General features: G+C 45.5%; 3 protein-coding genes across 4 annotated transcripts; 2 read left to right on the forward strand and 1 right to left on the reverse strand.

The window, feature by feature from the left end:
- Window positions 1-31,529: 31,529 nt before the first annotated feature.
- Window positions 31,530-38,771, forward strand: LOC124000704 (coiled-coil domain-containing protein 43-like). The gene is made up of 5 exons (XM_046307276.1): window positions 31,530-31,787; window positions 36,650-36,740; window positions 36,889-37,033; window positions 37,230-37,276; window positions 37,705-38,771. The coding sequence occupies exons 1-5, from the start codon at window positions 31,614-31,616 to the stop codon at window positions 37,890-37,892; spliced, it is 645 nt and encodes a 214-aa protein (XP_046163232.1). The 5' UTR covers window positions 31,530-31,613; the 3' UTR covers window positions 37,893-38,771.
- LOC124000703 (meiosis-specific coiled-coil domain-containing protein MEIOC-like) lies at window positions 38,764-52,809 on the reverse strand. 2 transcript variants are annotated; one of them, XM_046307275.1, is made up of 8 exons: window positions 52,590-52,809; window positions 52,049-52,155; window positions 51,640-51,797; window positions 49,083-49,187; window positions 47,076-48,897; window positions 46,746-46,880; window positions 40,880-41,060; window positions 38,764-40,178 (listed from the first exon to the last, which is right to left on the reverse strand). In XM_046307275.1, the coding sequence occupies exons 2-8, from the start codon at window positions 52,115-52,117 to the stop codon at window positions 40,006-40,008; spliced, it is 2,643 nt and encodes an 880-aa protein (XP_046163231.1). In that variant the 5' UTR covers window positions 52,118-52,155; window positions 52,590-52,809; the 3' UTR covers window positions 38,764-40,005. The 2 variants fall into 2 exon arrangements, with proteins under 2 accessions (XP_046163231.1, XP_046163230.1); XM_046307274.1 differs by having other exon boundaries at window positions 52,049-52,168.
- A 2,036-nt stretch (window positions 52,810-54,845) lies between these two features.
- Window positions 54,846-59,161, forward strand: LOC124000131 (frizzled-2-like). Its single transcript, XM_046306295.1, has one exon. The coding sequence runs from the start codon at window positions 55,064-55,066 to the stop codon at window positions 56,738-56,740; it is 1,677 nt and encodes a 558-aa protein (XP_046162251.1). The 5' UTR covers window positions 54,846-55,063; the 3' UTR covers window positions 56,741-59,161.
- The last annotated feature ends 12,325 nt before the right edge of the window (window positions 59,162-71,486 follow it).

The following is a 71,486-nucleotide window of genomic DNA, read 5'->3' on the forward strand; positions in this document are numbered from 1 at the left end:
AGAGATAGAGGGTGATAATTCATTAGAGGCTGGAGAGATAGAGGGTGTTAATTCATTAGAGTCTGGAGAGATAGAGGGTGATAATTCATTAGAGGCTGGAGAGATAGAGGGTGATAATTCAGCAGAGAGGCTGGAGAGATAGAGGGTGATAATTCATCAGAGAGGCTGGAGAGATAGAGGGTGTTAATTCATTAGAGGCTGGAGAGATAGAGGGTGTTAATTCATTAGAGTCTGGAGAGATAGAGGGTGATAATTCATTAGAGGCTGGAGAGATAGAGGGTGATAATTCAGCAGAGAGGCTGGAGAGATAGAGGGTGATAATTCATCAGAGAGGCTGGAGAGATAGAGGGTGATAATTCAGCAGAGAGGCTGGAGAGATAGAGGGTGATAATTCATCAGAGAGGCTGGAGAGATAGAGGGTGATAATTCATCAGAGAGGCTGGAGAGATAGAGGGTGATAATTCAGCAGAGAGGCTGGAGAGATAGAGGGTGATAATTCAGCAGAGAGGCTGGAGAGATAGAGGGTGATAATTCAGCAGAGAGGCTGGAGAGATAGAGGGTGTTAATTCAGCAGAGAGACTGGAGAGATAGAGGGTGATAATTCAGCAGAGAGGCTGGAGAGATAGAAGTGATAATTCATCGGGAGGCTGTACCTCGATTTGTCACCATCACCTACAGTATATCCTGACCTGACCTCCAAAACTGCGGTACACCGGTATATGTTTTGAAGCAAAATAGCCCATGAATACAACAAACATCTTCCGTATGTCCTCTCACTATCTGCCTGCCCCTCTCTCTCTCTCTCTCTCTCTCTACTGTCTGGTATAAGTTTGAGAGCTCCCAAGTGGTGACAGGGAGGGTTAGAGGCAAGATGGAGAGAGTGTGTGATGAAAGAGCGAGGAAGAAAAGAGATGCTATGAAAATAAAATATCAAATTCAACTTTCAGGGGACTCCCAAGCAGTGGCCAGCAGGCCCAATGTTCTATCTGAGAACATAACGGAGTGCAACACTGGCCTCCACGGAGTAGCAGACTCAGAGGGCAAGTTCAACAGCATGGCTAAATCCCATAAGACACTCCAGCAAAACTATCCCTTCTCTTTTCCCTGGCCAGTCCAGTCAACAAGCGAGGCTGAGCTATTGACAGAAATAAAGTGTGCATTAGAAACCAGCCACTATCTCTTCCTGGCTTTCACCGTGGTTCTTCATCTTTTTGTGAAGAAAAGGTCAGTCGGTAGCTCCCTCTTCTAAAGACTAAAGGCTGGTAGAGAATGGTATAGTGACTGTAGAGAAAGGGTGAGAGAGGAGCCATTTCAGAGATGCACTGCATTCTGTGTCGAATATAACCTTAACTGGCATCGACCAATGGGAAATCAATGGGCTGACTGATGCTGTGAGTGCCATCCAAAATACACCCACAGTTGAAGTCGGAAGTTTACATACACTTAGGTTGGAGTCATCACAACTTGTTTTTCAACCACTACACACATTTATTGATAACAAACTATAGTTTTGGAAAAGTCGGTTAGGACATCTACTTTGTGCACGACACAAGTTATTTTTCCAACAACTGTTTAAAGACAGATTATTTCACTTATAATTCACTGCATCACAAGTCCAGTGGGTCAGAAGTTTACATACAATAAGTTGACTGTGCCTTTAAACAGCTTGGAAAATCTCAGAAAATTATGTCATGACTTTAGAAGCTTCTGATAGGCTAATAGACCTCATTTGAGTCAATTGGAGGTGTACCTGTGGATGTATTTCAAGGCCTACCTTCAAACTCAGTGCCTCTTTGCGTGACATCATGGGAAAATCAAAAGAAATCAGCCAAGACCTCAGAAAACATATTGTAGACCTCCGGAAGTCTGGTTCATCCTTGGGAGCAATTTCCAAATGCCTGAAGGTACCACGTTCATCTGTACAAACAATAGTATGCAAGTATAAACACCATGGGACCACGCAGCCATTATAGCGCTCAGGAAGGAGACGTATTCTGTATCCTAGAAATGAACGTACTTTGGTGCGAAAAGTACAAATCAATCCCAGAACTACATCAAAGGACCTTGTGAAGATGCTGGAGGAAACAGTTACAAAATTATCTATATCCACAGTAAAACGAGTCCTATATCAACATAACCTGAAATATCGCTCAGCAAGGAGGAAGTCACTGCTCCAAAACCACCATAAAAAAGCCAGACTAGTTTGCAACTGCACATGGGGACAAAGACTGTACTTTTTGGAGAAATGTCCTCTGGTCTGATGAAACAAAAATATAACTGTTTGGGTATAATGACCATCGTTATGTTTGGAGGAAAAAGGGGGAGGCTTGCAAGCCAAAGAACACCATCCCAACCATGAAGCATGGGTGTGGCAGCATCATGTTGTGGGGGTGCTTTTGATGCAGGAGGGACTGGTGCACTTCACCAAATAGATGGCATCATGAGGGAGGAAAATTACGTGGATATATTGAAGCAACATCTCAAGACATCAGTCAGGAATTTAATGCTTGGTCTCAAATGGGTCTTCCAAATGGACAATGACCCCAAGCATACTTCCAAAGTTGTGGCAAAATAGCTTAAGGGCAACAAAGTTAAGGTATTGGAGTGGCCACCACAACGCTTGACCTCAATCCCATAGAAAACTTGTGGGCAGAACTGAAAAAGCATGTGGGAGCAAAGGAGGCCTACAAACCTGACTCAGTTACAGCAGCTCTGTCAGGAGGAATGGGCCAAAATTCACCCAACTTATTGTGGGAAGCTTGTGGAAGGCTACCTGAAACATTTGACCCAAGTATCCAAACATTTGACCCAGCAATCCAAAGGCAATGCTACCAAATACTAATTGAGAGTATGTAAACTTTTGACCCACTGGGAATGTGATGAATGAAATAAAAGCTGAAATAAATTCTCTCTACTATTATTCTGACATTTCACATTCTTAAAATAAAGTGGTGATCTTACCTGACATAAAACAGAGAATTTTTACTAGGATTAAATGTCAGGAATTGTGAAAGACTGAGTTTAAATGTACTTGGCTAAGGTGTATGCAAACTTCTGACTTCAACTGTATATTGTCTCTCACACAGGCCAACTAACCCTCATAGCCGACACATAAACAAGCACAAGACTTCAATGAAATAAGAGGAGAAAAAATACAACTGGGTGCGTTTAGTTTGATTTACTATAGTGCCAGTGTTTGTTCCTCCAACTAACCCATGGGACATTTTACTGGGATGTGAAATGATGCTATCAAGTCTGATGGTGAAATTTAAGCACGTGGGAAGTTCAAGAAGTTACTTCTTTTGACTTCAAATTAAAGTTCAAGAACATTGGGAAACAGCGGCACTCCAAAAGGTTTTGAAAAAAGACAAAAAGTCACATTTTGCCATAACTGCATTTCGGGATTCATGCCTTCATCAGAGCATCAAGAGATGTGCCAAAGCCATTGGTTTCTTTTATATGCCGGTGCCTAAGTGAAAATTACAATTGCCACCTCCTGTGTGAGAGTGGTACATAGTGATAATTAAAACATTAGTGAACCAACGATTGTTTAAATACATACACAAATCCACAGAACAAACTCAATAAATAGCATTTAGGTGTCATGAAAACGTTGGCTCATTTAATTACTTCCTATTGCACAGTAAAGCATACAAAATATGCTTTACTTGTTGGTTATCACTGCTATCACTGCATTGTCGGAACTAGAAGCACAAGCATTTCGCTACACTCGCATTAACATCTGCTAACCATGTGTATGTGACAAATAAAATTTGATTTGATTTGATTTGAATAGATACTTTGCAAGCCCCCTCCATCTTTCATTCATTTAAACAGCCTTGATATAACCATGGCAATGGACAAGAAAGTGGAAGAAAAGAACACAACAATAGGTTAACAGCTCAGAGGGATATGAATACTGCACCACATTCATACACAGTTCAACAACGTCCTACAATGTCACTGTGACGTCAAGGATTGGCGGAGTTTGGGTTAGCAGATAACGCCCCAAATTACCTTAGAGTGGCCAGTAGAGTGGTGTGACTCATGTTCCTCCAACCCCCTTTCTGATATTAACACAAGCCATCCCTGCGCCTCTCTAACATCCCTCCATCCCCAGGGCAGACCACACTGTCGACAGGGTCCTCCTCCACACAGGAACCCGAGAGAGGGAAAAATAGTCACTTAAAATATTACCATTACCGATACAGATATAGGGGATAGATTGAAGAGGGAGGATGTTGGAGAGAAGAGGAGGAGCACAACCAGAAAGAGACCTCTTGAAGAATCATTTCTCAGATCGCCAACATGCTCTAAATGCCGGACAAATCCCACTGTGAATCAAGTTAGGCCTTAATTTAGACCCAAATGAAACTCAGAAACACTGTAACCGGGGTTATCAGAGAGAGGAGTGGGATCAGGAGAAGTGAGTGGCTGCACCTGTGGAACACTTCCCCCTGTAATAACCTGGTGGAAAATAAAAACCTGTACCCTTTTCCATGCACCACATTCTTTTCTTTTCCCCCTCCCACTCCAGAGTGCAGGTGGATCAGTGGAAGAACATAGCCCAGGGGGCACTCGGCTATTACACGACGGAGGCAGGCAGGCAGGCAGGCCAGAGATTGAGAGGGGAGCAGGGGGTAAATCAAGATGCATCCCTTGGCTGATAGAGGCTGAATGGAACAGATAGAGTACATGGAGGAAAGTCTGCATCCATTATGGCTCAGAGTCACAGAGAGAGAGAGAGAACAAGGAGGGCCAGGTCAGCCTGCAGGTTGTTGTGCTGCTGCCACTGTACGGCTGACTGAACCCACCTGATCTGACAACTATCACCTATAGTGTTTCCTGGAGAGAGGAAACAGGGACACACACTTCAGTCACACTGACATACACAGAGTACACACAACAATGCTTTTAAAAGAACATTGTATATGTGCATTTGCATTACACACACACACACACACACACACACACACACACACACACACACACACACACACACACACACACACACACACACACACACACACACACACACACACACACACACACACACACACACACACACACACACACACACACACACAGACAACAATTCAACAAGGCATCAGGAAAGGCCTGACATCATAGTTAGAGAATGTTCTGACGTGGCAGTGGCACTTCTCTCTTGCTGATGGGAGAGAGCACTGCTCTGCTCTTGTTTTTAACCAGAGCAAAAAATGAAAGCACCGCAACTGTGTGGTGAAGCTCCAGTGCCACAGTAAAGTTAGAGGACAAGTAATGTTAGAGGACCAGTAAAGTCACAGGACCAGTAATGTCAGAGGACCAGTAATGTCACAGGACCAGTAATGTCAGAGGACCAGTAAAGTCACAGGACCAGTAATGTCACAGGACCAGTAATGTCAGAGGACCAGTAATGTCACAGGACCAGTAATGTCACAGGACCAGTAATGTCAGAGGACCAGTAAAGTCACAGGACCAGTAATGTCAGAGGACCAGTAATGTCAGAGGACCAGTAATGTCAGAGGACCAGTAATGTCAGAGGACCAGTAAAGTCAGTGGACCAGTAATGTCAGAGGACCAGTAATGTCACGGGACCAGTAATGTCACAGGACCAGTAATGTCAGAGGACCAGTAATGTCAGAGGACCAGTAATGTCACAGGACCAGTAATGTCAGAGGACCAGTAATGTCACAGGACCAGTAATGTCAGAGGACCAGTAATGTCAGAGGACCAGTAATGTCAGAGGACCAGTAATGTCACAGGACCAGTAATGTCAGAGGACCAGTAATGTCACAGGACCAGTAATGTCACAGGACCAGTAATGTCAGAGGACCAGTAAAGTCACAGGACCAGTAATGTCAGAGGACCAGTAAAGTCAGTGGACCAGTAATGTCAGAGGACCAGTAATGTCAGAGGACCAGTAATGTCACAGGACCAGTAATGTCAGAGGACCAGTAATGTCACAGGACCAGTAATGTCACAGGACCAGTAATGTCAGAGGACCAGTAAAGTCACAGGACCAGTAATGTCAGAGGACCAGTAATGTCAGAGGACCAGTAATGTCAGAGGACCAGTAAAGTCAGTGGACCAGTAATGTCAGAGGACCAGTAATGTCACGGGACCAGTAATGTCACAGGACCAGTAATGTCAGAGGACCAGTAATGTCAGAGGACCAGTAATGTCACAGGACCAGTAATGTCAGAGGACCAGTAATGTCACAGGACCAGTAATGTCAGAGGACCAGTAATGTCAGAGGACCAGTAATGTCAGAGGACCAGTAATGTCACAGGACCAGTAATGTCAGAGGACCAGTAATGTCACAGGACCAGTAATGTCACAGGACCAGTAATGTCAGAGGACCAGTAAAGTCACAGGACCAGTAATGTCAGAGGACCAGTAAAGTCAGTGGACCAGTAATGTCAGAGGACCAGTAATGTCACGGGACCAGTAATGTCACAGGACCAGTAATGTCAGAGGACCAGTAATGTCAGAGGACCAGTAATGTCAGAGGACCAGTAATGTCACAGGACCAGTAATGTCAGAGGACCAGTAATGTCACAGGACCAGTAATGTCAGAGGACCAGTAAAGTCACAGGACCAGTAATGTCACAGGACCAGTAATGTCAGAGGACCACTCCAATCCACAACTGCAACATTATTAAATCAAATGTGCCATTCCCTGAACAATGGCGACGGCAATGTCGCACTGTCATCTGAGCAGGACCAATTATCACACAGGCATTCTTAATAGCGCTCTAGATTAAACTGCAGAGAAACAAGACGCCAACAGATTAAAAAGACAACGATAGGCAGTGGAAGATAAATGGCTTCCGAACGCCAGGCAATCGTGCATAAATTACTAGGATGTGCCTACGTACAATAACCAGCCTCTTTTAATTTCTAAATGATCGCTCACTCTGGGTGCTGTCATGTTGTAAGGAGGGTGGAGGGGAGGGAGTGAAGTGGGAAAAGAGAGGAGATGAGGAGAGGGTCGCTGCTGTCTACTCGATCACATCAGCGTCAAGGGTATTGCCCTGACACTGTCCCACCCCGGCCCACTCCCTATTCCCCCAGCAGCCACACAAATCTCCTGACACCAGAGGACCCTGCCTACACAGCACCACCCACTGTAGCCCTCTGGGGACGTCTCTGTCTCTCTCTCTATCTCTTGCCCTGGTCTGTTTGCGTTGGGTGAGTTGTGACAACAAATGATTATTCAGGAATGATCCGGTCTGTGACGGTAAAAGCCGGCGTTAAGACCTGTAAACTCCTGAACACATCACAGGTCAAAAGGAACACGTGACCTATAGGTTGACCCCTGGTGCTCAGGAAACATACAGCAGCTTTCAGTTGGTGCTAAAGACCACCCATTTACAATGCCTTTACTGAAAGGGAATACACCAGAGAGCAATTACACAACAGATCAAATACCTCAGATACATGTTACATGATTCTCTTCATTGTGATAAGGACTATTGTTTTAACAATTTGATTCTCTTCATTTTGATAAGGACTATTGTTTTAACAATTTGATTCTCTTCATTGTGATAAGGACTATTGTTTTATAATAATAATAATAATATATGCCATTTAGCAGACGCTTTTATCCAAAGCGACTTACAGTCATGTGTGCATACATTCTACGTATGGGTGGTCCCGGGAATTGAACCCACTACCCTGGCGTTACAAGCGCCATGCTCTACCAACTGAGCTACAGAAGGACCATTTGATTCTCTTCATTGTGATAAGGACTATTGTTTTAACAATTTGACTCTCTTCATTGTGATAAGGACTATTGTTTTAACAATTTGACTCTCTTCATTGTGATAAGGACTATTGTTTTAACAATTTGATTCTCTTCATTGTGATAAGGACTATTGTTTTAACAATTTGATTCTCTTCATTGTGATAAGGACTATTGTTTTAACAATTTGATTCTCTTCATTTTGATAAGGACTATTGTTTTAACAATTTGATTCTCTTCATTTTGATAAGGACTATTGTTTTAACAATTTGATTCTCTTCATTCTGATAAGGACTATTGTTTTAACCATTTGATTCTCTTCATTGTGATAAGGACTATTGTTTTAACAATTTGATTCTCTTCATTGTGATAAGGACTATTGTTTTAACAACTTGATTCTCTTCGTTGTGATAAGGATTATTGTTTTAACAATTTGATTCTCTTCATTCTGATAAGGACTATTGTTTTAACAATTTGATTCTCTTCATTGTGATAAGGACTATTGTTTTAACAATTTGATTCTCTTCATTGTGATAAGGACTATTGTTTTAACAATTTGATTCTCTTCATTGTGATAAGGACTATTGTTTTAACAATTTGATTCTCTTCATTGTGATAAGGACTATTGTTTTAACAATTTGATTCTCTTCATTGTGATAAGGATTATTGTTTTAACAATTTGATTCTCTTCATTCTGATAAGGACTATTGTTTTAACAATTTGATTCTCTTCATTGTGATAAGGACTAATGTTTTAACAATTTGATTCTCTTCATTGTGATAAGGACTATTGTTTTAACAATTTGATTCTCTTCATTGTGATAAGGACTATTGTTTTAACAATTTGATTCTCTTCATTGTGATAAGGACTATTGTTTTAACAATTTGATTCTCTTCATTGTGATAAGGACTATTGTTTTAACAATTTGATTCTCTTCATTGTGATAAGGACTATTGTTTTAACAATTTGATTCTCTTCATTGTGATAAGGACTATTGTTTTAACAATTTGATTCTCTTCATTGTGATAAGGACTATTGTTTTAACAATTTGATTCTCTTCATTGTGATAAGGACTATTGTTTTAACAATTTGATTCTCTTCATTGTGATAAGGACTATTGTTTTAACAATTTGATTCTCTTCATTGTGATAAGGACTAATGTTTTAACAATTTGATTCTCTTCATTGTGATAAGGACTATTGTTTTAACAATTTGATTCTCTTCATTGTGATAAGGACTAATGTTTTAACAATTTGATTCTCTTCATTGTGATAAGGACTATTGTTTTAACAATTTGATTCTCTTCATTGTGATAAGGACTAATGTTTTAACAATTTGATTCTCTTCATTGTGATAAGGACTATTGTTTTAACAATTTGATTCTCTTCATTGTGATAAGGACTAATGTTTTAACAATTTGATTCTCTTCATTGTGATAAGGACTATTGTTTTAACAATTTGATTATCTTCATTTTGATAAGGACTACTGTTTTAACCATTTGATTATCTTCATTGTGATGAAGACTATTGTTTTAAAAATTTGATTCTCTTCATTGTGATAAGGACTATTGTTGTCAGGATTTGGCCAGGGTTGTTCCGGTTTTTGGTCACTAGATGCCCCCATTGTGCCTTTTGACCTTTTGTTTTCCCTTGATCCCCATTATTATTTGCACCTGTGCCTTGTTTCCCCTGATTGTATTTAAACACTTTGTTTTTCTCAGTTCTTTGCTCTGTGTTTGTATGTTAGCACCCAGCCCTAGTACTCTGTGAACTCTTGTTGATCCCAGTGGACTCTCTTGTGGAATTCTGTTTTTTGTTCTTGTTTGTTTGTTTTTGAGTATCTTTTGAGGCTTTTTGTGCTTTACCTTCCACCTTGTGGATTTACCTTTTTTGTCTTGGAGGATTACCTTTGTTCTTGTAGGATTCCTTTTGAGGTTGTGGAGTTACATGTTTTCCTGAAGAACTTCACTTTTTACTTCATTAAATACACCGTCTCAAGTACTGCTGTGTCTGCCTCATCTTCTGGGTTCTGCCGACTATTCGTGGCTCAGTTGGTTAAGTGACTGTTTCTCACTCCGGAGACCCGGGTTCGTACCGGGTCCTGACAATTGTTTTAACAATTTGATTCTCTTCATTGTGATAAGGACTATCGTTTTAACAATTTGATTCTCTTCATTGTGATAAGGACTATTGTTTTAACAATTTGATTCTCTTCATTGTGATAAGGACTATTGTTTTAACAATTTGATTCTCTTCATTGTGATAAGGACTATTGTTTTAACAATTTGATTCTCTTCATTGTGATAAAGTATTGTTTTACTATTGTTTTAACAATTTGATTCTCTTCATTGTGATAAAGACTAATGTTTTAACAATTTGATTCTCTTCATTGTGATAAGGACTATTGTTTTAACAATTTGATTCTCTTCATTGTGATAAGGACTATTGTTTTAACAATTTGATTCTCTTCATTGTGATAAAGACTATTGTTTTAACAATTTGATTCTCTTCATTGTGATAAAGACTATTGTTTTAACAATTTGATTCTCTTCATTGTGATAAGGACTATTGTTTTAACAATTTGATTCTCTTCATTGTGATAAGGACTATTGTTTTAACAATTTCTCCGACACAGATTATGATTCTGAACACTAAATCCAAACCCTAACCATACACCAGTACCCTTAACACCTACACTAACACCTACACTACCACAGTACCCTTAACACCTACACTACCACAGTACCCTTAACACCTACACTACCACAGTACCCTTAACACCTACACTACCACAGTACCCTTAACACCTACACTACCACAGTACCCTTAACACCTACACTACCACAGTACCCTTAACACCTACACTACCACAGTACCCTTAACACCTACACTACCACAGTACCCTTAACACCTACACTACCACAGTACCCTTAACACCTACACTACCACAGTACCCTTAACACCTACACTACCACAGTACCCTTAACACCTACACTACCACAGTACCCTTAACACCTACATTCTCTGTGCCCTCTGCAGTGACCCCAGGGTGAGTGTGGGTGGTGGTGGTGTGCCTGTGATGTACAACCTTGTTTCCTCACCGTGCTGGTCAGTAATTATTCAGACGGGTTATTCTGGAGGGGCCATGCTGTTTGTCCACACGACTCAGTTCTCAGGGTCATAGGTGCCATAGTGTGAAACATGCAGAGTTTAGCCTACTTCCCTTCTGCTCCTACAGGGTTATGAATGGATATGGTATAGAATTGGCATCGCTGTCTCTACTCTGCTGTAAGAGTTGACAAGACCTGTAAAAGTTTGAATGGACCTTTCTTTGACCTCGGAGACCGGTATCCCCATTCGAATAATAATAACAATATACTCTCGACACACCCCATCTTCCACCATCTCCTCCTCCTGGAACAGACACACATCCTCTGAAAACATCCATTTGTTATTGCATAAGATAAATTAGTGGATCGCTAAGCTTCCCACCCCCCCATCTTTACCCTTCTGCACCCTCACCCCATCTCCCTCCCATGACCTCTGCCCTCTGACCTGCCACACCAGTGCTACTCTCTGCCATCTGTGACAGCCCGATTGGGCAGTAGACCTGGCAGGGGCTCATCAGCCCACCCATGACCTGTACCATTGGGCCTCCCAAGGGGCCCATTTGTGGTGGCTGGCTGGCATGACATGCCAAGCTGTTGAAGAATGCCAAGGCCTGGGCCAAGAATGAAAATTAGTCTCTCCCCACAGCTCCTGCTCTCTGCTTCATCAGCATCCAATATGGCTACTGCAATGTCTCGTTCCCCTGATACCTCTCACAGGAACGCTTACGAGGCTAGTGTTATAGTAGTGCTATGCTATAGCCACATCAGGGGTTTAGGACACAACATAAAACTGACATGCCTCAGTTCCCCCTCTCACCCAATGGTACATTCATTACGGCATCACAAACAATTTGAATCAGAAACACACTCCCACACTCATATAGGTACACACATAGACACACACGTACGGAACACACACACACTTCACTGCTAAATTAATCTGAACTTAAGGAACTCTTAGTACACTCCTCTGAGACTCATTAGAGAGCAGAGAATCAGGAGAAATATAGGTGAATGGGCACAATAAAAAACACACGGGTTAATATTTACCATGGCACTTCGTCACCATCATACACGGTGGGGTGAGGATTAAAATGATACTCTTTTCTTAAGTGCTGAGAGAGGAAAGGGAGAGAAAGAAAGAAAGAAAGAGTGAGAGAGAGAGAGAGAGAGAGAGAGAGAGAGAGAGAGAGAGAGAGAGAGAGAGAGAGAGAGAGAGAAAGAGAAGGATGGGGGAGAGGGAAGGGGAGGTGATGATAGAGTGGTCTAATAGTCACGTGCATCCTTTAATAGCTGCTGTGATCTCCTCCTCTTTATCCAGAATGTATATAGTATATGGAGCAAGCTCTCTCTCTCCCCACATGCACACACACACACACACACACACACACACACACACACACACACACACACACACACACACACACACACACACACACACACACACACACACACACACACACACACACACACACACACACACACACACACACACACACACACACACGCTCTCTCTCTATCACCAGTCTCCCTCCACCCATATTTTGAGTGCAGGGAAACAGAGTATGGAGAGATATTTGGTTGTGCAGATGGGGTTTGTCTAGTGCGTGCTGCGTAGAGCCCATGTCTTGGGGGTTGGAAAGGGCAGGCCTCGTCACTAAATAGCAGGAGGCACAGAGAGAGAGGGAAAGAGAGGAGGACAGTCACTATGCCAGAACAGACGCAGCCTTAGGGCCAGGGCAGAAAGAGCAGGGAGCTCACACACAAAAACACTCCTTCTCTTCCTCTCCACTCAAAATACGCACTTACAGAGAGAGAGAGAGAGAGAGAGAGAGAGAGAAAGAGAGAGAGAGAGTGAGAGAGAGAGAGAGATCATCTGGTCCTGCCACAGTCAACAAGCCTGAGCAACAAGGAGAGCCCGAGGTCTGTCTTACTGTAGCTTAGCAGCATACCAAGGCCAAGTCCAAGCATAGATAATTCATCAGGTCTGCATTCCAGCTGTATCATACACAACCTTATTCTGATGCACTACATAGCAATGGTTAACCTTGGTTCAGTCTCCAACTACACCCAGCATGGCCAAAATACCTTGCCTAAAGTCCAAGCTTGGCATAGCGTTATCAGCGGCATGGCTAACGTAAGCTAGCCTAAAGCTCGCCACAGCATGGCTAATCCACCAGACCTGCACACCAAGCGTCTCCTGGGGAAGCGGCTAACGCTAACCTGAGAGTCTTAAGCCTGTCCCCAGGGTAGACAATCCACCATGCTCTCCTCGCACACCACCACACAGGCCTAGAATGCGCTATGCGGATGAAAGTAAAGGAAGTCAAGGGGATCTAGGGACCCATGCAGGGGACACACTCTGCAGTACTGTAGGCTACTTGGAAAAAAATAGCATTTTGTACCTAAATACTCTTTCTTTTCACCCCAATCATTTTTCTATTTCATTTTTGTCTAAGATCTCTTGGCTGGCCACACAATGTGGACACAGAGCGGAGCTCGATGTGGTAGAGGGGGATGGTGTGTGAAGGGTGGAGAAGGACCGAAGGGGGTAGAGAGAGGTTGCCCCGCTACCCTTGCTGAGAGAATGTCCAGAGGGGCTGAATCGACAGATGTGTATGGAGCACATACGGCCTTGTTTCACACAAACAAATAACAAGGAAGTGAGAGGAGAGAAGGGGTTCAACAATTCACAAATTACTTTATTTAAGTAGGCAAGTCAGTTAAGAATATATTCTTATTTACAATGACGGACTATCCCGGCCAAACCCGGACCACACTGGGCCAAGTGTGCGCCACCCTATGGGACTCCCAATCACGGCCAGATGTGATGCAGCCTGGATTGCAGTGACACCTCTTGCACTGAGATGCAGTGCCACTCGAGAGCCCTTGTTCCACACTCTGTAAAGACTGGGGCTTGTTTTTGTTTTCTGGGAGGTCCTTCCACCCCCCCTCCCCCAGTCAGCTGTGCTGCAGGCACTAAAGGGCAGAGGGGATTCAGCTTCGAAAGGGTGAGCTAGTTAGTACAATGCCGAAGGAGGCAGCGTCGAAAGGGACTGGTCAGTTTAGCCTTGCTTTTCACACACACACAAAACAAAGGCACACACACACACACACACACACACACACACACACACACACACACACACACACACACACACACACACACACACACACACACACACACACACACACACACACACACACACACACACATAAAGACACACACACAAAGACACACACCTCACATACATACACCATCACTCTCTCCGTTAACCCCAGGTCTCCACTTGGTTTCAGTAACGTCGATACAACTCTAGAAGTTAACGTCGTAGGCAACGCCATTTACTCTCCTGCCATTGTCCTTCTCCCCCCGCCCTCCCCCCTACCCTCCACCCCTCCATCCCATACAAAGAGCCTTACACTGCTACTTGCTTGTGAGAGGGAGTGGGCTGGAGGATGGCGGGAGGACTGGGGAAGGGGAAAAGAAAAGAAAAACAAAAGCGATTGATATAAACGATCTGCCGGCCGTGAGAGCCCCCTGGGCAGGGGCAGACGGGGGTCCGCTCGATACCAATTGATCGTGGGAGGCCCAGGCATTCGTCTTAATTCTGACTAATTAGGGCGCGGCTGACTGAGTGGGAGGCGGGGGTGGAGGGGAGGTAGAGGGGAGAGGTGTTAACGCTGGTGGGTGGTGTGTGTTAGTGGGCGGTGGGTGGAGGGGAGGTAGAGGGGAGAGGTGTTAACGCTGGTGGGTGGTGTGTGTTAGTGGGTGGTGGCTGGAGGGGAGGTAGAGGGGAGAGGTGTTAACGCTGGTGGGTGGTGTGTGTTAGTGGGTGGTGGGTGGAGGGGAGGTAGAGGGAGAGGTGTTAACGCTGGTGGGTGGTGTGTGTTAGTGGGTGGTGGGTGGAGGGGAGGTAGAGGGGAGAGGTTTTAACGCTGGTGGGTGGTGTGTGTTAGTGGGCGGTGGGTGGAGGGAGGTAGAGGGAGAGGTGTTAACGCTGGTGGGTGGTGTGTGTTAGTGGGTGGAGGGGAGGTAGAGGGGAGAGGTGTTAACGCTGGTGGGTGGTGTGTGTTAGTGGGTGGTGGGTGGAAGGGGTTAGAGGGGAGAGGTGTTAACGCTGGTGGGTGGTGTGTGTTAGTGGGCGGTGGGTGGAGTTAGAGGGGAGAGGTTAACACTGGTGGGTGGTGTGTGTTAGTGGGTGGTGGGTGGAAGGGGTTAGAGGGGAGAGGTGTTAACGCTGGTGGGTGGTGTGTGTTAGTGGGTGGTGGGTGGAGGGGAGGAAGAGGGGAGAGGTGTTAACGCTGGTGGGTGGTGTGTGTTAGTGGGTGGTGGGTGGAAGGGGTTAGAGGGGAGGTGTTAACACTGGTGGGTGGTGTGTGTTAGTGGGCGGTGGGTGGAGGGGAGGAAGAGGGGAGAGGTGTTAACGCTGGTGGGTGGTGTGTGTTAGTGGGTGGTGGGTGGAAGGGGTTAGAGGGGAGAGGTGTTAACGCTGGTGGGTGGTGTGTGTTAGTGGGTGGTGGGTGGAGGGGAGGTAGAGGGGAGAGGTGTTAACGCTGGTGGGTGGTGTGTGTTAGTGGGTGGTGGGTGGAGGGGAGGTAGAGGGGAGAGGTGTTAACACTGGTGGGTGGTGTGTGTTAGTGGGCGGTGGGTGGAGGGAGGTAGAGGGGAGAGGTGTTAACGCTGGTGGGTGGTGTGTGTTAGTGGGCGGTGGGTGGAAGGGGTTAGAGGGAGAGGGTTAACACTGGTGGGTGGTGTGTGTTAGTGGGCGGTGGGTGGAGGGGTTAGAGGGGAGAGGTGTTAACACTGGTGGGTGGTGTGTGTTAGTGGGTGGTGGGTGGAGTGGGTTAGAGGGGAGAGGTGTTAACACTGGTGGGTGGTGTGTGTTAGTGGGTGGTGGGTGGAGGGGAGGTAGAGGGGAGAGGTGTTAACACTGGTGGGTGGTGTGTGTTAGTGGGTGGTGGGTGGAGGGGTTAGAGGGGAAGGGTTAACACTGGTGGGTGGTGTGTGTTAGTGGGCGGTGGGTGGAGGGGAGAGGGAGAGGTGTTAACGCTGGTGGGTGGTGTGTGTTAGTGGGCGGTGGGTGGAGGGGAGGAAGAGGGAGAGGTGTTAACGCTGGTGGGTGGTGTGTGTTAGTGGGTGGTGGGTGGAGGGGAGGTAGAGGGGAGAGGTGTTAACGCTGGTGGGTGGTGTGTATTAGTGGGTGGTGGGTGGAGGGGGTTAGAGGGGAGAGGTGTTAACGCTGGTGGGTGGTGTGTATTAGTGGGTGGTGGGTGGAGGGGAGGTAGAGGGGAGAGGTGTTAACACTGGTGGGTGGTGTGTGTTAGTGGGTGGTGGGTGGAGGGAGGTAGAGGGGAGTGTGTTAACACTGGTGGGTGGTGTGTGTTAGTGGGCGGTGGGTGGAAGGGGTTAGAGGGGAGAGGTTAACACTGGTGGGTGGTGTGTGTTAGTGGGTGGTGGGTGGAAGGGGTTAGAGGGGAGGGTTAACACTGGTGGGTGGTGTGTGTTAGTGGGCGGTGGGTGGAAGGGGTTAGAGGGGAGAGGTTAACACTGGTGGGTGGTGTGTGTTAGTGGGTGGTGGGTGGAAGGGGTTAGAGGGGAGAGGTTAACACTGGTGGGTGGTGTGTGTTAGTGGGCGGTGGGTGGAAGGGGTTAGAGGGGAGAGGTTAACACTGGTGGGTGGTGTGTGTTAGTGGGTGGAAGGGGTTAGAGGGGAGAGGTTAACACTGGTGGGTGGTGTGTGTTAGTGGGTGGTGGGTGGAAGGGGTTAGAGGGGAGAGGTTAACACTGGTGGGTGGTGTGTGTTAGTGGGTGGTGGGTGGAGGGGGTTAGAGGGGAGAGGTGTTAACACTGGTGGGTGGTGTGTGTTAGTGGGCGGTGGGTGGAGGGAGGAAGAGGGGAGAGGTGTTAACACTGGTGGGTGGTGTGTGTTAGTGGGCGGTGGGTGGAGGGGTTAGGGGGAGGGTTAACACTGGTGGGTGGTGTGTGTTAGTGGGTGGTGGGTGGAAGGGGTTAGAGGGGAGAGGTGTTAACGCTGGTGGGTGGTGTGTGGTGGTGGGTGGAGGGGGGGAGGAAGAGGGGAGAGGTGTTAACACTGGTGGGTGGTGTGTGTTAGTGGGCGGTGGGTGGAGGGGAAGGAAGAGGGGTGGTGGGTGGAAGAGAGTGTTAACGCTGGTGGGTGGTGTGTGTTAGTGGGTGGTGGGTGGAAGGGGTTAGAGGGGAGAGGTGTTAACGCTGGTGGGTGGTGTGTGTTAGTGGGTGGTGGGTGGAGGGAGGTAGAGGGGAGAGGTGTTAACGCTGGTGGGTGGTGTGTGTTAGTGGGTGGTGGGTGGAGGGGAGGTGTGTGTGGTGGGTGGTGTGTGTTAGTGGGCGGTGGGTGGAGGGGTTAGGGGGAGAGGTGTTAACACTGGTGGGTGGTGTGTGTTAGTGGGCGGTGGGTGGAGGGGTTAGAGGGGAGAGGTGTTAACGCTGGTGGGTGGTGTGTGTTAGTGGGCGGTGGGTGGAAGGGGTTAGAGGGGAGAGGGGTTAACACTGGTGGGTGGTGTGTGTTAGTGGGCGGTGGGTGGAGGGGTTAGGGGGAGAGGTGTTAACACTGGTGGGTGGTGTGTGTTAGTGGGTGGTGGGTGGAGGGGGTTAGAGGGGAGAGGTGTTAACACTGGTGGGTGGTGTGTGTTAGTGGGTGGTGGGTGGAGGGAGGTAGAGGGGAGAGGTGTTAACACTGGTGGGTGGTGTGTGTTAGTGGGTGGTGGGTGGAGGGGAGGGGTTAGGTGGGTGGTGTTGGAACACTGGTGGGTGGTGTGTGTTAGTGGGCGGTGGGTGGAGGGGGTTAGGGGGAGAGGTGTTAACGCTGGTGGGTGGTGTGTGTTAGTGGGCGGTGGGTGGAGGGGAGGAAGAGGGGAGAGGTGTTAACGCTGGTGGGTGGTGTGTGTTAGTGGGTGGTGGGTGGAGGGGAGGTAGAGGGGAGAGGTGTTAACTGGTGGGTGGTGTGTGTGGGTGGTGGGTGGAGGGGTTAGGGGGAGAGGTGTTAACGCTGGTGGGTGGTGTGTATTAGTGGGTGGTGGGTGGAGGGGAGGTAGAGGGGAGAGGTGTTAACACTGGTGGGTGGTGTGTGTTAGTGGGTGGTGGGTGGAGGGGAGGTAGAGGGGAGAGGTGTTAACACTGGTGGGTGGTGTGTGTTAGTGGGCGGTGGGTGGAAGGGGTTAGAGGGGAGAGGTTAACACTGGTGGGTGGTGTGTGTTAGTGGGTGGTGGGTGGAAGGGGTTAGAGGGGAGAGGTTAACACTGGTGGGTGGTGTGTGTTAGTGGGCGGTGGGTGGAAGGGGTTAGAGGGGAGAGGTTAACACTGGTGGGTGGTGTGTGTTAGTGGGTGGTGGGTGGAAGGGGTTAGAGGGGAGAGGTTAACACTGGTGGGTGGTGTGTGTTAGTGGGCGGTGGGTGGAAGGGGTTAGAGGGGAGAGGTTAACACTGGTGGGTGGTGTGTGTTAGTGGGTGGAAGGGGTTAGAGGGGAGAGGTTAACACTGGTGGGTGGTGTGTGTTAGTGGGTGGTGGGTGGAAGGGGTTAGAGGGGAGAGGTTAACACTGGTGGGTGGTGTGTGTTAGTGGGTGGTGGGTGGAGGGGGTTAGAGGGGAGAGGTGTTAACACTGGTGGGTGGTGTGTGTTAGTGGGCGGTGGGTGGAGGGGAGGAAGAGGGGAGAGGTGTTAACGCTGGTGGGTGGTGTGTGTTAGTGGGCGGTGGGTGGAGGGGGTTAGAGGGGAGAGGTTAACACTGGTGGGTGGTGTGTGTTAGTGGGTGGTGGGTGGAAGGGGTTAGAGGGGAGAGGTGTTAACGCTGGTGGGTGGTGTGTGGTGGTGGGTGGAGGGGGTTAGAGGGGAGAGGTGTTAACACTGGTGGGTGGTGTGTGTTAGTGGGCGGTGGGTGGAGGGGAGGAAGAGGGGAGAGGTGTTAACGCTGGTGGGTGGTGTGTGTTAGTGGGTGGTGGGTGGAGGGGAGGTAGGGGGAGAGGTTAGGTGGGTGGTGTGTGTTAGTGGGTGGTGGGTGGAGAGAGGTGTTAACACTGGTGGGTGGTGTGTGTTAGTGGGCGGTGGGTGGAGGGGGTTAGAGGGGAGAGGTGTTAACGCTGGTGGGTGGTGTGTGTTGGGCGGTGGGTGGAGGGGAGGAAGGGGAGAGGTGTTAACGCTGGTGGGTGGTGTGTGTTAGTGGGTGGTGGGTGGAGGGGAGGTGGGAGAGGTGTTAACGGGTGGGTGGTGTGTATTAGGGGTGGTGGGTGGAGGGGTTAGAGGGGAGAGGTGTTAACGCTGGTGGGTGGTGTGTATTAGTGGGTGGTGGGTGGAGGGGAGGTAGAGGGGAGAGGTGTTAACACTGGTGGGTGGTGTGTGTTAGTGGGTGGTGGGTGGAGGGGAGGTAGAGGGGAGGTGTTAACACTGGTGGGTGGTGTGTGTTAGTGGGCTGGTGGAAGGTTAGGTTAACACTGGTGGGTGGTGTGTTAGTGGGCGGTGGGTGGAAGGGGTTAGAGGGGAGAGGTTAACACTGGTGGGTGGTGTGTGTTAGTGGGCGGTGGGTGGAAGGGGTTAGAGGGGAGAGGTTAACACTGGTGGGTGGTGTGTGTTAGTGGGTGGTGGGTGGAAGGGGTTAGAGGGGAGAGGTTAACACTGGTGGGTGGTGTGTGTTAGTGGGCGGTGGGTGGAAGGGGTTAGAGGGGAGAGGTTAACACTGGTGGGTGGTGTGTGTTAGTGGGTGGAAGGGGTTAGAGGGGAGAGGTTAACACTGGTGGGTGGTGTGTGTTAGTGGGTGGTGGGTGGAAGGGGTTAGAGGGGAGAGGTTAACACTGGTGGGTGGTGTGTGTTAGTGGGTGGTGGGTGGAGGGGGTTAGAGGGGAGGTGTTAACACTGGTGGGTGGTGTGTGTTAGTGGGCGGTGGGTGGAGGGAGGAAGAGGGGAGAGGTGTTAACGCTGGTGGGTGGTGTGTGTTAGTGGGCGGTGGGTGGAGGGGTTAGGGGGAGAGGTTAACACTGGTGGGTGTGTGTGTTAGTGGGTGGTGGGTGGAAGGGGTTAGAGGGGAGAGGTGTTAACGCTGGTGGGTGGTGTGTGGTGGTGGGTGGAGGGGTTAGAGGGGAGAGGTGTTAACACTGGTGGGTGGTGTGTGTTAGTGGGCGGTGGGTGGAGGGGAGGAAGAGGGGAGAGGTGTTAACGCTGGTGGGTGGTGTGTGTTAGTGGGTGGTGGGTGGAAGGAGGTTAGAGGGGAGAGGTGTTAACGCTGGTGGGTGGTGTGTGTTAGTGGGTGGTGGGTGGAGGGGAGGTAGAGGGGAGAGGTGTTAACGCTGGTGGGTGGTGTGTGTTAGTGGGTGGTGGGTGGAGGGGAGGTAGGGCGCTGGTGGGTGGTGGTGTTAGTGGGCGGTGGGTGGAGGGGTAGAGGGAGAGGTGTTAACGCTGGTGGGTGGTGTGTGTTAGTGGGCGGTGGGTGGAAGGGGTTAGAGGGGAGAGGGGTTAACACTGGTGGGTGGTGTGTGTTAGTGGGCGGTGGGTGGAAGGGGTTAGAGGGGAGAGGGGTTAACACTGGTGGGTGGTGTGTGTTAGTGGGCGGTGGGTGGAGGGGGTTAGAGGGGAGAGGTTAACACTGGTGGGTGGTGTGTGTTAGTGGGTGGTGGGTGGAAGGGGTTAGAGGGGAGAGGTGTTAACACTGGTGGGTGGTGTGTGTTAGTGGGCGGTGGGTGGAGGGGAGGAAGAGGGGAGAGGTGTTAACGCTGGTGGGTGGTGTGTGTTAGTGGGTGGTGGGTGGAAGGGGTTAGAGGGGAGAGGTGTTAACGCTGGTGGGTGGTGTGTGTTAGTGGGTGGTGGGTGGAGGGGAGGTAGAGGGGAGAGGTGTTAACGCTGGTGGGTGGTGTGTGTTAGTGGGTGGTGGGTGGAGGGGAGGTAGAGGGGAGAGGTGTTAACGCTGGTGGGTGGTGTGTGTTAGTGGGCGGTGGGTGGAGGGGAGGTAGAGGGGAGAGGTGTTAACGCTGGTGGGTGGTGTGTGTTAGTGGGCGGTGGGTGGAAGGGGTTAGAGGGGAGAGGGGTTAACACTGGTGGGTGGTGTGTGTTAGTGGGCGGTGGGTGGAGGGGGTTAGAGGGGAGAGGTTAACACTGGTGGGTGGTGTGTGTTAGTGGGTGGTGGGTGGAAGGGGTTAGAGGGGAGAGGTGTTAACACTGGTGGGTGGTGTGTGTTAGTGGGCGGTGGGTGGAGGGGAGGTGTTAACGCTGGTGGGTGGTGTGTGTTAGTGGGTGGTGGGTGGAGGGGTTAGAGGGGAGAGGTGTTAACGCTGGTGGGTGGTGTGTGTTAGTGGGTGGTGGGTGGAGGGGAGGTAGAGGGGAGAGGTGTTAACGCTGGTGGGTGGTGTGTGTTAGTGGGCGGTGGGTGGAGGGGAGGTAGAGGGGAGAGGTGTTAACGCTGGTGGGTGGTGTGTGTTAGTGGGCGGTGGGTGGAGGGGTTAGGGGGAGGGAGGTGGGTGGAGGGTGTTAACGCTGGTGGGTGGTGTGTGTTAGTGGGCGGTGGGTGGAAGGGGTTAGAGGGGAGAGGTGTTAACGCTGGTGGGTGGTGTGTGTTGGTGGGTGGAGGGGAGGTAGAGGGGAGAGGTGTTAACGCTGGTGGGTGGTGTGTGTTAGTGGGCGGTGGGTGGAAGGGGTTAGAGGGGAGAGGTGTTAACGCTGGTGGGTGGTGTGTGTTAGTGGGCGGTGGGTGGAGGGGGTTAGAGGGGAGAGGTGTTAACGCTGGTGGGTGGTGTGTGTTAGTGGGGGGCGGTGGGTGGAGGTAGAGGGGAGAGGTGTTAACGCTGGTGGGTGGTGTGTGTTAGTGGGCGGTGGGTGGAAGGGGTTAGAGGGGAGGGGTGTTAACGCTGGTGGGTGGTGTGTGTTAGTGGGCTGTGGGTGGAAGGGGTTAGAGGGACCTCCCAGATAACAAAAACAAGCCCCCGTCTTTACAGAGTGTGGAACAAGCGGCGGATTAAGGAAATCAGTTTAGGAAACAACAACCGTCACCACATTAGTGTCGCTGCCAAGATAATTCCCCTGCATGCTTTTGCTGCTGCTACTCGCAGTGCTCCCCGACAGGCAGGAGGATAGGAGGGAGTAAATCTCTCTCTCTCTATCGCTCTTCTCCCTCTTTCGCTCTCGCATCCTTTTCTATTTTTTCTTTCTGTTCCATTGGTGTGGGAGCTGCTGATTATCTCCCACCAATTGATGAGACCCAGGCCTTGAGGAGACAAACCGGGAGGCGGAGCGGAGGAACGTAGAGACGCTGCTTCTTTCCCATTCTCCCCTATTTCCACAGATATATATCATGGGATATAATTGGCTGGGAAGAAAAGTTGAGTTCGAACACTGGAACGAGTGGAAAAAGCATGATTAATACGAGCGCTGTGGGGTAATGCCATGTGAAAAATGAACGGATGGAAGACTCCAATGTAGGGATGAGAGGAACAAAGCTGTAGACACTTGAGGCAAATTGCCTCCATGTGCAATAGCAGCCGAGAAAAGAGAGAGAGAAAGAAAGAGAGGGAGAGAGAGAGAGAGAGAGAGAGAGAGAGAGAGAGAGAGAGAGAGAGAGAGAGAGAGAGAGAGAGAGAGAGAGAGAGAGAGAGAGAGAGAGAGAGAGAGAGAGAGAGAGAGAGAGAGAGAGGGAGGGGGGAGAAGGGGAGAGAGTGGTCTAATAGTCATGGGGATCTCCTCCTCTTTATCCAGAATGTATATAGTATATGGAGCAAGGAGAGGGAGGGAGGAGGGAGAGAGAGGGAATGGGGAGAGAGGAGAGAAAGGGAGAGAGAGGTAGAGGGGGAGAGAGAAGAGACAGAGAGAAAGAAATATAGAGAGAGAAAGAGAGAGGGGGAGAGAGATAAAGGTGGGAGTGGGGTTTAGTGGTAAAGCCCTTTTAAGGGACCGCTCTATTATGGAGCAGACAGCGGGGTAGCAGGCTGCAGAGAGGCCGGCTCAGATCTCTATCTCTCTCTACGAGTGATACAGCACGTGTCAGAGGTAGTGCTATGGAGACGGAGGGGCATCGGAGGGACTGGCCGAGCTGTCAGCAGATCAGTATCTCAACACACACACAGGCATGCACTCTAAAGCAAATTCACAGGCCACATACACACTCACACACCTTTCCCCAAGCGAGTGCGCAGGCCATGGAAACACTATGGTATATTAGCCATTTAAACAAAAGAAGTGAAAATATCAGTGTTAAAGTGACAGACAGGAAGCGTATCTATATCTGACAAGACAGAGCTATTGTGAAGGGAACAAAAAAGCCAGACAGACTGCAGTGGCCTGTGACTCTGTCACTCACTCATAAGGCCAGGAGGTGAGAGATACACTGGTATATGAGCCACACACCCGCACGCTGTGACGCATAAACCCACTCTCATCCTGGCCCCCTACCAGCAGCCCCCCAGCCCCTCCAACCCTGGCTGCCTCCTCCCCTCCACCACCAGCCTCTCAAAGCTGTGCTGCATTAGAACCTCATGTATTAAGAACCAAACCAACCGGGTTCTGTCTGGAGAACTTACTCACCCCAGCCAGCCTAGCCGACTATAATAAATGCATCATCGTCTCCCGCCATGTCACTTGGCTCCACTCAAATCTAATGAACCAATCGAAGTGAAGTGTGAAGTTCTAATAACTGCTGGGCCCGGGCTGCGTGCCATCGATAGATACCAGTCCATATGACAGTACGTCCTGAGGGGAACAATTAACCAGAAGGAGGTGGGAGGAGAGAAAACAAGATGTTTTCCCTGATAAAATTTGTCACCAGTTGGTATCAGAACTAGTAAGCAGTAATTGAGACAACCGCGGCATCACAGTCGTTAACGTTAGACGACAAAACTAGGCTCCCACAAATGTAAAGGCAACAGCGGCTAGGAGAAAGGTCTGGTAGGCAGACACACATTCACTCACCCACAGAGAAGGCGATCTTCAAGTAAATATCAGGCCTTGCACAAAGCAAGTATTGGCTTTAAAAACGGAGCACTGTAGGGGCTAAAAGAGGTTTGCCCACGGTGAGGTCAGGGTTGATGAATGCAATCGTCTTTGTTAAATGCTCCACTATTAAAATTCAGAGAGAGAGAGAAAGATTAACTTCCCCTCACCAGAGAGCAAACCCTCCTCTCATTGGCTAAGTGCAGAGGTTGACGAGGAAGGAGTGAGGCTGTAGGGACAGATCAGCTCAGATAAAACGTCACCGACAACACAGGTGGTGTGAGCCTGACTGCGCAGCGCTGCGTGTGTGTGAGTGACGGCCACCAGTAGTGCAGGGTTGACTGAGCCCGGGAGCAGACGTGACAGACAGGCCAGACTCAGACAGACAATACACTGCAGTGGAACTGTAGACAGAAGCTACATCAATCCCACCTGCTTCTCTTCCAACTCCCTCTTTAACCTTGGGCTCTCCTGTTCTGTCTAGCTGGGAGAGGTTAGAGGGTGAAGGTCTAAGGGTCGTCTGGTCCCTGTATAGCCCTGGATGAAGATAGCAGCTTGTTATGAATGAAAATGGAACCCTCATAGCACATATCTTCTGTATTGCGAAGGCAAGGTTAAATGACCTCTGATTTGTCTTAGCTTCTTCGGGAGGCTTTTCCTACTCGGTCATCTTCTCATCCATGAGGAAACATATTCAGACTCAGATTATGGAAATCTTAAGACCTTTAAGGCAGATGCAGGCCCCCCCGTGGCAGAGCAAAGCCGTGATGTGCAACACATCAGGGTAAATATTTGCACGTGTGTGTAAACAACTGCGGAGCCGCTGAGATGTCACCGTGACCCTGTCTGTCTGTGTCTGTTAGCTGCTGTCTTTTTGGCGAAGAAAGCACGACATAAGCAAAATGCATTTAGCAATCCACTGTGCAAAGACAATCACCGTTGTAATGAGTCGGCTTGTGTGTGTTCACGGGCAAACGTGTAAATCAGGGAGACATTACAGAATGTCAACCGTTTTTTTTTGCATCCGTAGACTGAACTGATGAGTGTGGCGATGTGTAGTTTTCTCCAGTCATACTCAGATGAGGGACTTGTCTGTCTATAGGTGTTCTGTGTCCAGTGGACGACTGACGTTTTGGTCAACCTGACATTTTGTCTCTTTTGTCATGTTTGTTTAATGTGGAACTTTGGATGTATTCATCAAAGCTTCTTATACCTAAATATTGGCACTATCAGGGGCTGCACTGTAAATAAAACCGCACATTTTGCACCATATTTTGATGTCTGGCAACTCCGGGTGCTTAAACCCTCCTAACCATTATAGTATAACAATGAGTGTGGAAAATGGTCACCCTTTAGCCTTTTTCTGGACCATACGATTTGGGTGACATTTGCAGAAATCACTTCACCAAAACCCTCTAAGCATTATATAAGCACAACCTTTCCCTTCCCGCTCTCCTAGCCTGCCCTTTCCACTTACCCTCTGCCCCATTCCAAGCCAGGTCTTCAATTTAATTCCACATCTGTGGCCCGCTAGAAATATTACCCCCAGAAATGAGATCCGTGACTCTGAATACAGAGTGTGGAGCACCAGGGGAGTGACAGGGGGTACATGGCCTGATCCTTGGCCAACAGGTACACCTCTGCACTGGGAAGGCTGTCTCTGCCCCCCCCCCAACCCTCCTCCTCTTCCAGTTGCAGGGCTAAATATTTGCCCTCTTCCTCTTGGTTATCTAGGTCTAGAAATGTCCCCCCTGCTTCCTCCCCCTAGACCCCCAATAGGGGTGCGGTAGGCAGGCATTCAGTTGGCACGGTCAGCGAGGCCAAAGCCACGGCGACAAAAAGTTTCCTCTCACTCTGGAGGTCATGAAAGTTCACCAACCAGTTCGGGGCGCCACACGCACAAAACGGGAGGGAAGCGCTGTCAACTGGTCTTTATTCGTCCCAATTGACTTGGAGAAAGGAAACCTCAGAACTCTAAGAGAGGTCTCCCCGGACGGCGTTCAGTTAGTCTTGCATATTCATGATCTATCACTCTCTCTGCTCTCTCTCATGTGGTGGGGTTTTAATTGCTATAATTCAGAGTAAAGAGCTAGCTGGAGGGAACCACAGACAGACAGACAGACGTGTCCCTCCAGGGGTGATGGGGGTGGACTGCCAACAACATCAGACTCAACCTCACGACAACTACTAACAACTGCTCTCATCTTCACATACTGTCCTACAGCTAAACGTTCCTGTGAACTTATCTGCTCTCGGCTACCATTTGATCTACCAAAGAGCTACTTAACCACAGAGCAACAGGACAGGAGTGACACAGCAACCAGCAATGCCTTTCTGTGGCCAATCCAAACCTGCAATATGGCACACCTGTCCTGCAGATAAATGACACTATTCCACCAAAATCTCGTCTATACCATATCAAAGCACATTTGAAGATCATCACAATAACATGACTAACGTATATCATCTCAAACTAAATCCACAGGCCTATGCCACAAAGAACAGAGTAACTTAGCCCATTGGTATGTTATTTACTAATGTTGTAAACTGGCTGTTGTTTTTACTGTTTTTTTAATCGCTTTAGTTACATTTTCACAAGTATATGGTTCAATTTCAGAACTCTTAGGACAAAACTCAAAACAGATCATCAAACAGGCAGTTGTTTCAAACTCGAATCACATTTTCAACTGACTAAGTGCAACACACAACATCATACTGTCACTTTTTCACCAATCTTAATTGGTGTTTCATCTAAAAGGTTTACATACACTCAATTAGTATTTGGTAGCATTTACATAAAATGATTTAACTTGGGTCAAACGTTTCAGGTAGCCAGCCTTCCACAAGCTTCCCACAATAAGTTGGGTGAATTTTGGCCCACTCCTCCTGACAGAGCTGGTGTCAGGTTTGTAGGCCTTCTTGCTCACACACGCTTTTTCAGTTCTGCCCACAAATTGTCTATGGGATTGAGGTTAGGGCTTTGTGATGGCCACTCCAATACCTTGAATTTGTTGTCCTTCTGTCATTTTGCCACAACTTGTGAAAGTATGCTTGGGGTCATTGTCCATTTGGAAGACCCATTTGCGACCAAGCTTTAACTTCCTGACTGATGTCTTGAGATGTTTTTATTTATTTATTTTATTTTTAATTTTTAATTACACCTTTATTTAACCAGGTAGGCTAGTTGAGAACAAGTTCTCATTTGCAAATGCGACCTGGCCAAGATAAAGCATAGCAGTGTGAACAGACAACACAGAGTTACACATGGAGTAAACAATTAACAAGTCAATAACACAGTAGAATGATGCCATCTATTTTGTGAAGTGCACCAGTCCCTCCTGCAGCAAAGCACCCAACTACATGATGCTGCCACACCCATGCTTCACGGTTGGGATGGTGTTCTTCGGCTTGCAAGCCTCCCCCCTTTTTCCTCCAAACATAACGATGGTCATTATGGTCAAACGGTTCTATTTTTGTTTCATCAGCCCAGAGGACATTTCTCCAAAAGGTACGATCTTTGTCCCCATGTGCAGTTGCAAACTCTAGTCTGGCTTTTTTATGGCGGTTTTGGCACAGTTGCTTCTTCCTTGCTGAGTGGGCTTTCGGGTTATGTTGCTATGGGACTCGTTTTACTGTGGATATAGATTATTTTGTATTTTGTATTATTTTGTTTCCTCCAGTATCTTCACAAGGTCCTTTGCTGTTATTCTGGGATTGATTTGCACTTTTTGCACCAACTAATGTTCATCTCTAGGAGACAGAACACGTCTCCTTCCTGAGTGGTATGACGGCTGCGTGGTCCAATGGTGTTTATACTTGCGTACTATCGTTTGTACAGATGAATGTGGTACCTTCAGGCGTTTGGAAATTGCTCCCAAGGATGAACCAGACTTGTGGATGTCAACCATTTTTTTGTACTCAAATGATGTCAATTAGCCTATCAGAAGCTTATAAAGTCATGACGTAATTTTCTGGAATTTTCCAAGCTGTTTAAAGGCACAGTCATCTTAGTGTATGTAAAGTTCTGACCCACTGAAATTGTGATACAGTGAAATAATCTGTCTGTAAACAATTGTTGGAAAAATGACTTGTGTCATGCACAAATTAGATGTCCTAACCAACATGCCAAAACTATAGTTTGTTAACAAGAAATTTGTGGTGTGTAAAGTATGTGCCTTTCACAATGCAATGCTCCCATTACTTTTGATATGATTCTCTTCTCTTTTGTTATAATACGTTTGCTATTATGTGGCTCTTCATACTCTACCTGCATACAGGTTCCAAATAGCCCAATTGGACACTTACCGCCTAAATTGGAAAACTGTGTCTGCACAGTAACATGCTATACATGTCAGAGCTCTGGCTCTGCGCTTCATAGTGCTTTTTTCCATTATGTTTTTAAAGGAACTCAACTTACTCCTGAAAGTTGTAATGGTAAAATGTACAAGGTGCAATTTCGAAATTGGGTAGTGTTATCAGTTATCTGCACCCCATGACAAAATGATTAGAATTGCAGGAAATAAAGGGGGGCTGCTCTTAATTGATGATCACTTAAACATTTGCTAAAACCTATAAATTTGACATGTATACTGGTTTGTCTACTCCACATTTTGAGAACTACAATAGAGAATAGAAATGTATGTTTCTAAAGTAGGTGGCCTGGTAGCCTAGTGGTTAGAGCATTGGACTAGTAACTGAAACGTTGCAAGTTCATATCCCCCAGCTGACAAGGTACAAATCTGTCATTCTGCCCCTGAACAGGCAGTTAATCCACTGTTCCTAGGCTGTCATTGAAAATAAGAATTTATTCTTAACTGACTTGCCTAGTTAAATAGTTTAAAAAAAACATAAATAGTGTGATATGGACGACAATGATGATTACTAATGAGTTTACGTCACAGTAAATTTGGAAAAAATATGACATTGATGTATTCAAATCAAAGTGTATTGGTCGCATACACAGATTAGCATATTACACCAGGTGCAGCAAAATGCTTGTGTTTCTAGCTCACACTTAACCCTAATTGCTCCAGAGGTGATGTACAATGGTGACCCTGGCCGTGACCCCACTCCCTGCGGTTATCTCAGGGGGCGTTGGGAATATGCAAAAAAACACATTTCCATTACAGACTGTGTAACAGGACAAATATCAGCACGCCCCAAATTATTATTATATCTATTATTATTTACATAGCAGATACTTTAATCCAAAGTGGCAACAGTCAACATATTTTGGTATGTGACCCCAGTGGGAATTGAACCCACAACTCTAGTGTTGCTAATGTCATACTCTTATGAACTGAGCCGCATACAGGACCACTACAATACATGTGTGAAATACAATACTGTAAAGTACAATACATGATTACTATACAGGTGGAAGATGTGAATGCACCAATTGCTATCCTGCTAAATGACTTAAATGTAAATGTAATACAGGTGGAAGATGTATGATTGCTATCCCCGTAAACGTACCACCCTCCTTCAGGGCATCGGTGAGGCATGAAATAACATCAACCCAGTCCAATGTCAGGCTTGGATTCACCATACCGAAAGGGTTTTCCCCAAGTGCATGAATAATAAGGATATTTACTGCGATTTCGATGGCCAAATGCTCAAGACAGGCGTGATGCAAACTAGTACCTGTTAAACATGATATTTCTGTCATGTATTTAATTTGTTACATTGTGAAAGATGTCTTCAATGATCACACCGTTGATCACACATGGTGTAATCATCACATGGTGTAATCATCACATGGTGTAATCATCACATGGTGTAATCATCACATGGGATATCAATGATGGAAATGTGATGTTCAGTCACTCTTAATGGGTAGTACAAGTGTATTGCCTAATGTGAAAACAGTGTAATGCACTGTAATTTACAGTACCGTAGCATCTACATTCAAATAGCAATTTGTATCAAAAAATAATTATATTGGATTAACTGGTTGTTAAGATAACTAAATTGTGTTTGATGATTAAACCAAAGTACTCATTATATTTCACAGTAAACATATATTTTGATCAATGGTTGTGAGGTGAAAGACGTCTCCAAACAAAATGAATGAAGGGTTTTGAATGTAAGACTGGCTGCGTACCGAGTGTTACCTGGTTGGGGTATTGTTCTAAGAGTTTTTAAAATGCAACACATACTTAAGAAAATAGTATCAAAACGATAAATACCGTAGTAGGGGCTGGTTTGTGCTAACACATTGACACTGGAGCAGAGAAGATGTTGACAGGGAGGACATTGCAAATTGTGACCATAGGGCTTTTTTAGGCCGATGGCATTGGGGGTAGAGATGAAGATAGGAGAGTGTGTGCTCGCATGAGTGCGTATGTGTGTGTGTGCTTGCCTCTGTGTGCATGCATGTCGGTGTTTGTGCGTGTGTGTGGTGTGTGTGTGGGCTGTCCGTGGAGGGAGTTTGCCTGTGGAGCCGAGCATGTGGGTGCCCACCCACTCAGCAGCTCGCGGCCCTCGTCACTTCGCATCAATCCACAGCCCCTCGATAAAAATAGGACAGCCGTCCTTAAGCTACGTGGTACTGTGGAGAGCAGCATGGGCTGACTCTGGGCCTCTCTGGCTCAGATGAGACGCCAGCCACGTCGTCATGTCTCCTTTTCTCTCACACATACACACTGTTCCATAGCATCTCAATCTCTCTTCACCTTGTCTTCAGTTACAGCGCACAAACAACCTCAAGTGTATTACCTATAGAACACATAGAACGCAACAGTTGCAACAACAAACTTGTGTAACCAGTCTACCCCAGTGACCTCTCCAAACCAAACCAGACCACAAAACTTGCTACTCCCAATTGCCAATAAAAATGTGTGTTTGTGTGTGGAGTGGACTAGGCCCTTGCATGTTTAATTTAAACTTGGCTCACATCAATGTCAGGATCTGGCTACATGTATATAGGCCATGAGGAGATGTTGTACGTGGCAGCTTCTCCATGGCAGCACAGAAGCTTCACACTTCATTATTACAAGACCAGCGACGTGTGAAATCATTATAGAGAAGCAGGGAGGTAGGGAGGGAAGATAAGGGGCAACAGATACCCCAAACCCAGTGAGGCCTCTCTGGATGCAGGGTGAGATCATCCCCTTGGAAACCTTCCTTAATGTATTCAACAGCTGGGGGGCGTTACTTGTCTCACTATCAACAGTACTAGTTTGTGTGACTGGGAGCAGCAACTAGTGATCAGGAAACATTGTCCAGAGTCAGAGATACATTTAGATGCACAACCATCTTTCAGCATATCCGGGTGATGGTCATGCATGTGAGATAAGATATCATTTTTTTTAGGCAAATATAAACTTTTTTAGGCTGTAGAACTGGAGAAAAAATATACTTGACTAAAAAAATCAGACAATGTCTTATACTCCCACCCAGTGGTGAAAAGTAGAGAACCACATCTGTGTCCACGTCACCTGAGTCAGGGCGGGGGAGTCTCTCGAATCTCATAGAATAGCATGATAAAATCTAATGAACATTTTATTATAGGGGTGTGTTAACTATGTCGTTTGATTCACGGATATAATTTCAATGTATCAACTGGTCACATAATCTCGCATGAAGTTTTTTAAAGAATTCTAACGTCTATAAACGAATGAATAACATTTTGGATGATGTAGTTGATTAATTATCCCTCCTTAAATGCAATAATGTAAATTATTAATTATTTCCTGGCAATCACTAAAACAGTGTACGAGGCAGCAACCATATTCTGCTAAAGTGTTATCTAGCAGGCAATACAAGCGGATCGTCGTAGGGTGTGGATGTGGAAGACCCCGAACGGCCAAGATGGCGGCGTCCATGGCAGATGCCGGGGAGTTTGAGAAGTGGCTGAATGATCGACTAGACTCCCTGGAAGTGGACCAGGAGGTGTATGGAGCTTATATTTTAGGAATACTTCAAGAGGAGGAGAGTGACGAAGAGAAGGAGGACGCACTGCTAGGAATTCTATCTGCGTTTCTGGTAAATATAGGGGGCAGACATGCCATGCTTGCGCCGCGGTAAGTTAGTCAATAGCTGGCTAACGTGCTCAATGGTTACAAGTGGGTGTTAACTACGCTATCTAACAACTGAGTGACTACAATCGATCTGTTCCCATATAACTAACTGGTAACAACGTTAGCGAGATGTGTCAATCTACCATTAGCCATATTTGGAGATGGGGGGGGGGGTTAGGCGAATCAAACCTGAAGTTGTCCAGACCCTTTCTATTATTAGCCGGTTAGCCGGTGTTGAGACTTCTGTGGAACTCTCCAGACAAACAGATGGTTATGACATACAGCAGGGTGGCCATGCCTCGAGAGCTACTGGGTACCAACCCATTTGCAGGATTTCGTTTTCACTAATCAGCTGCTCGTCAGGTTCAGTTGAATCAAGTTTGTTAGATCAGGGTTGGTGAAAGCCTACATGCTCAGTAGGCTACTCCAAAATTTGGCAACACCTGACATAAGCACATTATACTAACTGATGATTCACTGACACGACGTCCTTCCCACTTGCTCTCAAAGGAGAAAGGGGTAACTGCAGCTCAATGTGGCGTGTGGGAGTCTCGAAAGAAAAGTAGTAGCCCTATTTCAGCATTGTGGAAGAATACGCGTGAGCGCCACATCTATTTATATGGGCACAAGCACTGTTCATGAGATAAACTGTTCACCCCTCTTGTTGAGAGAACATTTGGAAGGTTGAACGTTTATTTCCATAAATTCTACACATTTTGTCATGACGTGCAGAGAATATTTGACCTTGTCTTGCAATTCTATACATTTTGCCATGTCTAATGTGTGTTCATTTAATATTTGAGTGACTCAAACATTACAACATTTATTGGGAAATACAAAAACTTTAGCTGACATGGGCTACTACAGGTATTCCCAAACTGGGGTGTACGCACAATGCCAGTCAGTGATACGCCAAATAAAAATGTGATTAAGGTATAAAAATTTTTTTTATCACAGTTGTTGGTAGTTTACATACACCTTAGCCAAATACATTTAAATTCAGTTTTTCACAATTCCTGACATTTAATCCTAGTAAACATTTTCTGTTTTAGGTCAGTTAGGATCACCACTTTATTATACGAATGTGAAATGTCAGAATAGTATAGTTATTTAAGCTTTTATTTCTTTCATCACATTCCCAGTGGGTCAGAAGTTTCCATACACTCAATTAGTATTTGGTAGCATTGCCTTAAACAATTTAAACTTGGGTCAAACGTTTTGGGTAGCCTTCCACAAGCTTCCCACAAAAAGTTGGGTGAATTTTGTCCCATTCCTCCTGACAGAGCTGATGTAACTGAGTCAGGTTTCTAGGCCTCCTTGCTCACACACGCTTTTTCAGTTATGCCCACAAATGTTCTATGGGATCGAGGGCAGGGCTTTGTGACGGCCACTCCAATACCTTGGCTTCGTTGTCCTTAAGCCATTTTGCCATAACTTTGGAAGTATGCTTGGGAGTCATTGTCCATTTGGAAGACCCATTTACGACCAAGCTTTAAATTCCTGACTGATGTCTTGATGTTGCTTCAATATATCCACATAATTTTCCTCCCTCATGACGCCATCTATTTTGTGAAGTGCACCAGTCCCTTGTGCAGAAAAGCACTCCCACAACATGATGCTTGCCACCCCTGTGCTTCACGGTTGGGATGGTGTTCTTCGGCTTGCAAGCCTCCCACTTTTTCCTCCAAAAATAACGATGGTCATTATCGACAGTTCTATTTTTGTTTAATCAGACCAGATGATATTTCTCCAAAAAGTACGATATTTTTTTATGCCGGTTTTGGAGCAGTGGCTTCTTCCTTGGTGAGTGGCCTTTCGGGTTATGTCGACATTGGACTCGTTTCACTGTGGATGTAGATACTTTTGTACCTGTTTCCTCCAGCATCTTCACAAGGTCCTTTGTAGTATTTGATTTGATGTGCTGACAACAAAATAACACACAAATTATCAATGGAAATCAAATTTATCCAACCCATGGATGTCTGGATTTGGAGTGACACTCAAAATTAAAGTGGAAAACCACACTACAGGCCGATCCAACTTTGATGTAATGTCCTTAAAACAAGTCAAAATGAGGCTCAGTAGTGTGTGTGGCCTCCACGTGCCTGTATGACCTCCCTACAACGCCTGAGCATGCTCCTGATGAGGTGGCGGATGGTCTCCTGAGGGATCTCCTCCCAGACCTGGACTAAAGCATCCGCCAACTCCTGGACAGTCTGTGGTGCAACGTGGCGTTGGTGGATGGAGCGAGACATGATGTCCCAGATGTGCTCAATTGGATTCAGGTCTGGGGAACGGGCGGGCCAGTCCATAGCATCAATGCCTTCCTCTTGCAGGAACTGCTGACACACTCCAGTCTCATGAGGTCTAGTATTGTCTTGCATTAGGAGGAACCCAGGGCCAACCGTACCAGCATATGGTCTCACAAGGGGTCTGAGGATCTCATCTCGCTACCTAATGGCAGTCAGGCTACCTCTGGCGAGCACATGGAGGGCTGTGCGGCCCCCCCAAAGAAATGCCACCCCACACCATGATTGACCCACCACCAAACCGGTCATGCTGGAGGATGTTGCAGGCAGCAGAATGTTCTCCATGGCATCTCCAGACTCTGTCACATGTGCTCAGTGTGAACCTGCTTTCATCTGTGAAGAGCACAGGGCACCAGTGGTGAATTTACCAATCTTTGTGTTCTCTGGCAAATGCCAAGCACAACCTCCACCTGTGGACGTCGGGCCCTCATACCACCCTCATGGAGTCTGTTTCGGACCGTTTGAGCAGACACATGCACATTTGTGGCCTGCTGGAGGTCATTTTGCAGGGCTCTGGCAGTGCTCCTCCTGCTCCTCCTTGCACAAGGGCGGAGGTAGTGGTCCTGCTGCTGGGTTGTTGCCCTCCTACGGCCTCCTCCACGTCTCCTGATGTACTGGCCTGTCAACGTCATGACACAATGATGGCAAAAAACAACATTTGAGAGTGCGCTGACCCTGGTGCCTATAATTTCCACCTGTTGTCTATTCCATTTGCACAACAGCATGTGAAATGTATTGTCAATCAGTGTTGCTTCCTAAGTGGACAGTTTGATTTCACAGAAGTGTGATTGACTTGTGTTGTTTAAGTGTTCCCTTTATTTACTCTGAGCTGCACCTCGGTAGGTTGGTGGTAGATGGAAGGCCGTGCTGCCCAACAGAGTCCTTTGAAGAATGTCTCTCGTGGTAAATTGGATACGTTGTAGTAACGTCGTTGTGTGGTAAGACGGGATACTCTGTTTGTTCTTTCCTAGCCCACGTTTGCAGCTGCTGTTGCTAATTCAACAGCTAGGAGGTATCAATTCTGTAGTCAATAAGAGTTCAAAGTTAATACCATTCACAACCAAAGCTCACGCTGAGGTTGGCTTCTGTAGTTATTATCTGAACCATTCTGACATCGGACCGTCGTCCTCACATCCTCGGAACAGGAGGTTACATTTTCATCAAGGCTTTATATAGTGGAGCGAGAAGGGTGTGTTTTAAAAGTTTTATAATCCATGTCTCTTCACAGGGGCGGGCCACTGATTGAGCAGAGCCCTAACCTTATGAAAACCCCAAAATCTCTCATTTGGAAGCTAAAATTACATTTAATCTCTTCACCAATAATTTCATATTCAAACATTTAAATTGAACAATTCCATGTGAATCCGATAACTACAATGTGCAGACTTTTCACTGTAGAGTTTCTCATCCTATCATTGATGAGAATGTCTCAGATGACAACCGAACTGACATCATATTCATTAAGTACCACCACATATGTTCAATTGGTCGGATTACCAGAATATAGTTCATTTCCCCCCACCTTCTGATGTTCCCAGAATCTCTATGTTAACCAAGGGATTTACAAATGTCACATCAGTAGGGTAGAGAGAGGAAAAGGGGGGGGAAGAGGTATTTATGACAGTCATAAACCTACCCCCAGGCCAACTGCCATGACACAATGATGGCAAAAAACAACATTTGAGAGTGCGCTGACCCTGGTGCTGGAGGGGGTACGCAGCTGGAAGTTAAATGTTTACAGTACGGGACTATAAAACGTTTGAGAACCACTGGGCTAGTTGATCTGGACATTTCTGACAAGTAATAAATAGCTCTCCAATGTATGCAATGACTGACATGACAAGAGGAAAATGGACGATGCACTACCCAATTTCAAAATGGAACATTGTACAATCTACTATTACAACTTTCAAGAGTATGTTGAACGCCAGACTGCCGACCCCTCGCGCCCCCCATAGTTTGTGAACCACTGGGTTAGACCATTACTCCAAATCTGGCTTGGGAGCCCATTCAATCTAGCCCGGCAGGAGGTTTGAGTAAAAAAATATATACTTTGGGTTAAAAACTCCTGAACATCTATAACTATAAATGATGTATAAATTATAATGGACCTAAACATTTTCAAATAAATGCTATTTTTTTGTATAGGCTGCTATCTTACTTGAAATAAAATCAGTGGAGGGGAATGCTCATGTTAGCTACCACCAGCGACACAACCGCGATACAGCTGCCCTGTCGGAAGCACTTTATGGCCGGCAGGCTGGTCGATACAACACCTGTACACTGGTCACCGGCTTATCGACTCGTCATACAGCCCAATCAGCAACGCAAAATGGTCTTGAGTGGCAACATCTGCCCAATTAGCTGATTCACATTCCATACACCCACTCCTTTCAACACACCCACTCGTCCATACTAAAGTTGCCATATTGGGCTGCATCTAACCATATTTGTCTCAAAGTAGCGATGTTCAAATTCACTAATTGCATCTCCATTCTCTACTGTCTTCCATGCACAGGAGGATGAGAAGCTTGACGATGTCTGCAAAGAGATCATTAGTCAGTGGGCTGAGAGCTGTGCCCGGTCGGCAACCAAAAACAAGGAGGATGGTATGAACCTAAATTAACATAAATCAAAAGCTAGAAACTTAAAAGACAAATTATTCTAGCTGTACTTTCAGACAAGAGCTAATAGCTGGAGCAGCCGTTGTATGAATTATCTGTTGAATTTCCTCCCTCCCTCTCTCTCGGTCTTTAGCTGAGGTACTGGCCATTGCCAATCTGATAGAGAAGCAGGCACAGATTGTGGTGAAACAGAAGGAAGTATCTCAGGAGTCCAGGAAGAGGAAAGAAGCTAAAGAAGCAGTCCTGGCTCAATATGCCAATATCACAGATGATGAAGAATATCCTTGGCTCGATATATTGCACCTATTGTGTGCCCCTACAGTTATGCTTTGCCCCTTGTTAAACCTATACAGCTCTAAATGTCTTAAGTGTTTATTTCTGAAATGTATAATGAAAGCAGTGTTTCCCAAAATGTTCATTTTTATGTGACTGCAATGAGGAGCACTATTTTTCAAATTTCCTTGACATCAACACTGAAGCTGAAGAGGAGGAGCAGGCTTTTCCCGCCAGTGGTGATAAATGTATCCTGTCAATGCCTCCCATTACTCCTCCTATAACTCCTATTGAGGGAAAATGCACTTACTGTGATATGTGGTTGTCCCACCTTAAGATGAATGCACTAACTGTGTCACTCTGGATAAGTGTCTGCTAAATTACTAAAATGGAGTGCAAATGTATTGTTTACTGCATTAAGTAATATTTAACCAGTACTATATTTTTAAAGACCACTTATGGCACAGTCAACTTCTTAACCCAGGTAATAGTACATTTTGGTCTGTATATGTAAAGCGCCTTGGAATGAGAGTGCTGATCCAGGATCTGTGTTGCCTATTAAATCTTGATGAAATGTTTTGGGGAAACCTGATCCTAGATCAGCACTCCTACTCTGAGGTGCTTTATGAATAGGGATGTTGGTTTTGCTGTGAAACTCCTTTACTGGTCGCCTCAGCCCTGTTTAAGAACACCAACGTGGAGGAGGTTTTGAGCAGGAAGAAACAGCAGAGGGACCAGGCTAAGGAAGACTCGCATAAGAAGAAAGAGACGGACAAGATGCAGCGTGAGAAGGATAAACTAGCCAGGCAGGACAGGAAGGACAAGGAGAAGAAACGCACACAGAAAGGGGAACGCAAAAGATGAGAAAAACAAATGACACCGTGGGACATTGTCACATGAAATGTTTTGTTACTGGATAAAAAAACTGAAATCAACATCTATTTTTACCTATCCCTTATTTTCCACCCTTATGATTGTAACATGACATTGTAACAAGAACTTGTCTGAACATTAATTGTTTTAACCAATTACCATTTTAGTTTTCTATTGGTTTCAGTCATCAAGCTTTATCTAAAACTGGGAAACAGTCCATCTATCTACAATGTGTTCTTTCTCCTCAACTGTGATTAAAGTAAATCAGTGACTCTATGAAAAGCCAACATTAATAGTCTATCTCTACTTGCTATGATCAACCTGCACAAGCTCTTGCCTGCATCTTTCATCCTACCATGTTGATACTAAAGAGGCAGATGTTTCTGTATTATTGCCTCCTTTTCAATATGCCTCTACTAATAGGGAGACTGTCTCTGAAAATGAATAGTCATTCAATAGATGTAGCATGCAAGCCTTCGCTCTAAAATGTTTGCCCAGTTTAAGTAATACTTTTCCAAGATAAATGTTTTTAAATGGCATTCAAATGTTCTGCAATTACTAAAGGGGATATTGTAGTAAAAGGAAGGGGATGTGCTCTATGGGATCTTAACTCACTCAAAGATTGAGCCAATGTGTTGCAAATGCTCTTCCTCTTTGGAGATGGATTCACTCAAGCCATTGTCATATGAAATACATTCAGTTTGTCACCCCAGTCTTCATGTACTGTCTATGCACTCTCTTGTATGAGAATCAGAACAACGTGGTGGTTGATACTGTATACCTCGATTATATCATGTACAATGTTTGCAGAATGGCAATGGGGTTCATTTTCAACATTTTTTAAAAATAAATAAATGCCATTTTAAAGAGCTTTATTGTTTTTTGAATTAATAAAACAAACAATTATCGTGAAACATACAATTTCAAACAGGAACATTAAAAATACAGGTGTTTGAACATGTTTGCCACCTGTCTTACGAGTGTGTATTATGTCATTGATAGTATGTGTCCATCAAACTTAATTCTTATGTTTTGAAATGAGCTTTAATGCAGCTTGATTAACATTCAGAGAACTAAATTCAAAATAAGAATAACATAAGATTTAATTAACATCAATGCATGACCAGTCCAAATTTCTAACCTACTGAGAGTAAGTAAAAACAATACACCGACTATGTTGCTTTTCAGGTAAACCGAGGAAACACAATGCTTCAAGTTGACGATTGATTGGTATGTTAACATGGAATATGACAGAAAAGTGGTTCCCATTGCCATATCCACTCAAGTTAAGAGGAGGCAATGATCACTTATCCACAATTATTGGTTGTTAAGAAGCATATTAGTGAACTGAATGTCAAATCACATTCAAATAAATAAGTAAAACAATCAGGAAAACATTCAAATGACTGCCATGTTTTAATAATTATAAATAGTGTCTTTAAATAATATTCGGCCTTTCCAAGATTCCCATTATTTTCGATGACCCTAATCACAAAATGTGGTGATTTTGAAGATAAATTAAGCCTTAACACATTTCATATTATGAATTCCCCTAGCCCAAGAGCAACTATCAATCAAATTGTACATTTGTGGCCACTAAGGTCAATTAAACTCATTTTCCTTGCAATGACTGCAAGGACCCTAGCTCTAAGGTAGTTGACAATACTGATGAATGTAATACTGTATATTCTACAGTTATCACCACCAACATATCTGATCAGGCTCTGCTCTCTCTCATGTTCCTAATAGAAGCTCGTTAACAGGGAATTACTGGGGCTGAAGGGATTATGGGGATTCTCAATTCAACAGCATAATAGAATTGTACTGCCATTTAAAATAAATGCACCCCTGGTTATCTCATTACATTGCTCTGAACCACCTGCTTTAGGATAGATTTTAAATAAGACTGATAATCTCCAAAAAATAATTAATTTCCTCTATTTGCTCAAACTGAGCCTACATACAAGAATTCCTTTTGTTCTGTCTAATGATGTGATCAAAATTTCATCTGGCCTAATGCTCCTCACTGGTCTTGCTCTCAGCAACATCTATAGCATGAACGTGAGTGAGTGTCACATGTGAACCATAGGGTGGCTCAGTGGCATCAGAACTGGATAAGTGTTCTCCCTGGGCTGGTCTCCTCAGAGGTGCTCTGCTCATCCAGCTTGTCCGTTTTGGACTTGGGTAGGGTCATCTGTAGGGCACACCACAGGGCAGTGCGGGACTTCCTTGTGGTCAAACACAGACCCCTCAGTGCTGTAGCAAGTAGCAGTATATCTAGCAAGAATACAGGCAAAAAAAATAAGACAGCAGTTGTCTAAAGTAATTAAGTAAAAATACTTGAATGTACTACTTAAGTAGTTTTTTGGGGTATTATATGTACTTTATTATTTAGATTTTTTACAACTTCAACATCCCAAGAGAACATCCCTGGTCATCCCTACTGCCTCTGATCTGGCAGAAAACACATGCTTCCTTGGTAAATGAAGTCTGAGTGATGGAGCATGCCCCTGGCTATCTATTTAAAAAAAATGGTGCCATCTGGTTTGCTTAATATAAAGAATTTGAAAGGATTTATCCTTTTCCTTTTGATACTTATGTATATTTAAAAGAAAATACTTTTAGACTTTTAGGATTTTACTGGGTGACTTTCCCTTTAGTCATTTTCTATTAAGGTATCTTTACTTTTACTCAAGTATGACAATTGGGTATTTTTTCCACCACTGGTTTTTAGGCCTCATCATCAGAGCTGACAAATGCTGCTCATCCCAAACACGAAAAGGCAAATGTAGAAGATAGGCTCTGTTATTTGCTCTTTCAAGGAAATAAAATATAAAAGGCTCTACAGAATAAAAAATGGCAGCCATTTTTCCAGAATAAATCTAAAACTAAATTAGAAGACAATGCACAGACAAATGCTTGGGGATTTAGTTGTTTAGAACTAGCTGCGGCTCATTAATGACTTAGTGTTGAGTTACCTCTGTCCTCTCTGAAATGTGTGCTGGCCTGTCTCAGACGGTTTGAAGTGTTGACAAATTCCTCCTTGCGTCTGGCCTGGGTAATGTAAATAGCCTCGAGGTGTCTGTCCAGCGCTGAACAAATATTGGCATGGAGGGGGAAGCTACGCAGACGCTCCATTTTACCCAGAAGGCTCACCACCTATGATATAAGAGGAAAATAAATTCCATAAAAAAATATTCAAATGCATTTTGAAACACTTGCAGAACTTGATGGGTGTTCATCTAGCCTACAGCAACTGGTATTCATGTATTGGTCTTAATCTACTCTTCTATCAACACTCATGCCAACTTGCATGGAATTAGCCATCATCTAATCCTAAAATTCCAAAGTGGACATTTAACCTCCTAGAGTCGATTCACGCACCGGTGCGTCAATCTAAGTAACATCATTAAAAAAAAAATCTCCATTAAAATCTGTCAGTTTAACTTAGAGATGTCTGCATTGGGTGCGTCTCTTTCCACCACATCTGTCGATGTCGCACTTCGGCATCTGCGTTTGGCCTACAAACTAATGCGGCCCCAAGTGTCATGGGACTCGTCTGTAGGTAACTAGTACTGGTTATGCAAAATTTATGGACATATTATGGTAGTTTTGCGCCTACCCAAAAAGTGGGTTAAATATGTGTAAAAAATATATACAGTTGAAGTCGGAAGTTTACATACACCTTAGTCAAATACATTTAAACTCAGTTTTTCACAATTCCTGACATTTAATCATCGTAAAAATTCCCTGTTTTTAGGTCAGTTAGGATCACCATTTTATTTTAAGAATGTGAAATGTCAGAATAATAGTAGAGAAAATGATTTATTTCAGATTTAATTTTCATCACATTCCCAGTGGGTCAGTTACACTCAATTAGTATTTGGTAGCATTGCCGTTAGATTGTTTAAATTGGGTCAAACGTTTCAGGTAGCCTTCCACAAGCTTCCCACAATAAGTTGGGTGAATTTTGGCCCATTCCTCCTGACAGCTGGTGCAACTGAATCCGGTTTGTAAGCCTCCTTGCTCGCACACGCCTTTTCAGTTCTGCCAACAAATTGTCGATAGGTTTGAGGTCAGAGCTTTGTGATGGCCACTCCAATACCTTGACGTTGTTGTCCTTAAGCCATTTTTCCACAACTTTGGAAGTATGCTTGGGGTCATTGTCCATTTGGAAGACCCATTTGAGACCAAGCATTAAATTCCTGACTGATGTCTTGAGATGTTGCTTCAATATATCCACATAATTTTCCTCCATCATGATGCCATCTATTTTGTGAAGTGCACCAATCCCTCCTCCAGCAAAGCACCCCCACAACATGATGCTGCCATCCCCGTGCTTCACGGTTGGGATGGTGTTCTTCGGCTTCTTCGGCTTTTTCCTCCAAACATAACGATGGTCATTATGGCCGAACAGTTATATTTTTGTTTCATCAGACGAGAGGACATTTATCCAATTAGTACAATCTTTGTCCCCATGTGCAGTTGAATACCGTAGTCTGGCTTCTTTATGGCGGATTTGGAGCAGTGGCTTCTTCCTTGCTGAGCGGCCTTTTAGGTTATGTTGTTATAGGACTTGTTTTACTGTGGCTATAGATACTTTTGGACCTGTTTCCTCCAGCATCTTCACAAGGTCCTTTGCTGTTGTTCTGGGATTGATTTGCGCTTTTTGCACCAAAGTACGTTCTTCTCTAGGAGACAAAACGTGTCTCCTTCCTGAGCGGTATGACGGATGCGTGGTCCCATGGTGTTTATAATTGCGTACTATTGTTTTTACAGATGAACGTGGTAACTTTAGGTGTTTGGATATTGCTCCCAAGGAGGAACCAGTCTTGTGGAGGTCTACAATTTTTTTTTCTGAGGTCTTGGCTGATCACTTTTGATTTTCCCATTATATCAAGCAGATGCACTGAGTTTGAAGGCAGGCCTTGAAATACATCCACAGGTACACCTCCAATTGACTCAAATTATGTTAATTAGCCTATCAGTGTCATGTTTTGTCATTGATTATCATGCCTTGTCCCTGTTCTTCTCCTTCTATTCGTTTCCCTCTGCTGGTCTTATTAGGTTCTTTCCCTCTTTCTATCCCTCTCTCTCCCCCTTCCTCTCTCACTCTCCCGCTCTCTCTTCTCTCTATCGTTCCGTTCCTGCTCCCAGCTGTTCCTATTCCCCTAATCAATCATTTAGTCTTCCCACACCTGTTCCCGATCCTTTTCCCTGATTAGAGTCCCTATTTCTCTCCTTGTTATTCGTTTCTGCCCTGTCGGTTCCTTGTCTAGAATTCATCGTGCTGTGTTTGTGTATCGCCCTGTCGTGTCGTGTTGTCCTCAGATGCTGCGTGGTGAGCAGGTGTCTGAGTCTGTTTGGTTCAAGTGCCTTCCCGAGGCAACCTGCTGTTCACCTGCTGTTCAAGATCGAGTCTCCAGTTTGTCCTCGTCATTTCGAGTGAAAGTTGTGTTTTTTGATTGTATTTACTTTACTGGATTAAAGACTCTGTTTTCGCCAAGTCGCTTTTGGGTCCTCTTTCACCTGCATGACAATCAGAAGCTTCTAAAGCCATGACATAGTTTTCTGGAATTTTCCAAGCTGTTTAAAGGCACAGTCAACTTGGTGTATGTAAACATCTGACCCACTGGAATTGTGACAGTAAGTTATAAGTGAAGTGGTTGAAAAACGAGTTTTAATGACTCCAACCTAAATGTATGTAAACTTCCGACTTCAACTGTATATATATATATATATATATATATATATATATATATATATATATATATATATATATATATATATATATATCCTAGCTATAGGACAAACACTTCAAAACCCTGTTTCTTAAAATGTATTTTTTTACTGTCTTTTTTGCCATAGACAGTGCATTCGGGAAGTATTCAGACCCCTTAATCCCCATTTTGTTTTGTTAAAGCCTTATTCTAAAATGGATTCAATTGCTTTTTTCCCCCTCATCAATCTACTCAATACTCCATAATGCCAAAGCATGAAAACGTTTTTAAAATGTTTGCAAATGTATTTATTTTTAAACTTTAAAAAAATATATATAACATTTACATAAATATTCAAACCCTTTACTCAGTCCTTGTTGAAGCACCTTTGGCAGCGATTACAGCCTTGAGTCTTCTTGGGTATGACACTACAAGCTTGGTACACCTGTATTTGGGGAGTTCTTCTCTGCAGATCATCTCAAGCTCTGTCAGGTTGGATGGGCACAGCTATTTTCAGGTCTCTCCAGAGATGTTCGATCGGATTCAAGTCCAGGCTCTGGCCGTGCCACTCAAGGACATTCAGAGACTTGTCCCGAAGCCACTCCTGCGTTGTCTTGGCTGTGTGCTTAGGGTTGTTGTCCTGTTGGAAGGTGAACCTTTGCCCCAGTCTGAGGTCCTGACCACTCTGGAGCAAGTTTTTATCAAGGATCTCTCTGTACCTTACTACGTTCATCTTTCCCTCGATCCTGACTAGTCTACCAGTCCCCACAGCTGAAAAACGTCCCCACAGCATGATGCTGCCTGTACGCCCTGATCTGTTTTACCTGTCTTTGTGCTTGTCTCCATCCCCCTCCAGGTGTCGCCCGGCTTCCCTATTATCCCCTGTGTATTTATACTTGTGTTCTCTGTCTGTTTGTTGCCAGTTGGTCTTGTATGTTTTTCAACTCAACCAGCGTGTTTTCCCGTACTCCTGCTTTTATTCTCTTTTTGTAGTCCTCCCGGTTTTGACCCTTGCCTGTCCTGACTCTAAGCCCACCTGCCTGACCACTCTGCCTGCCCCTGACCCTACCTGCCGACCTGTACCTCTGCCTCCCTCTGGATTACCAACCTTTGCCTGCCTTGACCTGTCTACTGCTTGCCTCTGTTGGAACATTAAACATTGTTACTTCGACAGACTGCATCTGGGTCTTACCTTCATTCGTGATACTTCCACCACCGTACATCACCGTAGGGATGGTGCCAGGTTTCCTCCAGAAGTGATGCTTGGCATTCAGGTCAAAGAGTTCAATATTGGTTTCATTAGGCAAGAGAATCTTGTTTCTAATGGTCTAAGAGTCCTTTAGGTGCCTTAAGGCAAACTCCAAGCGGGATGTCATGTGGATTTTACTGAGGAGTGGCTTCCGTCTGGCCACTCTACCATTAAACTCTTGCTCCTACCCGACACGCAGGCGTCCCATCTAGACATCTTTAAATGCAAATGCGCTACGCTAAATGCTAATAGCACTCGTTAAAACTCAAACGTTCATTAAAATACACATGCAGGGTACTGAATTAAAGCTACACTCGTTGTGAATCCAGGCAACAAGTCAGATTTTTAAAATGCTTTTCGGCGAAAGCATGAGAAGCTATTATCTGATAGCATGTAACACCCCAAAAGACCCACAGGGGACGTAAACAAAATAATTAGCATAGTCGGCGCTACACAAAACGCACAAATAAAATATAAAACATTCATACCTTTGACCATCTTCTGACCGATTAAATCGGTCCATATATAGCCTAGATATCGATCTATGAAGACTGTGATCAAGGAAAGAATAGCGCTTTATAACATAACGTCATTTTTTTAAATTAAAAAAGTTGACGATAAACTTTCACAAAACACTTCAACATACTTTTGTAATGCAACTTTAGGTATTAGTAAACGTTAATAAGCGAACAAATTGATCACGAGGCGATGTATATTCTATTGCTGTATGTCTGGAAATAATGTCCGGGTAAATCTCAACCAAAATATCCGGTCGGAGACCGGAAGAAAGGCGCTACCTTGTGTCCGTTTGACCAAGAAACAAAATCGTAGGCAAATGACAAGACTGTTGACATCGTGTGGAAGCTGTAGGTATTGCAACCTCGGCCCAATTTAATGTGGTTCACATTCAACAATGGGTTCTAGTGGCGCATGGATATATTTTCGCATTTTCAGTGATCAGATTTTCCTGCGCTTTTCGATGAAACGCACGTCCTGTTATAGTCACAGCCGTGATTTAACCAGTTTTATAAACGTCTGACTGTTTTCTATCCACACATACTAATCATATGCATATACTATATTCCTGGCATGAGTAGCAGGGCGCTGAAATGTTGCGTGATTTTTAACAGAATGTTCGAAAAAGTAGGGGGTAGGAGTAACAGGTTAAGGCCTGATTGCTGGAGTGCTGCAGAGATGGTTGTCCTTCTGGAAGGTTATTCCATCTCCACAGAGGAACTCTGGTCAGCGTGACCATTGGGTTCTTGGTTACCTCCCTGACCAAGCCCTTCTCCCCCGATTGCTCAGTTTGGCCGGGCGGTCAGCTCTAGGAAGAGTCTTGGTAGTTCCAAACTTCTTCCATATAAGAATGATGGAGACCGCTGTGTTTTGGGAGACCTTTAATGCTGCTGAAATGTTTTGGTACCCTTCCCCAGATCTGTGCCTCGACACAAGGGTCTGAATACTTATGTAAATAAGGTATTCATGTTTTTTATTTTTAATAAATTTGCAAACATTTCTGAAAATCTGCTTCCGCTTTGTCATTATGGGGTATTGTGTATAGATTGATGAGGGAACATTTTTTCCCAATCAATTTTAATAAGGCTGTAATGTAACAAAATGTGGAAAAAGTCAATGGATCTGAATACTTTACAAATTTACTGTATGAATGTGTTATTCAATGCGTTTCTATAGTAGTAAAGGCCAAATTCAATATTTTATCAAATCTTTAAAAATATAGATTTTGATACCTAAAGGGGTCCTAAAATCCTAAATCAAATAGCTAAATGATCCATAGCATGACCATCTTAAAACAATTCCATATGTCAGCTTAGAATCCCCCCCAGGCTTAGACTTTTAAGAATGAATATTTCTCACCTTGGCTTGTTCTCGGATCTGGTCCACGATGAGACGGTCCACTCTGGAAGGGTTAGGTGGGATTTTGGGGAGGGCACTGCTGGTCACCACAGAAATCCGCTTTCCAGGATAACTCTTGGTAAGGACGTCCTCTGTCTAAAACACATAATATTAAAAATTTAAAAAACACTTAATGCCAACCAATCGAACTACACATTTTAATCCTAGTTTGGGAGTCATTCTTACCAAGTATTTTATTGCAGCATAATCAGATAAATAATAAGGATTTCAAGATGATCACAAGAAACAAAAATATTCCCACTAAATGAACCACTCATTTTTATTGCTCACCTTCTTTCTCTCCTTCTCCAGGACTCTCCACTGCTCATAGCACTCCTCCAGGTGGAAGTGGAGCTGGCTCATGGGTCCTCCACGGTTCCTCATTATCCTCGGAGAGCGGAGGCCTCCCATCATCCCTGGGTAGGGGTTCTCTCCACTGGAGCCCATCATGTCATTGAGGTAAGGGTTGAAAGCTGCAAAATCCCCGTCTGGCAGCAGGTCACACAGGTCCATGGGGGGGATGGAACCGCCGTAGGGGAAGGAGGATCTGGAGTTGAAGCTGGCAGAGTTCAAAGACATGTGGCAGGAGTTCTGTCTGGGGTCATTCACAGCCTGATACATGCAAGGCAGAAAGGTTGGGTTCTTCCCTGCGTTGACTGTGCCGTTTCCTCCGCCGAATCTCTGAGAGCCATACATGCTGCCGAGTAGGTCGAGGTAAGGGTTCTGCAGGAGCCCCTGCTTCTTGTCCCCGTCTCCTGTCATGTGAGTGCTGGTCTGGGGCCTTGTCTTCCCATCCAAGCACTGAGTGGGGGAGCAGCCATCAGCCACCAGCCCAGCCATGTGCATCCTGCTCTTGTCCAGCTGCATCTCAAAGTCACTGTCGCTGGCTCCCCTCCTCAGCCCGCCCATGCCCATCCTGACCTGGTTCTGTCCTGCCCTGCTGCTGTGGAGGCTGGGCCCGTCCCCCTGACTGTAGTCCTGGATGCACGGCGGTGGTCCTCTCTGCATCTGGTGGGAGTGCTGAGGTACAAACTCAGACACAGAGTGGGACAGCATCTTGGACGGCCGAGAGGAAAAACAGTTTCCCACTGGCTGCTGATGCTGCTGCTTGAGTTTGTTCTGCAACGGGTTCTGCTGGCTATAATGGTACTGGTTCAGACTCAGGCCCGTAGAGAGGGGATTGCTTCCTTTCTGGACAGCCATCTTGTTTTGGTGAGAAATTGTAGGATTGAAAGACGCTGAGAGTGATTTTGTTTTTTGGAAATACTCAACGTGTTGTGGACCAAATCCAGATAAATCTTTGGAATCAAAGTCACTCTGTAGCAGCTCTTTGCTCTTCATTCCTCCATCAGTCTCCCTCTGCATGGCTCCATACTCCCCTCCTAGTTCCTTCTTAAACTGCATGGCTTGAGTGCTTTGCCCAGGCATCCTGGTGTTGGAGAAGTTCCTCTGTTCGGCCATGATGTTGTCATACTGCATCTGCACACTCTGCCGTTTCTGGGGCTCCCTACCACATGCGTTGTCCTGCTCACCCACCATCAGAGTCTGGATGTTGCTGGCCAGCTTGTTGACCTCTTGCATGGTGTACTGCTTGGTCCTTCTGGGCTTGGCGCTGATCTGGCCTGGGAACTCTTCATAGTAGTGGTCAAAGCACTGGCTATTAATCTTGCTCTGGGGGCAGAAGGAGGGTGCAAAAGCATCCATGTGGTCAGAAAGAGCGTTCCCAGACCCACAGAACCCTCCAACCTTCTCAGCTGTGTTGTACTCGTGTTTACTCTGCCTCGTGTTTGAACGGTAGGCGTTCCCCACGTTGGGCAGTGGTAGCCCCGGCGGCTTCGGCAGCTCTTGGGTCTGTAGAGAGTATCTAGTGTCCATGTCTCCATTGCAGGAAGAGAGGAGCCACTGCTGGTCACTGGTATCAAAGCCGTTGAAACGCTGGTAGAACTCTTCGGAACCTCTGTTCATTGGCTGCCCTTGTGCTTTACTGAAAGACTCAGGGTAAACATGGTTCGGCAGAAAGTTGGACTGCACTTTGGACTCTGATTGGAGGTACTGCTGGCAATCGTCGCTCATTGACTTGGGAGACCAGACAGATTTCAGTTGGGATAATGTCCTGAAAGGAGAGTTGAAAAGTTAAAGGTTAAATATGTTTTTTTTTAACACAATTGAAAGTCTCAAAGTCATTACTGGCAAACGTTGCGGTTTCCATTTTCAATTCCCATTCATTTGTCTCCCAATACAAAGAAATGAGCTCATATCACTGAAGACAAAAAAATACCCTCCTAATGAATAACTTACTCTTCAGTATAGTAACTGTCCATTTGATCAGCCTCCTCCAAGATATTTGACACCAGCCCATAGAGATCAGCTTCACTTCCACAGTCATTTCCATCTGGGAGATTCCTTGGAGATTTAAAACATAAGCATTTCAAAACACATGAAAAAGAAGACCATTTACATTTCACATGGAGTGGGACATATATGAAAAAGTCTAGTGGTTAATAGAAGTTCAACTTAATTTCAAATGGACAGTGTATTCATGAACACCTTGTGTCTTCAAATCACGTATGAAACGTTCTCTATGATTTCAGTACGATAAAATTATAATAAACAAAAATCTAAACGCAACATGCAACAATTTCAAAGATTTTACTGAGTTACAGTTCATATAAGGAAATCAGTCAATTTAAATAAATTCCTTAGACGCTAAACTATGAATATTCACATGACTGGGATTACAGATATGCATCTGTTAGTCACAGATGGGAGTGGATCAGAAAACCAGCCAGTGTCTGGTGTGACCACCATTTGCCTCATGCAGCTCGACACATCTCCTTCTCATAGAGTTGCTCAGGCTGTTGAGTGTGGCCTGTGGAATGTTGTTCAATTACTCTTCAATGGCTGTGCGAAGTTTCTGGATATTGGCAGGAACTTGAAGACACTGTCATACATATTGATCCAGAGCATCCCAAACATGCTCAATGGGTGACATGTCTGGTGAATATGCAAGCCATGGAAGAACTGGGAAATTTCCAGCTTCCAGCAATTGAGTACGGATCCTTGCAATATGGGGCCGTGCATTATCATGCTGAAACCGGAGGTGATGGCGGTGAATGAATGGCACGAAAATGGATCTCGTCATGGTATCTCTTTGCATTCAAATTACCATTGATAAAATATAATTTAGTTTTTTGTCTGTAGCTAATGCCTGCCCATACCATAACCCAGTGGTGTAAAGTCCTTAAGTAAAAATACTTTAAAGTACTACTTAAGTCGTTTTGGGGGGTATCTGTACATTAAAATTAATATTTTGACTACTTTTACTACTATTTCTAAAGAGAATGTTGTACTTTTTACTCCATACATTTTTCCTGACACCCAAAAGTACTTGTTACATTTTGAATGCTTAGCAGGACAGAGCATGGTCCAATTCACACACTTAAGAGGACATTCCTGTCACGCCTTGGTCATTGTATTTTGTGTTTTGTTATATGTTTGGGTAGGCCAGGGTGTGACATGGGTTTATATGTTGTTTTTCGTATTGGGGTTTGTAGTATTTGGGATCGCGGCTAATTAGGGGTGTTGTATAGGCTTGGCTGCCTGAGGCGATTCTCAATTGGAGTCAGGTGCTTATCGTTGTCTCTGATTGGGAACCGTATTTAGGTAGCCTGAGTTCGCTTTGTATTTTGTGGGTGTTTGTACCTGTCTCTGTGTAGTAGTCACCAGATAGGCTGTAATTAGTTTCACGTTTCGTTTGTTGTTTTCGTATTTCAGTTATTTCATGTACCGTTTTCATTCATTAAAGTCATGAGTAACCTACACGCTGCATTTCGGTCTGACTCTCTTCTTACAACAGACGAACGTCGTTACAATTCCTGGTCATCCCTACTGCCTCTCATCTGGCAGACTCACTAAACACAAATACTTTGTTTGTAAATGATGTCTGAGTGTTGGAGTGCGCTCCTGGCTATCTGTAAATAAATAAAAAACACAAAACTTGTGCCTACTGGTTTGCTTAATATAAGTAATTAGAAATTATTCATACTTTTACTTTTGATGCTTAAATACATTTACTTTTGATACTTAAGTATACTTAAAACCAAAAACTTTTAGACTTTTACTCAAGTAGTATTTTACTGGGTGACTTTCACTTTTACTTGAGTCATTTTCTATTAAGGTAGCTTTAATTTGACTAAAATATGACAATTGGGTACTTTTTCCACCACTGCCATAACCCCACTGCCACCATGGGGCACTGTGTTCCAACATTGACATCAGCAAACCGCTCGCCCACACAACGCCATACATGTGGTCTGCAGTTGTGAGGCCGGTTGGAGGTACTGCCAAATTCTCTAAAACGACAGTATGGTAGAGAAATTAACATTAAATTATCTGGCTAATTGCACGCTCCCTCAAAACTTGAGACACCTGTGGCATTGTGTTTCTCCTGGCAAAGGAGAAATGCTCACTAACAGGAATGTAAACAAATTTGTGCCCAAAATTTGGAAGGGATAAGCTTTTTGTGCATATGGACATTTTCTGGGGTCTTTTATTTCAGCTCATGAAACATGGAACCTAACCTACACTTCACTTTATATTTTTGTTCAGTATAAATTAGGACTTGGTCTTCCTTTTCCCAATACATTCTTCAGACTGTCAATGTTAAATACTGGTATGACAAAACACAGTATGGACCAGGTCAGTATACAATTCTGAGAGTTGCGTTTGAATAGATTGATGAGGGAACATTTTTTCCCAATCAATTTTAATAAGGCTGTAATGTAACAAAATGTGGAAAAAGTAAAAGGAGAAATGCTCAATAACAGGGATGTAAACAAGTAGTTAGTTTAGTTACCTGCTTTGAACATTGTTCTGGGTGCAATTAATGAGTTGGTATGGATCATCCTGTGCAGACCAGGGTGTGTAGGACATGGGAGGTTCTTCTGACAATGAGAATTCAGGTAAGGGGATGTACGGCTGCAAGAGTCTTTCATTGTCCGCAGTTCCACAGGTCTGTGATACAATAAAAAAGGAAATTCATGAACCCTAGTGAAAACATCAGCCAGTCACTGGTGAGAGATGAGAGATAGCATTCTGATTCTGTTTTGCCTACAATAGACAATTCATACCAATTCATACCTAAAACACCAGCTACTTAATATAAACCATTAATAAACACACCACTTGAATTATTGATCATCTATAGCGTATATTGTAATGAACTGCAATCTAGAAAAGTAAAAGACTTCTTTTGAATGTCTCACCTGATGCTTATTTGAGGAAAAGAATGAGTCTGAACCTGATGATGCACTCTGGAATCGATCAAACGCCATTCTCACTCCTCTTGAACTTGCACTTATTTTATTCTTCACTGCATTATTAAACTAAACATTACAAAGATATTCATACAAACATTCAACAGAACAATAGAGTTTCATTGACTAGCTATCTTGATTATTAGATATACAGCTAGCAGGGTAATCACATATTGTATTGCACAATGCTAACTTGGCCCAAGTCAAATTGTAATTAAGTGTACGTTAGCTAGCAACAGTAGCGAACGTTAACTAGCTAAGTTAGTTACAAAGATAGAAAGATGATCAGCAGGTGTCTTGCTAGCTAAACCCAAAACACTCAAAACAAACAACTTTTATGAGTTCAATCAACAGCGTATTCTGAAAAAAACATAGTAATAACAGACGGTTTGACTTTTGTCCTAAGTTAGTCCCTTGTCTCCCTCAGTCACACGATTTATGTCTAACTAAATTTAGTTAGCCAACTGGGCTAGCTAGCTAGCTTACTTACCTCCATAAATTAACTTGTAAACAACGTTTCTGTAGGGAATTTCCCCAGCTGAAATGTTCACGATTTAAAAGTCTAACTTTTTTTAAATGAATTAAATCAAACGGACTTTAAACAATGACAGGAGAAATCGCTAGTACATTGCGGCTAGCTACAGAAGTATTGATCTCGAGCTTGCCAGTTGCTCTTCTCGCTTTTATAAAGTAGCGTCACGAGCAAGACCTTCACAACAACCCCCGCGAATAAAATGCTCTTCTTTTATCACTAACTGTCTCAAAGGTGATGATTGGTCCATAAGAAGCCTTTTCACCCAATGGGTTCAAATAGGAATTGTACACATAAAGGGCATAGCAACCAATCATTTTCATCAAATTAAAAGATGGGGGAATCCTATTTTACTATCAATGAGGGACTATATCATGATGCTTTTTCATGCAAAGTAAAGGATTTTTGTTGAACATGTATTGCTTTTCTTGAATCATCTTCATCAAACTTTTTTAAATAAGTAAACATATTATTCAACCAAATATGAAGAAACTTCCCTTGTACACGTAGTTGGAGACTGGACATCTTTGGTTACAAGTGTTGCAAATGCATTGTCCTACAATACCCACAAGATGTCGCTATGTCTATAGTTTTTTTTTTTTTTTGTGGGCCTACTAGATAGCTTTGATAGATAGATTAATATTGATGTTACATTGAACTGGGTGAATGGAATATGAATGACAGTTATCCAATATGCTGTAATAGAAATAAGGCCATGTCCATAAAAAAAAGCGCCCTTCCTCCTCTAAAACGCCACCAACCGCCACTGCCTTGCATAGAGTGGTGAGGATGGCCCAGCACATCACTGGGGGTGAGCTCAGAGCCATCCAGGACGTACATGCCAGGGGGTGTCTGAGAAAGACCCAGCCAACCGAGACATGGACTCTTCTCCATGCTTCCGTCCAGCAGGCGGTAGCGGTGCATCAAGGCTCAGACCAACAGACTCCCCTTTACGAAAAAAGATTGCAGTCAGAGTGCAGTATAACTGCACTACACTGTAGTATAACTGTAGTTAGAATGCAGAATAACTGCAGTATGCTGCAAATACTGTGTCCAATATAACACAATTGTTTTACTGCAGTAATTTTGCAGTGTAACTACAGTGCAATCACTGCGTCCAAAATACCACAGTTGACTGCAGTTACTGCACTTTTACTGCAATTTCAAAACCACTATCTGTTTTGGTAAGGGCCTAAGCAGCTTCTATCCCCTGGCCATAAGACTGTTACATGGCTAACTATTACTTATCTCCCTCTCCCACAGACTATCCACACTGACTCTAGGCCCATCCACAGGTCTCTACCCACTCTGACACACACACACCTTCACTGTCACTTTTACTCACACTCACTCACTCACTCACGCACACACACACACACACACACACGCACGCACACACACACACACACACACACACACACACACACACACACACGCACGCACGCACACACACACACACACACACACACACACACTCATTACCAATGCCACCCGCTCTCTGCTGCTAAATTATTATTCATTTGATGTATTACTACGATTACGCTGCAGTTCATTGTTCATTCATTTTTGACTGCATCCCCAATAATATCGTCCAATTTATCCTGCTACTGGTCACTATTAATCCTGGTTACATGTTGATATTACCATTAGTATATTAACATAGTATTTAAATATTCCTGCTACCAGTTACTTTTCAGCCCAGTTTACACTGCTATATTGTTTATTGTTATTAACATTATTATTATTTATCCAGCTACCAATCACTTTTTCCTCATCTATGCGTGCCTACATGTACATCTCTACTACTTCAGCTCCCTGCTCACTGTAAATGTGTTACTGACTCTGTTTGTCTTCTTCTTCCTTTCTTATCTCTCATTTCTCGTGACGAATACAACTTGAAACTTTAGAGATAGATAGATAGATAGATAGATAGATAGATAGATAGATAGATAGATAGATAGATAGATAGATAGATAGATAGATAGATAGATAGATAGACATCTTGGCGTTGTGAGCGAGGCTACACTACAGTATGGTTCATTCAGGGGGCGCATGCTGTACTGAAGTTACTCAAACTCTCCCAAGTTGATACTGCTCTGCAATTCCATTGGCCAGCAACACACTGTGAAGGGGGTGGGAATCTGTTTCCAGAGCCCCCTTATCCCCATCCCTCCTCCTCTCGACATTACTTTGAAACTAGACCACAGAAAGTTGCAAGGGGAACTTGAAACTGTCTGATTGGGCCATCCATGTAAATTGCACAAAGGAAAAGTCAAGCAGCCTCTTGCAGGCGAGCAAACAGCAACAGGTTTTTGCTCACCCGGACAGCGGCATACATTTTTATTAATTCTTCCGTTATTTACAGCCACAATTCCGATGCTACGAAATATAAAAAGTATCTGTAAATTGTATTACTTTATCAGGCTAGATAGATGAGATTTTTTATTGATCAGCTCACAATGAAAATGTATTTTCAAACGAGTTATGTGACTTTTTTCGCACTGATCATGTCGTCATTGATGGTATCAGCGCAAGGGGATAATGGCATTGCTTTCCCGGACCACGGATTTTGCCAGCCTATTTCAATCCCACTATGCACGGACATCGCCTACAATCAAACTATCATGCCTAATCTGGTGGGGCATTACAATCAAGAGGACGCAGGACTGGAAGTGCACCAGTTTTACCCCTTGGTGAAGGTACAGTGCTCGCCGGAACTTAAATTCTTCCTATGTTCAATGTATGCGCCTGTTTGTACAGTTTTGGAAAAGGCCATTCCACCCTGTCGCTCAATTTGCGAGAGGGCAAAGCACGGCTGCGAGGCGCTCATGAATAAATTTGGGTTCCAGTGGCCAGAACGCCTCCGTTGCGAGAATTTCCCCGTGCTTGGAGACGGGCACATTTGTGTTGGTCAGAATGAATCTACTGCCACTGCCCCGCCCGTACACATGCCAGTCCCTGGAACCCCTGGCGTCCATGTCTACTCCACATCAGACAGGCCTTTCCGCTGTCCATCTGTGCTCAAAGTCCCCACTTACCTGAATTATTCGTTTCTGGGGGAGCTGGATTGTGGAGCACCATGTGAACACTCCAGGAGCAGTGGAGGCTACATGTTCTTCAATGACAAAGAGATTTATTTTGCACGCATATGGATCCTCATCTGGTCGTCTCTGTGCTGTGCCTCCACCCTATTCACCGTCACCACCTACCTAGTGGACATGCAGCGCTTCAAGTACCCGGAGAGGCCCATCATCTTCCTCTCTGGGTGCTACACCATGGTCTCCATAGCCTATATCGCTGGCTACTTCCTGGGGGACAAGGTGGTGTGCAATGACAGCTTCACCCCAGACGGATATAAGACCATAGTCCAGGGGACCAAGAAGGAGGGCTGCACCATCCTCTTCATGATGCTGTATTTCTTCAGCATGGCCAGCTCCATCTGGTGGGTCATCCTCTCCCTCACCTGGTTCCTGGCAGCTGGGATGAAGTGGGGGCATGAGGCTATTGAGGCCAACTCCCAGTACTTCCACCTGGCAGCCTGGGCTGTGCCCGCCGTGAAGACCATCAGCATCCTGGCCATGGGGCAGATTGAGGGGGACGTGCTCAGTGGGGTGTGCTTTGTGGGCCTCAACAGCCTGAACCCCATACGGGGCTTTGTCCTGGCCCCCCTCTTCATCTACCTCTTCATCGGTACCTCCTTCCTCCTGGCCGGCTTCGTGTCCCTGTTCCGCATCCGCACCATCATGAAGCACGACGGCACCAAGACGGAGAAGCTGGAGCGCCTGATGGTGCGCATCGGTGTGTTCAGCGTGCTCTACACCGTCCCCGCCACCATCGTCATCGCCTGCTTCTTCTACGAGCAGGCCTTCCGCCACCACTGGGAGAGAAGCTGGGTCAGCCGTAACTGTAAAGGCTTAGCCATCCCCTGCCCCATGCAGTACACCCCCCGCATGACCCCAGACTTCACCGTCTACATGATCAAGTACCTGATGACCCTCATAGTGGGCATCACCTCCGGGTTCTGGATCTGGTCTGGCAAGACACTCCACTCCTGGCGCAAGTTCTATACCAGACTCTCAAATCGTAGGCATGGAGAGACCACTGTCTAGGGAGGGAGGTCAAAACATGGGACTTGTTTTTGGACATTCATTTGGATGTTTTATAGTGTGTTTTTCTCCCTCCTATTTGTTTACTCACTGTCAGAGACTCAGTGGTACTTTTATACATTGATCATCAGATACTGTCAGTATTTCTATGGAACATTGACATCATTTTTAAGAAGTCAAATATTGCATGCCAAAATCTAGCTTTAAGCGTCGGGGGGTGGGGGACGGGGGTCTTGACCAAAGGACAAACTGTTGCTCACCTGAAGAATGGCCAAACCTCAAAATGAACAAACAACAAAGGTGTTCAGTGGATGCCATGTGCTGAAGTGCTCTCTCTCTCTTCCCCCACTCTGTTCCTACTCCCTTTTTAAGTTATCAGCCATAAAACCTCTCAGTGTGAGTGAGAATCCAGCTGGGAATACAGTGAGCGGGGGAAGGAAGGAGGACTGAAAGGACAGGCGGCCATTTTAAGACTTTATTTTCACTCTGTGAATGTGTGAGATGTAAATAGGAATTGTAAAGTATAATATTATATATTTGTATTTAAAGAAAGGACATGTTTTGTCGTCCGACAGCCGTAGTGCCTGGTTCATTCTAGCACCCCTTCTGAAAGGAGCCTTAGATGCACACACTGTCTGTCTCTTAGTGCTGTTTTCACTGGCAGTATGACCCATACACATTTGAAGTTTCTCCTGTCAAACCCAGATCTGTAATCATTTTCCCTCTGATGTATCAGATCAGGGAAGCTGGGTTGTCGTAAAGGCAGTCTTTGGCTGTGCATTTTCCCTACTTAGCCCTTCTCCTTCCTCTCGTCTCCCCCCACCAATTAAATCCCTTGGAGCTGAGCTGGGTGGTAGGGGTGAAGACAAGGCTGCAGGGACACTGTTGTCATGCCTCCAGGGTGGGAAAGCTAGCCCTAATTGTCAGTACTACACTCCATTACCAAAAAGTAACACCAAAAAGATCCACTTCTGGAGACTGTGTTGCTCAAACTGTTCAAATAATAAAAAAGTATTTTGAAAAAACGGAATCAAAGAAGAATGTGGTATTTTAATGTTGTCACGTGAAAAGTGGTGTGAATCTGGCAACCACTAATCAACAAATGTATCTCACGTGATTTGCTGGGGGGGGTGAGGGGATGGGAAGGTGACGACAAAATAAAAGCCACATGATTTGATTTTTTGTTTTTGCTGTGTGTGTGTGTGTGTCCTGTGTTATCTTGACTAGCAGGATTATTTTCTTGAACTTGTCTATTTCGTTTGTCTTTGAATTGAAATGTGATTTAGTTACCATTACATTACAGCTCAGAATGTGCTAGCAACATAGCTATAGCATGGAAATGTTAACGATGCACATGTGGTCACTGTCTGAAAGTGAGGGTTTGTCGATGAGGGTTAGAAAAGGGGGTCCCTGTTACTATATTGTTCTGTACTACAGCACAAACTATGTGGTGTCATTTCGAGAGCTACCGTTATTTCTTATAACTGAGTGGTAACATGTTAATGCACAAAGATATAAGTGAAGTTACAAAATGGTGGTCTCTGCCCAACTTCACCAGGTTCATCATAAATTCCCAGTTCCCTAATTAAATGACCATAAAAAGGATTTCTACATCATGTTATGAAGTTATGGTTCAACACAAATGTGATAGGGTTGAAACCTGTATGACTTGTGGCCTGGCTTTGGTTGGAGTGGGCTTAGCTGTAGCTCGGTGTACGTTCCAGGTTCAAACTAACAATGCCCCCTTTGGAAACAATCCAAATGCTGGGCATTATAAACGTCACTGTGCCTCTGTTGAAGAGGGGGATCACATTTGGGCTCTAATGTATGTCTTGAGGCCACGCAATTTTATGGGCTGGACCCAATACAATGGCCTCCTTCACTCCAAAGTCATTCAATTACGAAGATGAGGTGATGTAAGAAGCCCTACTTTAACGTGCCCTTGTGTCTGGCTGTATGTATGAGAGCCTTGTCTGTCGGTAGACTTGCCCGTCTGTCCACATCTCTCTCTCAGCTATCTCTCTCTTGCTCTCTCATGATGTGTGGCTAAAATAGGCCTACTCAGAGAAGTCTCCATCACGCTGCCCTCGCCAATGTGTTGACAGTTGAGTCATACCCTCAACATCTGTTAGCTTTCAGACTGTGTGGCGACTGTGTGGCGACTGCCACGAGGATGCATTACCCTGACGCGGCTCTCCAAGGTACAGGGGGTGATGTAACACTGGATACCTGGAATGACATACCCTTAGATGGAATATTAGCTACTATGCCAATAAGAACTTGAGTATGCTACGTTGTGTGTGTGTATGTATTTCTTTGTGAACATGGCATTTGTCTCCACATGCGAGTGAAGCAAAGGAAAATAACAGTTCTTGGCTTCACAGAGTACTTTATCTTTCAATAAACTGTTTAAAGTAAACACAACATTGATCTGGAATCCCCCGAGTGATGCTTGGCTGAAACTGAACCTCCTCTGTGGCGATGTAATGACATAAATGACGTGCTGGCTGGAGAAAGTGGATACTCCCGGATCCCCAACACCTCCAGCACTGAGGATATGAGGAATACTTCCAAAACATACTGTAAGCATACAGTGCCTTCAGAAAGTATTCACACCCCTTGACTTTTTCCACATTGTCTTGTGTTACAGCCGGAATTTAAAAATTGTAATCAAGATTTTGGGTTACACACAATACCCCATATGTCAAAGTGAAATTATGTTTTTAGAAATGTTTAGAAATGAATTAGAAATGTAAAGCTGAAATGTCTTCAGTGAATAAGTATTCAACCCTTTTGTTATGACCTAAATAAGTTCAGGAGTAAAAATGTGCTTAACAAGTCACATATTAAGTTGCATGGACTCACTCTGTGCAATGATAGTGATTAACGTGAATTTGAAATGACTACCTCATCTCTGTACCCCACACAAACCATGATCTGTAAGGTCCCTCAGTCGAGCAGTGAATTTCAAGCACGGATTCAACCACAAAGACCAGGGAGGTTTTCCAATGGTTCACAAACAAGGGCAGCTATTGGTAGATGGTAAAAAAAAGAAGCGTACATAGATTATCTCTTTGTGCATTCTGAAGTTATTAATTACACATTGGATGGGGTATCAATACACACAGTCACTAAAAAGATACAGGTGCCCTTCCTAACTCAGGTGCCGGAGAGGAAGGAAACCGCTCAGGGATTTCACCATGAGGCCAATCGTGATTTTAAAACAGTTACAGAGTTTAATGGCTGTGATAGGAGATAACTGAGGATGGATCAACAACATTGTAGAAGTTACTCTACAATACTAACATAAATGACAGAGTGAAAATAAGGAATCCTGTACAGAATAATCTTGTTTGCAATAAGGCACTAAAGCAATACTTTAAAAAACAATGTGGCAAAGAAATGAACTTTGTGTTCTGAAAACAAAGCTTTATGTTTTGGAAAATACAACACATTACTGAGTACCACTCTTAATATTTTCAAGAATGGTGGTGGCTGCATCATGTTATGGGTAGGTACGCTTGTAAAAAGGACTAGGGAGTTTTTTTTACGATAAAAAGAAACGGAATAGAGCTAAGCACAGGCATAATCCTAGAGGGAAACTTGGTTCAGTCTGATTCCCAACAGACACTGGGAAACAAATTCACCTTTCAGCAGGACAATTACCTGAAACACAAGGCCATATATACACTGGAGTTGCGTACCAAGACGACATTGAATGTTCCTGAGTGGCATTGTTACAGTTTTGACTTAAATCATCTTGAACATCTATGGCAATACTTGATAATTGCTGTCTAGCAATGATCAACAACTAACTTGACAGAGCTTAAATAATTTCTTAAAGAATAATGGGCAAATATTGTACAATTCAGGTGTGCAAATCCCTTAGAGACTTACCCAGAAAGACTCACAGCTGTAATCGCTGCCAAAGGTGATTCTAACATGTATTGACTGAGAGGGTTGAATACTTATCTAAATCAATACACAGTGTTTTATTTTCCATTGATTAATTCATACATTTTATCATTTTTATTCCACTTTGACATTATAGAGTATTTTGTTAACGATAGTTGACACAAAAAAAAGACAATTAAATCCATTTGAATCCCACTTTGTAACAACAAAATGTGGAAAAAGTCACATGGTGTGAATACTTTCTGAACAGCTCCTGCATGTAAGAATGGGATTACCAATTTCTCACCTAATCTACAACAAGAAATCTATAGAGGTAGACTTGACGATATGCAGGGCTTGAACAGTTTGCACTCGCTGAAGACCACTGGATATTTCCCCTTGTCAGATAAGATCTATCGTTTGTCTGTCTTGTATAGAAGGAGGGGGCAGTGTATGGCATGGCACAGTATAAGTACCAGGATGGTAACAACTGACAGGTACAGTATGTGTGATTTAGGACAGCAAAAGAGACCATGCCTTGTTGGGGGAAAAATACATAAATCTACCTGTCCCACTTATGTTCTGCTCCTCAACACCTCTTTGTGCCTCAGCCCTAGCTCCCCCTTTCTTTCTCCTCCCTGCCCCCCTCTTCTCTTCACTCAGATGAATGGGGGGAATGCAGTGAGTCAGTGGAGCAGCGCCGAGGCCTTGGCCCAGTGACAGTCTCCTGTGAGCGGCCTCACCTCACTCGCTGAAACCCGACTAGCTCCGTGTAAACAGGGCTGCCTGGCCTGAAGGCACCGCTTCCTGCGCTTAACTCAACTTAATGGCTGGCTTGTTTGGCTTTTCACTGAAGCAGAGAGAGATGAATGAGGAGAGAGAGAAAAGAGGGGGGGGGGGGGGCGAGGTGGAGTGGTGGCAGGTAGAGTCTAAGTTGTTACAAGGAGTGGGCGGGGGAGGGGGTTTGGAAGGTATTTTGGAAAATTCACTTTAATAGGGGCGCTTTTTTTCTTCCTCTCAAGGTAAGAAGGAAGGGAACAAAAGGAGTATCAGGATAAGGAAAGATGTTGCTGCCATAACCTGAAAACTAAACAGAAACAGATGCCCAGATTCACTTTGAGTTTCGCCAGCAAAGCCCTGTTCACTTGATATTCTCAGTTAGGAAACCTGAAGCCTGATAGCATGACTCAGCAGGGAGACTGCAGACATTTACATGGTTTATACCTGATAGCTATTGCACATTTGTCCTTTTGTCCTCTATGTAGAGGTATGATGACTTTCGCCCTGTACACAGGTCTCACATTTATTGCATAGAGACACATCAATCAAGCTAAATGTATTACCAGGAAGGAAAGTTGCTGTCTATGTAGACCAGATATTGTCTGTTTTGTGCGTGTTATTGACCAAGTCCCTTCTAGGTGGTCTCAGCTAAGCTTGTCTATGCTGTGGATTAGCTCTCTCTCTCTTTGTTGGTCTGAGATCTGCCATGCTGCCATATTCTCTCCTCGAGGGCAAGAAGGGACAAGCAGAAGATTGGGCAGAAAGAGAGAAGGAATGCTCTTCCAAAGAATGCTAATAATGTGATCTCATATCCCCCTGATTGAAAGAAGCCCTCAAGAGGCTGTTAACAAAGATGGATCATGATGTTGGTCTGAAAAAAAGAGACAAATATGGGGAGTGAAAAAAGTTGCTGTCTGTGAAAGTTTGCATGAAAACAGATGAAGGTAAAAAATAAATAAAAAAGACCCAGACTTCGGTCTGTTACTAATCAAGTCTTGCTCTGATCTCAGAGAGGAGTATCATGCTCTGAGCGCTTATGCTCAGTTAGTTATAGTCAGACATTAGCCCTGCTAAATCAGGGCAGTTTAGATTTTCCAGGACTCTCCATATCTTTGGATCTCGTTTTCCCCTTGAAATCAAAACAGGAAGTCCAATATGTTCCCTCTCCTCCTATTCCCTGCATGGATTGCTTCCCGAGGCCACCGTATAGATTTGGGGGAGGGGTAATCAGAGAGTTGGCAGGAGAAATGAAGTTAAAATGTGCATTTTCAGTTTCTATGTTACAGATGCCCTCTGCTTCAATATAGTGATATCCTGCTCGGTCACAGTGCTTCTCTTCGGGCAGACCCATTGCAAATGGCCATGAAATGCATTTCAACATGAGTGTTTTTAATGTCCTGTCCTGGTTTCATCAGTATGCTGTGAGAGTCTTTGTGGACATAGTTCTGAGTTGTAGATTTATTAGGCAGCAGTTGAAAAGTTCACAGATTCCTTAACTATCAGGGGAAAAGATACACAGAAAGAGAAGGAAATGGATATTTGGAAAGCCTACTCTCAACTCCTCGACTCTGGATGATCTCACCAACTGGCCACTCAGTCAAGATAGTCCATGGTCTGTTCTGGGGCTCAGAGGAGTTGTAAGTTAACTACAGCAGTAGGGAAGGGAACAGAACAGAAGCAGACAACAACTGTGGTGGCAGAGCCTCTGTTACAGCCAGCCTCACTTGCTCCACCCCCTCCTTGGTTCACTCTCACACCCACCATTTGTCTGGGGTTTTATGACCCACAGAGTACATACAGGCCATTCAGAGGTGGCTTCAGTGAGATAGACGGGTGGGGCCCAGGCCAGGCAGGCAGGCAGGCAGGCAGGCAGGCACACACACACACACACACACACACAGTGTGTATACAGACTATTTTAAAGGGGCTAACTATTCCTCTGTGCATGCTTGGAGTAAACCGCTCAGGTCCCAGGGCCTATCGTAGAAAACCACGGGGTGTGTGGTAAAGAGAGCGGGAGTCTGGGTGTGTGTGGTAGAGAGAGAGTCTGGGGGTGTGTGGTAAAGAGATCGGGAGTCTGGGTGTGTGTGGTAGAGAGAGAGTCTGGGGGTGTGTGGTAAAGAGAGTGGGAGTCTGGGTGTGTGTGGAGAGAGAGAGAGTCTGGGGGTGTGTGGTAAAGAGCGGGAGTCTGGGTGTGTGTTGTAGAGAGAGAGAGTCTGGGGGTGTGTGATAAAGAGAGTGGGAGTCTGGGTGTGTGTGGTAGAGAGAGAGAGAGAGAGAGAGAGAGAGAGAGAGAGAGAGAGAGAGAGAGAGAGAGAGAGAGAGGGTGTGTGGTAGAGAGAGAGAGAGTCTGGGGGTGTGTGGTAGAGAGAGAGAGAGTCTGGGGGTGTGTGGTAAAGAGAGCGGGAGTCTGGGGGTGTGTGGTAAAGAGAGCGGGGGTGTGTGGTAGTCTGGGTGTGTGTGGAGAGAGAGAGAGTCTGGGGGTGTGTGGTAGAGAGAGAGTCTGGGGGTGTGTGGTAAAGAGAGCGGGAGTCTGGGTGTGTGTGGAGAGAGAGAGAGTCTGGGGGTGTGTGGTAAAGAGCGGGAGTCTGGGTGTGTGTGGTAGAGAGAGAGAGTCTGGGGGTGTGTGGTAAAGAGAGCGGGAGTCTGGGTGTGTGTGGTAAAGAGAGAGAGAGAAAGAGTCTGGGGGTGTGTGGTAAAGAGAGAGAGAGAGAGAGAGAGAGAGAGTGGGTGTGTGTGGTAAAGAGAGAGAGAGAGAGAGTCTGGGGGTGTGTGGTAAAGAGAGCGGGAGTCTCGGGGTGTGTGGTAGAGCGAGAGAGAGTCTGGGGGTGTGTGGTAGAGAGTGGGAGAGGGAGTCTGGGGGTGTGTGGTAGAGAGAGGGAGTCTAGGGGTGTGTGGTAGAGAGGGAGAGGGAGTCTGGGGTGTGTGGTAGAGAGAGAGAGAGGGAGTCTGGGTTTGTGTGATAGAGAGAGGGTCGAGAGAGAGAGATTTCACTTTTGTATATTATCTACCTCACTTGCTTTGGCAATGTTAACAAATGCTTCCCATGCCAATAAAGCCCCTTGAATTTTGAGAGAGAGAGAGAGAGAGAGAGAAGGATGGGGTAGAGAGAGAGAGAGAGAGAGAGAGAGAGAGAGAGAGAGAGAGAGAGAGAGAGAGAGAGAGAGAGAGAGAGAGAGAGAGAGAGAGAGAGAGAGAGAGAGTCTGGGTGTGTGTGGTAGAGAGGGTCGAGAGAGAGGGAGCGCCCCTGAGCTGCTCCAGCTGCTGCCCAGAGTGGTGCTGACAGCTGCGTTACAGATATTTTGGGAGCTTGGAGTTCGCCTGGGATAATAACGGGCTTGATTTGGAGGAGAAAGGGGGGTTGATACATAGCCAGACACCACACTGTGTACACAACCATGCCACTCCTCGGGCCATGGCGCGAGTATAGGTTAACAATCTGGTGATGAGAAAACAAACAGAGCACTGGGGGGAATTCTTCTAGTCAATGTCATCATCTTCTATTGTGTTAGTGCAACTGACTGTGAGTGATCTCCTAAAATAAGAAACTCCAGCAACTGTTGTGCTCCAGGCAGTACATGAAACAGTCGATCACAACTCTAATCCAACCTGTATACGACCCAGCCAGTTCTGTTTGAGTAGGTTTCCAGCTATTGTTGTCCTGACTCCCGTGGCACAGAGCCCTTGCTAAGACAAACACAAACACCAGTGGTCAGTACGGTTGAAGGATTGGGGCGAAAGCACTTACTGTCCCACCTCAGTGCACAGGAAGCCCCCTGTCTGACGTAGCTGGGTTCACTGGTTAGACCTCGCTGCCTGGCCTTCTGAATTAGCCCCTGTCTGTATAGTAGCTGTGTGGTACAGCACAGAGAACTCCGATGGCAACTCAACTGACCTACAGACCTGAAGCTGAGAGAGGGCGGGGTTCACGGGCTAGAATAGACCTCCACGACTGATGTTAAGATTTTGTGGCTAGTTAGAACCCTAAGCCTAAACCTACACTCTACAATATAGGAAACTAGCGGCACTAGCCTTAGGGTTCCAAAACATATGAAATGGAGCAAGGCAAGACATATATATATTTTTTGAATATGTCCAAAAAAATAAATTAGAAAACATAGAAATGTGACATTGTAGTTAAATATCACAATTATAACGCTCATGTCATCTAATCACAATGCTTCCTTGGCATCTCAACTTAGTTGACGTAAGTTGTATACATCTGAAATGAACGATACCGTATGTTCTATCCGTTCTATTTCTACAGTTCCTCTCCTCTGTGGTTCTGCAGGCTCTGGAACCCTTCAGGCTCCAGGTGATGACTCATTTCTTCGGCTCCTTTCTGGAGAGTGTCGATCCCCGTTTTAATGGGAGCCTTCTTAACTGCTCTTTCAGAGGAATTTACAACCCTGGCCCTCATGCCTCACGCACTCACTCGGCCCACGAGAGGGGAGGGAGGTGAGCACACTGGCGCATTGTCCTGACACAGCCAGGAGTGGAAATGTACCACCAGAAGCAAGGTGGTGGGACTGGCGGCAGGGCATGTGCTCCTGTGCATGTGATTGCGTGCCTGTATGTGTAAGTGAGTGAATGAGTGAATGGATAAAGGAGAAGGGCTGGAGCTCTGTAGGTTCTCTCTGTAATTTATCTCTCCCTCTGCAGCGTAATCACTTCCATCTGAGCCCTTCCCAAAGAGAGAGAGAGAGAGAGAGAAATGGTGGAGGGGCCTAGTCAAGGAGGTGAGAGTTAAACACACACACCCATATCATATGCACACACTCATAAATAACCCATATTCTTGCAGACACACAACACCCACTAATATACACATCCAGTCTACATATTCTCATTCCAGAAACATACTAACAGTAGAACAGTCAGTCACATTCTACAAAGCTTTCAGACAAGCAAAATCACCCTAACAGTCATGTCCAGTCTCGCACCACTCATCAAATCCATCTGGGACATTATTACATTTGCTACTACTAGCCCTCTAAACCAGTCATATCAGAAAAAGAAAAAAAACATTTAATCTCATTGAAAAAATTAGCCCACTCTATCAATAGAAATTGATTGAGCAACTCTTAGCATTGTGTGGTTATGGTAAGGGCATGAGACCGCATTTTCTAATTTCCTTCCTTCAATCCTGAGGTTTTTTCTTCCTCTTTTTGTTGGGGGTGGTTCCATCTGTCCTGCTGCACATGTTGAGCCGTATGTTGGAAGGCCTTGGGGAGAGACAGACAGGCTCTCCAGACCAGACGTTCATGGTCAACGTGCAGCGCAACTAATAATAATCAAATAAAAAAAACAGGCCCTTCGGCACAGCAAACCCTCTGCCAAGTGGACCGCTCAGATAGATCTCCGCTGTACCGCTGACCACAGGGACAACTAAAGTAGGCCAATCCTAATGCCGAATGAGGTCTTAACAGTTCTATGTCGTCCTTCACCATCCGTCAGACCAGAGGCTGAATGAGAAGACGAAAGTAAAAGGTGAAAGGAGAGATGTCGTGCGATTGAGCGAGAGAGACAGAGACAGAGAGAGAGAGAGAGAGACAGAGAGAGAGAGAGAGACAGAGAGAGGGAGAGAGGGAGAGAGAGACAGAGACAGAGACAGAGAGAGAGAGAGAGAGAGAGAGAGAGAGAGAGAGAGAGAGAGAGAGAGAGAGAGAGAGAGAGAGAGAGAGAGAGAACATTCCTGAAGCGTCTGCAGGCTACATAGAGACAGTGAATAGAGGCCCTGAAGGCTTGATTTAGTGGTGTCTGCTGCCTGCCAGTGCTGCTGGTTTGAAAATTGCCTCTGAATCACCAGAAAAAGTATCCTAAATTACACCATGCCCCCTTGGCACACATTACAGTATTAAACATTCTGAGGAGGAGAGGAGGTGCATGACTTTACATAAGAGTTCTTCTATCTCTGTCACGCCTTGGTCATTGTATTTTGTGTTTTTGTTATATGTTTGGGTAGGCCAGGGTGTGACATGGGTTTATATGTTGTTTTCGTATTGGGGTTTGTATTATTTGGGATCGCGGCTGATTAGGGGTGTTGTTAGGCTTGGCTGCCTGAGGCGATTCTCAATCAGAGTCAGGTGCTTGTCGTTGTCTCTGATTGGGAACCGTATTTAGGGAGCCATAGTTTCGCTTTGTATTTCGTGGGTGATTGTTCCTGTCTCTGTGTTGTAGTCACCAGATAGGCTGTAATTAGTTTCTCGTTCCGTTCTGTCGTTTTTGTATTTAGTATCAGTTATTTCATGAACCGCGTTCTTTCATTGAAGTCATGAGTAACCAACACGCTGCATTTCGGTCCGATTCTCTTTCTTCAACAGACGAACGCCGTTACAGAATCACCCACCACTCACGGACCGAGCAGTGTGTAAACTGGCAGGAGCGAAAGGAGGATGTTATGGACGGTAGAGGCATGGAGTATACGACGTGGGAAGAAATCGACAGGTGGGCGGCCGACCCAGAGAGAGTGCAGGCGCCCGCCTGGGATTCGCTTCAGCAGTGCGAAGAGGGCTACAGGCGAATGGAGTCAAAAAGGAAAACAGGGCGACGCAGAGCGAAAACCGAAAGTAACCCCCAATTATTTATTGAGGGAGGGCGCAGAGAGAGAGTGGCTGAGTCAGGGTTCAGACCTGTGCCAACTCTCCCTGTTAATCATGAAGAGCAGTTGCAGTGGGAGAGGCTGCACCACTTGGAGAATTGGACATGGGAGGAGGAATTAGACGGTAAAGGACCCTGGGCTCAGCCTGGAGAATATCGCCGTCCCAAGGAGGAAATAGAAGCGGCTAAAGCAGAGAGGCGCTGGTATGAGGAGGCAGCACGGCGACGCGGTTGGAAGCCTGAAAAGCAGCACAAATTTCTTTTTGGGGGGGGCTAGAAGGGAGTATGGTTATGCCAGGTAGGAGACCTGCGCAAACTCCCTGTGCTCACCGTTGGGCTAGAGAGACCGGGCAGGCACCGTGTTATGCTATGGAGCGCACTGTGTTTTCAGTGTGGGAGCATAGCCCGGTGCGGCACATACCAGCCCTTCCTATTGGCCGGGCTAGAGTGATCATCGAGCCAGGTAAGCTTGGGCAGGCTCGGTGCTCAAGAGCTCCAGTGCGCCTGCACGGTCCGGTCTATCCAGAGCCACCTCCACACACCAGTCCTCCGGTAGCAGCTCCCCGCACCAGGCTTCCTGTGCGTGTCCTCAATCCAGTACCACCAGTTCCAGCACCACGCACCAGGCCTCCAGTGCGCCTCGCCTGTTCAGCGCAGCCAGCGCTTTTCTCCTCTCCTGCGCTGTCGGAGTCTCCCGCCTGTTTAGCGCAGCCAGAGCCTTTCTCCTCTCCTGCGCTGCCGGAGTCTCCCGTCGGCCCAGCGCCGCCAGTGCTCCCAGTCTGCCCAGCGCCGCCAGTGCTCCCAGTCTGCCCAGCGCCGCCAGTGCTCCCAGTCTGCCCAGCGCCGCCAGTCTGCCCAGTGCCGCCAGTGCTCCCAGTCAGCCCAGCGTCGCCAGACAACCAGTCTCTTCCAGATCTGCCAGACAACCAGTCTCTTCCAGATCTGCCAGACTGCCAGACAACCAGTCTCTTCCAGATCTGCCAGACAACCAGTCTCTTCCAGATCTGCTTGTCAACCTGAATCTTCCAGTTCCGCCAGCCAGCCAGGATTTACCGGAGCCTACTACCTGCCTGAGCTTCATCTCAGTACTGGGCGTCCTCTCAGTACTGGGCTTCCTCTCAGTACTGGGCTTCCCCTCAGTCCCGGGCTGCTTCTGTCCCGAGCTGCCCCTCTGTCCCGAGCTGCCCCTCTGCCCCGAGCTGCCCCTCTGTCCCGAGCTGCCCCTCTGTCCCGAGCTGCCCCTCTGTCCCGAGCTGCCCCTCAGTCCCGAGCTGCCCCTCAGTCACGAGCTGCTCCTCAGTTATGTGGGGATCTGGGTGAGGACTATTAGGCCATGGTCGGCGGAGAGGGTGGATTATCCCAGGACGCGAAGGGGAGGAACAAGGACATTAATGGAGTGGGGTCCACGTCCCGAGCCAGAACCGCCACCATGGACAGACGCCCACCCGGACCCTCCCTATGCTTTTGAGGTGCGTCCGGGAGTCCGCACCTTAGGGGGGGGGGGTTCTGTCACGCCTTGGTCATTGTATTTTGTGTTTTTGTTATATGTTTGGGTAGGCCAGGGTGTGACATGGGTTTATATGTTGTTTTCGTATTGGTGTTTGTATTATTTGGGATCGCGGCTGATTAGGGGTGTTGTTAGGTTTGGCTGCCTGAGGAGTCAGGTGCTTGTCGTTGTCTCTGATTGGGAACCGTATTTAGGAAGCCATAGTTTCGCTTTGTATTTCGTGGGTGATTGTTCCTGTCTCTGTGTTGTAGTCACCAGATAGGCTGTAATTAGTTTCTCGTTCCGTTCTGTTGTTTTTGTATTTAGTATCAGTTATTTCATGTACCGCGTTTTCTTTCATTAAAGTCATGAGTAACCAACACGCTGCATTTCGGTCCGACTCTCTTTCTTCAACAGACGAACGCCGTTACAATCTCTAGTGAGCAACATCCTCTGCTGCTCTTCCATCCCTAGTCACGCACACTGGGTTAGCTCACTTCTACATGTCCTGTTATCCTGGGTGACACAGGACAGCCACTCTGTCATGGTTTTAGCACTGTTATAAATGGGTCAATATGTCTAATAACTAATAAGGGTCCTGAAATCCTACAAATTGGGGTTGCTGGCCTGGGTGTTGGCTGAATTAGGGATTGACAACACAATCCTCAATAACAGAAGACTTGCTGGGAGCCCATCCAATGTCCTGGGGATGTTAAGTTACTACTGACCTAGTTACTGACATTACAGGGGCTGGGAGGGCCACGTAGAGCAGCAGGCAGGCCCCACAGCAGACAGACAGCAGTCTCCTGTCTCTATCGAAGCCAGCCAGAGGCCCAGTGGGCCTGTTTCACTGTAGGCCAGGGAGACCAACCTTCAGCCCAGCCCGCCGCCATGGGTCCAGCGTCCGGCTGACGGATACACTTGGATCCACTAACAGGCAGGGTGGCATGCAGTAAGAGTGCTCGTAAAACACCGGGCATAAATTGTGAGTTTATCAATAAGGAATGCTGTTCAGCTGGGGGGGGGGGGGGGGGGGTTGATTGGATGGAGAGAGCGATGGAGGTGGTGGAGCTGTAGCCTTAGCTGATACCAGCTGTCTGAATAAACTCTAATTAGCACCACCACACCCTTGACGCTTGGAGGTGACAGGAGCAAATGTTCCTAGTGAACCACCCAGGAACAACAGCCTAAATAAAATGGGAGAATGACTATGTGACAGGTGACCACCTCACCTCCTGGACCAAATGGCCTGGTGAAACATGGCAGACACAGAATGCAGACATTCAAAACGACAACAAAAACAAATCAACTCAACGATGTGGGAATTCAAGCTGCAGTGTTATTCTTACAACCTTGCCTCCACCACCTTAAAAATGCTGGACATTCCAGAAAAAGAAGAACAACAAAATAACCAATCCCTGATAACAATTTAATATTGGGAAAGACAATAGGCTACACAGGATCTAAACTGCATTATGATGAGAGTCACAGCATTCTCCCCCAATTTACGATAGAATAGTGTGGGCATTGTCATGGGTATATGGTTTTAGCATCGGGCTGGATCTTGACCGAAGCTGTCCCCTCCCTCCTTAACCCAAATTCTCATACACCTCTCTCTTCTCCCGAAAGAGCTCAAATCCCATGATGCATCCCACTAACTGATACAATGATAACATTTACATTACATTTAAGTCATTTAGCAGACGCTCTTATCCAGAGCGACTTACAAATTGGTGCATTCACCTTAAAACATCCAGTGGAACAGCCACTTTACAATAGTGCATCTAAATCTTTTAAGGGGGGGGGGGGGGGTGAGAAGGATTACTTTATCCTATCCTAGGTATTCCTTAAAGAGATGGGGTTTCAGGTGTCTCCGGAAGGTGGTGATTGACTCCGCTGTCCTGGCATCGTGAGGGAGTTTGTTCCACCATTGGGGGGCCAGAGCAGCGAACAGTTTTGACTGGGCTGAGCGGGAACTGTATTTCCTCA

This window comes from Oncorhynchus gorbuscha, linkage group LG16 (assembly GCF_021184085.1).
Source record: "Oncorhynchus gorbuscha isolate QuinsamMale2020 ecotype Even-year linkage group LG16, OgorEven_v1.0, whole genome shotgun sequence".
NCBI lineage: Eukaryota > Metazoa > Chordata > Actinopteri > Salmoniformes > Salmonidae > Oncorhynchus > Oncorhynchus gorbuscha.

Coding starts and splice junctions, on each gene's coding strand:
- LOC124000704 (XM_046307276.1), top strand. CDS start 31,614: ATGGCGGCGTCCATGGCAGATGCCGGGGAGTTTGAGAAGTGGCTGAAT. Junction 31,788..36,649: donor GAATTCTATCTGCGTTTCTG/GTAAATATAGGG, acceptor TTCCATGCACAG/GAGGATGAGAAGCTTGACGA. Junction 37,034..37,229: donor AATATCACAGATGATGAAGA/ATATCCTTGGCT, acceptor TGACATCAACAC/TGAAGCTGAAGAGGAGGAGC.
- LOC124000703 (XM_046307274.1), bottom strand. Junction 49,188..51,639: donor CAGAACAATGTTCAAAGCAG/GTAACTAAACTA, acceptor TAAATCTCCAAG/GAATCTCCCAGATGGAAATG. Junction 41,061..46,745: donor AGATCCGAGAACAAGCCAAG/GTGAGAAATATT, acceptor CTTATATCATAG/GTGGTGAGCCTTCTGGGTAA.
- LOC124000131 (XM_046306295.1), top strand. CDS start 55,064: ATGAGATTTTTTATTGATCAGCTCACAATGAAAATGTATTTTCAAACG.